General features: G+C 35.6%; 1 protein-coding gene across 1 annotated transcript; it reads left to right on the top strand.

Annotated features, from left to right (window-relative positions):
• The first annotated feature begins 32,109 nt into the window (after positions 1-32,109).
• Positions 32,110-42,422, top strand: LOC140161757 (uncharacterized). The gene is made up of 4 exons (XM_072185055.1): positions 32,110-32,211; positions 32,330-32,425; positions 37,110-37,304; positions 39,145-42,422. The coding sequence occupies exon 4, from the start codon at positions 39,492-39,494 to the stop codon at positions 42,420-42,422; it is 2,931 nt and encodes a 976-aa protein (XP_072041156.1). The 5' UTR covers positions 32,110-32,211; positions 32,330-32,425; positions 37,110-37,304; positions 39,145-39,491.
• The last annotated feature ends 29,667 nt before the right edge of the window (positions 42,423-72,089 follow it).

Raw genomic sequence — 72,089 nt, 5'->3', positions numbered from 1 at the left:
CATTCCACAATAATTTTAAGGATGTGTACTATTTTTAAGACTTGTAAAAGCTGGAAATATCTAAATTGTCATATTAAACGCCAGCTATGGCAACACCCATATGGCTTAGAAATAACACTGACCATCCCAGATGATCAAATTGAATATGAAATTAACTTTCTTTCTAAAAAGATATGTTCGGTATGAAGGTGAAGTTTCATTTTCATATCTTTTAACTTAGGGCGAGACTTGTGTTGAATTTTGAAAAAATAGGAACATATCTGGCAACACTGTATAAACTGATGTTTTACCCCCCGATCAAAATAACTTTTTCATAAGGCCAATGTATCATCTCAAGTTCTCAACATGACGAGGTCGATGTTTGTTTCTTTATTATAGAAATGCAATTTGGTATTTTTATGACTTGTAAAAAGTTGAAAATATCCACACCTCACAATTAAACCCCAATTATGGCAACACCCATGTGGTTTATCTGGCAACACTGTATAAACTGATGTCTTACCCCGCCCCCAGATCAAAATAACTTTTCATAAGGCCAATATATCATCTCAACATGACGAGGTCGATGTTTCTTTCTTTATTATAGAAATGCATTTTGGTATTTTTATGACTTGTAAAAAGTTGAAAATATCCACAAATCACAATTAAGCCCCAATTATGGCAACACCCATGTGGTTTAGAACAACACTGACCATTATAACTGATCAAATTTGATATGAATAAAAACTCTCTTTCTAATAAATGTTCCTTGAAAGGATGATGTTTCATTTTCACATCATTTAACTTAAGGTGAGATTCGTGTTGAATTTCGAAAAATAGGAAAATGTCTGGCAACACTGTATATACAGATGTGTTTTCCCCAAGCTCAAATGTAACTTTTTCATAAGACCAATGTATCATCTCAACATGCTGTGGTCGATGTTGAAATCGGAACACTACCATATGGTTTATGAGCTATACAAAGTTGGTATATTTTCATACTTTGAAAAATTGAAAAACACCCTATTTCAAATAAATGGTATAACCCACCCTGACATCTGGTGATTATTTTTATACTTTCATTGCGGCATCTAAGGTTTGACCTATTCATACCTTATAAAGAAAAAATCATATTTATATTGTGTAGATTAGTAACACTGGCTTCAAAACTTGACAATTTGACTGCTGAAAAATGCAACAATTGTGAAAATAGGCCTAAAATTGAAATTTGCCTGTTACCATGGCAACGGGGATATTTTTCCGAAATTTATCCCATGTGTGTTAGTTTGAGGTCAAGGTCCATCAAATATGAAAGTATAAAGAAAATCTATTTTTGACCGTGGCAATTATATTCTCAAAAATAACAGATAGTTCCTCTTAAGCTTCAAAGCTCTAACACTTGTACGATATTAGCTCAAGTCTGTCGAATTATGTCACATTAATCATTGACGCACTGTTTAAACGAAATTGATAAATTACGTATTTTGATTGAAGATAAAATGAAAAAAAAAAGCTTAATTACCACTCTCATTGCCCAGTCACAGTTCGCTAAACTAAAAAAAGCGCACTGATTCCACTAGTGGAAGTTTTGGATGAGAAAACGGACATTTTGATGAGAAACGGCCAAAATGGTGAGAATTTAATTTTCTCATTCTTTTGGATGAGAAAATAATAATCGGGGATTAGCAATTGTCACCAGTTTTAATAAGACAATAATGATTGACACACACACCAGGAAGTTTCTCATCCAAGAGAATGAGAAAATTAAATTCTCACCATTTTGGCCGATTCTCATCAAAATGTCCGTTTTCTCATCCAAAACTTCCACTAGTGTAGGAGTTCGTGATCACAGTGTTTATTTAACACGTCACGCCGGTAGATGTCGTTGTTAAGCAGTGTTTGAGTTGTTGGTGGTGGTGGGAGGGGGGGGGGGTTATAGACAGTCGATAACCGACAATCAATGATCAATTAATTGTCAATATTCAATTAAATTCTAAAACCTAACACGGAAATGATGATCACAGACTGTCATGTTCAATCGCAGTCGCTAAGGATGATTAGGGGGGGGGGGGGTTATATTTGTGTGGTTGAGGGTGGTGGAGGAAAATCGATAATCGATTATCGTGTAACCCCCCTCCCCACACACCCCCACGTTCAAGTTTCATACGTTTTCATAAGTATTTACTTATAGAGTGCTTGCACATAAGGTCATTAGTTCAAATCATCTCCTCTATAGGCACGCTCCAGAAGATATGCAAATGGATGCAGTACAAAAGAATTATTTGACCACTATCTAAATAAAAGATTAGTTGTTTTATTTTGTGCCCACATCATAGCCTATCTATTAATAAATAGTCATGGAAATTTTTCACGCGGTACCTATGCATTGAACTATATCATGCTGATCACTCACATCTGTAAGATTAGTATGTATGAAAAGAGCGCTATTGTATTCAATCTATGATTGTAGACATACGCAGGTGATGGGTGCAACCTGCTTGTAGTGCAGGGCGATATAGTCAAAATTGATACAATTAGTTGTTTTATTTTATATCCACATCATAGCTTATGCACTAACTAATATTCATTGAAAATTTGGAGTGATTCTTTCAAGTAGTTTTAAAGTTATAGCCAAAAGATTAAAATCAGATGTTAATTTTAGCGATTGCCTCAGACAATCCCCGAAAAATGTCCTTGAAACGCTTTAGGCATCTTGAATGAAATCAAAAGTGTATTTTTAATGTGGATAAAAATGTTCAATATTTGGAATGAGAAGAAAGCTGGGCCATCAATTAACACTCGTCCCTTCCCCACCCCCCGTCATTCAATGTTGCGACACTTTGGAGACACGCTGAACACATTTGCACGTTTCAACATTGCACGGGGGAGTGGGGGGACTAATTTTCCCCTAAAGACGCTTTAATGTTTCAAGACATATTTCGGGGATTGTATGAGGCAATCGCTAAAATTAACATCTGATTTTAAACTTTTGGCTGTAACTTTAAAACTACTTGATAGAATTACTCCAAATTTTCAATGAATATTAGTTAATGCATAAGCTATGATGTGGATATAAAATAAAACAACTTATTGTATCAATTTTGACTATATCGCCCTGCACTACAAGCAGGTTGCACCCATCACCTGTGTATGTCTACAATCATAGATTGAATACAATAGCGCTCTTTTCAAACATTACTAATCTTACAGATGTGAGTGATCAGCATGATATAGTTCAGTGGATATGTATCGCGTGAACGCTGCAGTGCAGGGCAATATAGTCAAAAAACAACCTTTTTCACCTTTTTCAGATCAACGCCCTCCCCAAAGCAAAAAAAAGCAACAAAAAACGAACCAATAAAAAAATCGCATTAGTACGCTCATGAAGTAGGCCTACTCATGCAGAAATATCTTTAAAATTGATCATTTTATTTGCGTGAAATGGTAAAGTGCGATTGTAAATCGTCCCATTGAATCACATAGTGATTTGACGGTTTACCATAGTCTAATACTGAATATTAATACAAGGAGTTTCTTTAATTTAGAAATGGTAAACCGTTGACAAAATTCATAATTTAGGCCGATTTGGTGTCAACTTTTATTTGGAAAGTGTTTTGTTTGAAAGCTTGTTCAAAACTACATCTAATTTTACTATTTTACGTTTTGTTAGCTCTAACATTATTTACATTTTACTGATTTTAGCAAATGTAAATCGTCTGTCGAGATTTACCATTTTCATAATCACGAGAATGCAATGCGCACCCATATATCACGGAATCCCGTAATTATTTCAACATGACAGCGTGGTGTAATGGACAGTACTTCAGACGGTGAAACGAAAGGCTAGTGGTTCGAGCCCCAACAGTTTCACTTTTTCTTCTTTTTTGTGTGTGACTTATTCAAACCAGTAAACTTTTCTTCTATATTCATGACAATTGACATTGTGAAACACGAAAATAAGTTTTAAAACCCTAGTTTATCTATGGTATGATAATTGATTGGTTTTTTTTAATTGTAATAAAGACACACATAGATCCGGACATCTTTAAATGTCATGAATATGGGCAATATAGCAATTGTCAGATAATTAGGAGTTCGTGATCACAGTGTTTATTTAACACGCCACGCCGGTAGATGTCGTTGTTAAGCAGTGTTTGAGTTGTTGGTGGTGGTGGGAGGGGGGTAATAGACAGTCGATAACCGACAATCAATGATCAATTAATTGTCAATATTCAATTAAATTCTAAAACCTAACACGGAAATGATGATCACAGACTGTCATGTTCAATCGCAGTCGCTAAGGATGATTAGGGGGGGGGGTTATATTTGTGTGGTTGAGGGTGGTGGAGGAAAATCGATAATCGATTATCGTGCAACCTCCCTCCCCACACACCCCCCACGTTCAAGTTTCATACGTTTTCATAAGTATTTACTTATAGAGTGCTTGCACATAAGGTCATTAGTTCAAATCATCTCCTCTATAGGCACGCTCCAGAAGATATGCAAATGGATGCAGTACAAAAGAATTATTTGACCACTATCTAAATAAAAGATTAGTTGTTTTATTTTGTGCCCACATCATAGCCTATCTATTAATAAATAGTCATGGAAATTTTTTCACGCGGTACCTATGCATTGAACTATATCATGCTGATCACTCACATCTGTAAGATTAGTATGTATGAAAAGAGCGCTATTGTATTCAATCTATGATTGTAGACATACACAGGTGATGGGTGCAACCTGCTTGTAGTGCAGGGCGATATAGTCAAAATTGATACAATTAGTTGTTTTATTTTATATCCACATCATAGCTTATGCACTAACTAATATTCATTGAAAATTTGGAGTGATTCTTTCAAGTAGTTTTAAAGTTATAGCCAAAAGATTAAAATCAGATGTTAATTTTAGCGATTGCCTTTTGGATGAGAAAATAATAATCGGGGATTAGCAATTGTCACCAGTTTTAATAAGACAATAATGATTGACACACACACCAGGAAGTTTCTCATCCAAGAGAATGAGAAAATTAAATTCTCACCATTTTGGCCGATTCTCATCAAAATGTCCGTTTTCTCATCCAAAACTTCCACTAGTGTTCATAATGCGCTACACACAGACACAACGCCTACACGTTGATCCACAAGCCTCATATTTTCCAGGTTGTCGCTGCACAGTGTCGACACCCAGTGTTATAAATATAAACTTAATACTCCGTTGGTGAGCGACGGGCGATTGGTATTTCACCGAACGCAAGAAAAGGAGTCCTATCTGATTGGCTAGAAATCGATCGCTTGATCGTTCAGTGGTGTAGTACAACTCAAAATGGAGACATGTATTCAATTCGATTGAAATCGATATTATATTATTGACCCAGATAAAGAAAGTCAATAATGTACATTGTATTATAGATACAGCACCTGGATCTTACACGGGTTCCTTTATATAATTCGTTTCTCAAACAGTTGAATATATCACAATTTTAACTTTTGATTTCAAAATCGTTACTTATAAAATGCAGTAAAACATATCCACAGTAAAATACCGGTCCTCGCTAATTAGTGTATTTAATTTCCAGTTAGTGTATTAAAAATAAAACCTTGGATTTACCTGACAACAAATCAAATTTTCTTGTAATAGAAATACCATATGGGATACTGATCATATACTATATCATACTGAAAACATAGAATAGAAACTGTGTGGCAGGCTCTGTGGAATCTCATATCGTCTGTAAATGGTATGCTTAGCCTGAGTCGCCATGCGTAGCTGTTGAAAAACGAGAGGATTCATCGTACTATCACGGCAATTTTTGACACGAAGATATAGGGATGATGATGCAGTGCGCTGATCACCACGGCCCCACATCATTTCATAAACCATTTAAAAACAACACGGATACTTTGCAGCTTCAAGAGCGGACACCCTAGACATTCCACATATAACCATTGCAACCAGGATCATCTTCCCGATTTTGTACGAGTTACATCGAGACAATTAGCAACAAGTTCCTTGTCCAAGGGAATTTCAAGCTAACTCAATTTTTCACGAGAGCATATTATACCACCGCCAGGATTCGAACCCGCAACCTCTCTCACCATAGTCGAACGCCTTATCGATTGAACTAACTTGACTGCTTAAAAACTAACGGCAGCTTTATTTTGCAACCTTAATTAAACAGATAAACAGACAAACATGATCAGAGGGACACATTAGTTGTAACCAATCAACTGCTTGTCGCACTTTCTAGCTTGCAAACCAGCGGGGTTTGTCATAGGTTTGCGTTGCTCATATAACAACCGTGAAATTACAGTCAATCTACTCTGAAGTACAAAGTACCGACGCGGACGCACACATTGTGCCGACTTTGAAGGCACGCATACCTGCAGCATAGACGCAGCACTGCGCACTGTTTACGCGCTGTATACACGAGCGTTGTCACTTTGTACTTCAGAGTGGACAAAATGTAGTGTCACGCTGGTAATACACTTTAGTAAACTTTAATGTAATCACACAATGCTCCAGACAACAAAACTATACAGTTAGCAACCTGGACAACCGATTCTTTAGAAATGCTTAGTCGCGCTGAAAGTCGATCGATACATGTTAAAATCAGCACAATTCAGAGATACACCTTTTTGCTACGAAATTAATTTTCTCAGTCAAATATAAAGCAATATTTTTTTTCTTCAGTAATGTCAGTTAAAAACTTGGTGCTTGGATATACATTTTTTTACAAATCCTGGTGTTAAAATTAAGCATCAAATTGTGTCTTTTAGTGTGATATTTTTGATTTTATAGGCCTTCAGTTCGCCCGCGAGCTTTTTACGGAATTCATTTTTTAGCGTCTCAAACTAATATAGTTTGCTTAAGAAAGATATTTCCCACCTCTGTAAAGCACATCGTGTGGGTCTATATATTATAGTTTTGTTAGAATTTCCGTTTTTATTTTACCCTTTTTCCCTTCATACTCCGAAAATGTCTAACTCAGTACTTTGATCTCGAGAGCAACCAGCAGAAATAGTCGATATTTCCTTTGTTGTTTATCCAGGTCAATTTTCCATTGAAAGCAAATTGCCCTACCAGCGATTTGGTAGCCCAAATCCCCAATTGAGTGTTCTGGTTAAACATGATCAGTAGGAGCGCTATAGGCCTGGGAATTTATTTGCTATATTGAAGTTCTAGCAACACTGTAGCCATGCCGGTATTCCTATTAAACCCAGGGATATCGATCCACATTGCTAGTATTAGCCTTAGATTTCACTCGTTGATTTTGAAAAATGGTCAGCCGGCAGTAAAAATGGTGAAATGAAAACGCAAATTCTGACAAAACTATGATATATCGCTCACGGTGATGTGCGTTAGAAAGTTGGGAAAAATCCTTCATTAGCGAACTATCTTACTTTGAAAAGCTAAAAGGTTGATCCAAAAAAGGCTCGCGGGCAGAATTTAAGCCTATCAAAATCGAAAATCTCACTAAATGACTAAATTTCACGCCTAAGTTTAACACTAGAATTTGAAAAAAAATACAGTATCAAGCACTACAATTTTTCCTGACATTTACTGAAAAAATGAAAATGATTGCTTTTCATTTGGCCGAAAAAACTAAACATTTAACTCATTTCAACACCAAATTCGATCGTTTGTATTGCCTCATTAAATGACTGAGTGAGCCTTGCCAAACAAAAGAATCGGTTGTCCAGGATGCTAACTGTATAGGCCTACATGTCAAGCTAATACGACGGAATGAGAAACATTTTCAACAAGAAAAAGTGGCGCCATAACTGATATGTATAAAAGTCTTACGAAGTACGAACATACGATTGTAAAGTATAATAAGTAATCAATCAATGCCTTTATTTCAGCTAAATAATTTCCTTTTTGCTCTTTATACGCTGGCCTAAAAGGTGCAAATCTACTTAATACACAATAGCAATAAAATAATTATTAAGCAGAACTGACTTCATATTATACCATGCGTGACTTAAATCGTCAAACAAAACTTTGTGAGAATTCGTCACATTTATAATGCAAGACACATTGTCACCGAACATTGAGGTTTATTTTTGATACCATTAGCGTCAGTAAAAGTACCCTTCATTTGGAGGATATCATGCTCTTTTTGAACATATTCGATATTGACATCTCATCGGTGGCTATATTTTGAGACGTGAGTGCAAGATGGCCCGATCCAAAAAAGCTGCACCGCTGACTTTTTCACGGATTTTTCAACGCGTGTGTCACGAAACTTCATGTAATGATTTTGTCAATTTTAATGAGACACACGTACAACAGGAAATAGTGCTGCTTCAGTGCTTATAATATAGGTTAATTACCACTAATTATCTAATACGTTGATTTTCAATGGGAAAATGGCTGATTTGAGGCGGAACTTTCTGACATTTAGGACTCTCGCAGTTAAATATCAGGTGAAACTAGTTGTTTTAGATGCAAAATGATCAAAAAGTCTACATAGGTTGACATGAGACTTATCTTGTTCTAACGCACTGAACCGTAAACACCTTAAAATGGCAGTGCACCCTCGAAGCTGAACGTTACAAATAGGTAGGGCGAATATTTACTCAAAAGTGATGCCATGTGGTGAAATTTGGTAATATTATAACTAAAATGTCATTTAATGAGAGAAAATCATCCATTTCGAAGCATCAAAACTACAAATGTACTATTTTGGTCAATTTCAGTGATTTTAAAGCAGTTTTTTTTCAGATGCTGCACAAACAAAAAGTTCCTCGTCGTATTTTAATGCATTAGTGGTATATAACCTTCTGCTATTTACAAACAAGCCGTTTTGATTGTAATATATAATTATAATCTGCTTATGATATTTGATGTGCTTTAAGTTACTTTTCCATATGCTTTTTGATTTCATATAATGTTCCAATTCAAAGTGTATTTTTGCTAAATATGCTTCTTGTCGGTTTCAGGTATTGTTCTTGTTTATATTTTCTTATGTCATTTTTGTTTCTGTTTTGTATAGCGCCTCGGATTAGGCTACCTAGATAGATGGCGCTTTATAAATGCTTTAAAGTTAAGTTAAGTATATAATATTTTTGCTTTTTGATCTAATTTAGAAGAATTTTTGAAACAAAAATAGAACAAATAAATAAATAAAATGCCCCGATTATTCAAAAAGATGTTGGATCAACGTTCCTATGTATTCTTCAGATTATGCCAACTGATACTTTTTTGAACCAGCAATTTAACAAGTGTCTCTTTTCACACAACCAATAAAACTGAGTCATTTTAAAGAAAAGTTGAACAATGATGGCGCTATTTATCTAAAATCTTGTTTGCATCTTTACAAGGGGTAGACATTTGTAAGATGGTATTAGAACATCAGCAAACAGACTAACAAATGACAAGGGAATTTTCAAAGAACTTTTTATCATGAAATGTAAGGTATATATTATTTGGCTAATTTAAATTTAAAATATATGTACATAGCGCCCTCAATTTACAAATGTGCAGTTTATAGAACTAAAATTACAACAAAAAAGCAGAAAAAGATGAATAATTTGATATAGAAACGAAAACTTATGTTACAAAATGCTTCAAAATATATGTGTATGCAGTTTATTAGTGTGATAGCTGCTAGTATTATTCAGGTCTAGAATTAAACATAATGATGTTTTGTAAAAAAAAAATGATCACACCAAACAACCGTGTGCGAAATAAACGGTATATCAGTACATTGTTTTAATACTTTTTCAACTTCTGATTGCAATGGATAAATATACTGCAGCCTCAAGACTAACTACTGCTACTAAGGAATCAAAATGTAACGAATATATAATCAAATATATAGTTGCAAACTGTTCAAATTTTATGATAGCTAACGACATAATGTGATTCCCTTGACCTGAAAAGCAAAACCCTCAATTGATAAGTAAAATATCAAAGCTGTTAATGGAATGAGGTGTTAAGCTTCAAAACTTCAACAGCTGTAAGGCAATAGCACCGAGCTTTCCAATATATTTGGTAAACGATTTTATCTATAAATATTTGATATAAAATGTGACTTACTTGGTTACTTTAATGTATGAAATAAAATATTGTTGATAAAAAGATTTTAGGGTGACTGCAGCACTGACGTAAGTGCCTCTAACTACTAGGGTGATTTAATGTATAAATAGTCATGAAATAAATAAAATAGGATACATTTTTGTTATTTTTTTCAAATTGTTTGGCCTTTATAATTACTTATATGACTATAAAAATATAAAAATAGAATGTCGTTTGTACAGCCATGCAAATCTGCAGCAGTATTCAAGAATGCCGGTATTCATTTAAAAACCTGGGTGGAGAGGAGTAATGGAGATAAAGTGCCTTACTCAAGGGCACAACACGATGGCGTCACCGGGGCTCGAGCCCGCAACCTTCCGATCATGAGTCAGTGCCCGTTCCGCTAGGCCACCGTGCTCCCCGCTAGGCCACTGTGCTCCCATAATTGAATATTGAGAGATGTAAATTCTATTTTATCTTAAAATGTGCATATTTATATATTTATTATTTTTATGCACAAAAACACAATATTGCATTCTGCCAACGAATTATTATTAGCACACTGTTCTAGATTTGAAGCAAAAGTGATTCTAGCCATATCCCCAAATGTGAAGTGATCAAGCAAAATCAGTCGAAAGTCGGAAATATTGACTTTCAGAGACATTCAAACAAAGGAAATTATATTTTGTTTTGGAGACACTTCGACTGTTCATATCTTATGAACTAAATGTTCAATTTCAATGGGGTTTTCTGCAAATACCGTATATATATAATATGATAAAAATGAATATACCCGACTTCAGACTGATTTTGATTGATCACGCCATAAATATGGATTTGAATTGAATACAAATCTAACTAAGTTGCAAGAGCTTGAAGAAATACTGGCCGTTTTTAATCTTAAGTCGTTATAATTTTAAAACGCTGTGTGTCATCTTTTTCCCACCCTTTATCTATCCATTACATAGATAAAAAGTAAATTGATCCAAGCTTTTCATATACTATATTTCTATACTAAACGTGTTGCCATGGTAACCCGATAAAAAAGTGGCTTGAAGTTTAATTTTAGAAGCGTAAAAGTTGATAACTCGATCAATTGTTTCAACGTCTGGACTCAAGAGATTATTTATTACACTAGGTTAAAATATTACATTACAGAAATTGTTTTGGATGCGCTGATCTTGAAACATTAATTTTTGTTATTTTAAATTATTTTGCGTAACGTGACCGGATATGTTGCTATGCGACGAGCAGCTGTCAGCAGCGGTCATCGATCGGGACGTCTGCTTTTACTGTGAATTTCTCCACATTTTTATAACATTAATATTTTATTTTGTAATACTTACGTAAGTATACTATATCATTTATATTCTTGTCAAAAATTACTTGTTAACATGTGAGGTATTAGGTTTTAGGTTCCTCACAAACTTGATAATTGAGGCCATGTTTCTAAATTTGTTATGGCTTACGTATTTTTTGTTAACTTAATAATGAAAACAAATCTAAAAAACAAAACAAATTTGTTGTCTCTTCCTAAAGCAGAGGAGTTTATCTGCTCGAAACGTCGGTTGTTGTTTGTCTCGTTGCGTTTGTTTGTCTGCTATGTGCAAATTGATTTTCATCACTTCCAGTGTACTTTTGAACTGTTTTCCTGACACTTCTGTGGGCTCTGGAATTGACAATTTTTGGCTGTCGAACTTTTTTGTACCTAAATTGGTTGTTTGGTTTATCGTGTCTGGTAAGTATTTTTTTAAGTATAATCAAGGACATTCTTCGGGCCTAATTTTAGGGTAGGTCGGGTTACGCCAATCAAACAATTTGTTAGGCTTATGTGCACAGTGATTTTCATCACCTTTTCTAGTGAACTGTTCTAGTGTCCCATTGATATCTGTTGCGTTTTTCAGGTATAGCATTCCTGTGGGCATTTAAACTGGTAATTGTTGGCTATTGAACTTTACCTACTTCTAATACCTACATTTGCTGATTTTGTTACCCCTCTTTCATACCCTCTGACTCAATGTTAAAAGCAAACGTCTGTATTCATAATGTTGCAATACTTGTGTATGGTGTCTGTGTGTTATCTTTTCCTTTAACCAATAAATGTAAACACCAAATCGTAGACTTTGCTTGTTTGTCTGGTGCTCGACATCAGAGTATGTAGGATAGAGGTTATTGAGTTCAATTTTAAATCGTATCTCCATAAACCCTATTCCCTTCGGAATTCTACCAATGCTACAATACACGCGGATTATATTTACAAGCTTCTGTTTCACTTTCCTCGATTAAATTGAACAGTAAAGTGCGTACATATGAAGAAAGACGAACCCTTATGGAGAAAACGATGAATTATGTACGTGGATTATGTACTTACATAATACATATCTTTTCTATAAGTTATCTTTTCCCAAAAGAATTAGCAAAAGAATAAACTATCGGAGGTGTAGTGACTCTGGTTTAAAGATCACCAAGTTGCATGTGTTAGATGAATAATATGACTAAATAAATGAAAAATGACATCTTCTGATTCGGCATTGTTGTATTTTGGTTCTATACGCTGGCGAAGTTACGTAATAATCAGAATAACTATCATAGCAATAGGTAAAAACAATTTTTGAATATACCGCGCTGCACTGATACGTTCACGCGGCACCTCTGCATTGAACCATATCATGCTGATCACTTGCACCTGTAAGATTAGTATCTTTGAAAAGACCAGTATTGTATTCAATCTATGACTGCAGACATACACCATGGAAGAAAGAGATAAGAAGGAACCACAACGACTTCGATCGGCCACGTTTTAATCCGCTTATCTATTGACGCATGAAAAGAAAAGCTATCAATGGTACTTCCTTTCATGTATAGTCCATTTACCGCGATCGCTGCTTGGCGAAATCATTACAGCTCAACTGATCATACTTTTCCTACATTCAACCTTTCATGATTTTTGAGTTGACACAGTCATGAAAATAACTATAGATACTTGACAGACCATTAGTAGCCCAGTTCTGAACCTTTTACATTGATCATTCATAACAATAGGTATATGATGGATCAGTGAAGATAAGAAGGGATTATAATATATCCGTAACCTTGATATTATAGTATATCTCGAGGAAAAAGTGCAATGGACATGTTTTCATTTTATGTTTCAAATATCCCGCGCATGAAAATTGAGTATTTAACCCAAAATGGAAAATGGAACAACTTATTGGGAATCTGTTTAACAGATTTTTTGACATCTTTTTCTGCACTGTATTATACCTAAATTAAGAAATGTTTATAAATATTCAAAGAAAATATAGGTCATCCAAAAGATTGTGATTTTTACACATTTTGGGGCAAAAAAGGAAAAATAAGCAAAAATATCAAAATCTGTTTAACAGCTTCATTCATCAAGTCATAACAAACGGCCTACATGCTTACTTTCTAATAAAATATTGATATTGTGAAAAATATAGGTATTTATTGATTTTCATGTTTTTTCTTGCAAATATGCTAATAATATGCAAATTATGAAATTGCAAAATAAAGTTTCTACATAGCATACATCTTTCAAGTGTGATGTTCAAAATGACAGACATCAAAAGAGATTCGATGAAATGTAAAGGTGTAGTAACAATTTTGGCATGGACTGTCTGGTCAGGAAAAGTACGGTAAGTTGAGCTGTACTGAAAAAAAACCCTATAACAAACCCATCCACGAACAACAAACGCTACCGGAAGTAAGATTCTGGAATTTCCCTGATGCTTTGAGCATGCATAGTAGCTTTGTTTCGGGGTTTACAGTCAAATTGTTTTCTCGATCGTGTTGTGTAGAAAATGTACTTTAAAACATCGAAAAGTTAATCAAAAGTAGATGTAATGTTCTTAAATAATTAAAGTGCCAAAGACTGCCAACTCTGAGAAAAAAGTCATCAAAATTCGGAAAAATTGGGCAAAATGGAAGATAGAGATGAAGGGCGCCATCTTGTTGTCAAATCAAACCTTCCCAGCATGCAACAAGAGTGTTTTTTCGGAAAATTACGGTGTCGCCGAATCGATTCGATCACGCACGGAAATTACCGAAAATGACCGATGATCACGTCACCAGAGAAAATCATGTAGTGTGCTTGCACGGAAGGTCATTCGTTCAAATCATCATCTAGACACGCTCCAGGAGACATGCAAATGCATGGAGTACAATACCAAACTAATGGGTATTGATCAAAGTAAATCCTCATGAATAACAATGTGAATTAAATGTCGGTAAAGGGAGTGAACAAAGTGAATGCGTTCGTTGTGGTTCCTTCTTATCTCTTTCTTCCATGCATACACAGGTGATGAGTGTAACCTGCTTGTAGTGCAGCGCGGTATGTTCAAAATTGTTTTCACATATTGCTATGGTAATTAATCCGATTAATTATGTAACTTCGCCAGCGTATACTATCTTCACTTCACCTGTAGCCTCTTGTGATATTGGAATACAGTAAAGCCATCTCCAGTGTCGTTCGTTTGAATGCGAGTCATACATTAAGATGTAGAGTTGTGCCCATAGCCAGAGGAGGCCCGTTTGGTAGCTTTGTGTGTAAGTAAGTGTACGTTTTATTTGGACATTTACTTTGGATGTCCATGAGACATTTAGTGATTGTGAATAACGTATATGGTAAACGTTTTCTGCCGTATATAATAGAGTACTTTAAGGTTATCAACAATTTTGAACTGTTGCGATTTGGTAGTTCACAGCATCTTGCGAATAGTAGTGAGCTTTGGCAAAAACTGCATTGCTCATTTCATAGCAAGTATGTAGAAGAGTTCCAATATCACAGATATACTTTCGAAGGTCCAGTAGATCTTGAGTTATGTTGTAAAGAGGGCTGAAACCACAACACTTTTGTAAAACGTACATAATTCATTAACAATAATAAATTAAGCCCAGTTTTCAAAGTATATGATTTGTAGAATGAACTTTTCCAAAACATCAAAGTGTTATTTTTCAATAATATATTGATCTAGAAAATGAAAATAGATTTTTTGGCTGCTTCGACCAACAATACCTCGTCTACCCTTAATACTTCGACATGTTTTGTGGGAACGTCTCACCTATTTGTTTTATAAATCTTTATCTTACTGATTTTGTCGTTGGTTGCGAGGGGTGGGTATGGGTTGAGAGGTTGGTCTCCTCTATCCAAAATAAGAACCAACATTCTCTATATGATATCACATTGACAAGTATGTAGTGGCAAAAATTAAAAGCTACAAAACATTGACCAAAAATTAACTTTGGGCTAAAAAGTTGTACACCCATGCAAATATCAACTTGTACTTTTTAGACCCTATATTTCTAATAATTTAACATATTTGAAACTTTTATTCAAATGAGTTTAAATTTTCACCATGCACAATCCTGAGAACCATCATTCTCTATATGATATCACTTTGACAAGTATGAAGTGGCAAAAATTTAAAGCTACAAAACATCGACCGAAATTAACTTTGGGCTAAAAATCGTACACCCATGCAAATATCAATTTGAACTTTTTACACCCTATATTTCAAATAATTTAACATATTTGAAACTTTTATTTAAATGAGTTTAAAATTTCACCATGCACAATCCTGAGAACTACCATTCTCTATATGATATCACTTTGACAAGTATGTAGTGGCAAAAATTTAAAGCTACAAAATATTGACCGAAATTAACTTTGGGCTAAAAAGTCGTACACCCATGCAAATATCAACTTGGAACTTTTTACACCATACATTTCAAATAATTTAACATATTTGAAACTTTTATTCAAATGAGTTTAAATTTTCACCATGCACAATTCTGTTGGACCGTTTGGGAGCTTTTTTGAGGTTTATAATGTCAAAATACTGCTTGGATTCGAATTGACTCAATTCAGCCTAATATAACATAAATAAACTGGTTGCTCGTTTGTACGCAAACATGTCACAATCTACTTTCGGAAGTGTTCTCAACTTAATATTTCCATTCAGCTTTTTTTATTAAGGAAAAGTCACTTATGATCGTCTTTCCTTCATGGAATCTGACCAATCGTTATAAAACAAGGAAGTGATCCTCCCTCGGAATAAACCCACAATGAATGCTCCGCCTTGTTTAGTTGTATAAATTGATAATAATGTGTTGCGTAAAACGCTCATCGAATTTGGTTGGTTATGAAGTTTAGCAGTTGCAACGATGGACGAGGTTCATATTTCCTGTTGTTTCAAAAATATTCAAACCTGACTATTCACCCTATTTAAGACAATACAGAACTTTCGAGTGAGTACAATGTTTTTACCGGTCTAGTATCAGGTGTTAAGAAGTGTAGCTTTGGTTCAGAGTACTGCAGAATAAACCAAAATGAAGAACTAAGGGACGGCTGCAAAAATCTACCGCCTTTCATTGTGTAGAACAATATAAACCGGCTCCACTTGGCCGTAACCAAGCGGAACCGGCGGGCAGCCGGCGGTTGAATTTTGATGCCGTCACTCAAAAGAAAAAACAAAATTAAATTCTGTTATAATTATCTCTTGAATCTGGTTTTGATGTTGCTTTGAAACATCCCTTTGATACCTTTTGAGCGAAGTGTCATTCACTTAGACAAAATTGGCAATTTGCTATATCCACCGGCGTTATGTCATTAGACTTTGACTAATCTGGCTAAATGGCTTTCTAAATGTCGCAAGAAGTTACATGAGGATAGCGCTAAAAATATGAGTGTTGCCACAAGCCGGCTTAAATGAAACATTCAAAATTTTGCAGCATGTACCTTTAGGGCTATGGAATATACTTCGGGTCTGCTTTCTTGATTTATCATGTTTATAATTTGTATGTACTGTTGTTGTATGTATGCGCATATATGCATGTAACTAGGTATTTGAATTTCATTCCCAGTTGTTTTCACCGTATGCAATGTAAATAAATTGAGCATGAATAATACACATTTGGAAAAGCAAGAGAACATAATATTCACTCCCATGTTTCATAAAGTAAACATAAAAACATCTCACAACTAGTGGCAATGTTTGCCAAAGCCTTTCTGATGTTATCAATCGAGATATTGAACACATTTAATTTCATCATGAACATAAATTGAGCCATTTGTGTTCTTGTATAAGTTGTAATCGTCATTTGTCAGCGATATTTTGTTTGGTTGCTTTCCCTCTTGTTTTATATGTTTAGATACAAGCTGCAGGTCAAGTTGAACCAATATCTAGCTAAAAGTGTTTATAACAGGGGCGGAGCCGGGGCGTGGTCGTTGTTGTTGGGGGATATCCACCACAGAATTTGTTCAGGTGTAAAATGGGGGCGGCAAAGAGTAAAATATCCTTAAAATGACAAAAATATGACACCAAATTGATGGAGAATACAATTTGGCTTTACAACTAAGTAGCTCTTATACTAGTATAATACTACTTGTTAACTCTCGTATTGTGATATTTGTGCAGTGGATCATTTCCTGATTTTTCATGTTCTCTTGAGTTGTATTTAAGCCTCTAGGTTAAATACCACTAATAGGCCTGGGCGATACATTGAAATACGACGAGTAACTATTTGTTTGCATGGCATTCGAAAAGACTGCATTAAAATCGCTGAAATTGATCAAGTTATATAGCATGAATTAGGCCTACCCATCTTTTTTAGTATTTTTTAGATGCCAAAATCAAAAATTCAACATAGGTTGACCTGAGACTTTTCTTGTTTTAACGCACTGAACCGTTAAAATGACAGTGCGCCCTCGAAGCTGAAAGTTACAATATTTACTAAAAACCGAGGCCGTGCGTATGAATTTTGGTACTATTACATCAAAAATGTCATATAATGAGAGAAAATGTACCATTTTGAAGCATCAAACTCTAAAAAGTACTTTTTGGCTATATAACTTGATCAATTTCAGCGATTTTAATGCAGTCTTTTCGAATGCCTGTTAGTGGTATTTAACCTTAAGAATTTGCAAAAACTAAAACTGATGTGATATTATGTAAAGAACATTAAAGTTGTATGTCTTAAATAAATAAATAAACGAATTAATAAGTAATGAATACCATTACCATCTTTAGATTTACTTTCAGCATCATTTGGATGCTCTAGTTCTGTGCTATCGTTACCCGCCTGTAGCCACATGTAGAGTACATCCATCTCAGGTGTCGTTTGTTACCAATGTGCGTCATTTCTCTTAAGGGCTGTGGTATGAACGTTTGGACAGTATTTATTTTGGGACATTAGAGCACATCAGACATATCGAATTGCATTCTGAATACGAAGAATGTCATTCTGATATCAAATAATTTTGAATTTTTGAAATTCGCAATTTAATACACATTTTATAGCAAATCATTAAAAATTGATATTTTGATATTTAACAGTACTTGAAGTAAACTTTATAAATCTGATGATTTATACTTAAAGTGTATGTAGGTGGGATGAAAAGCCGACGATCAATTGAAAATTTTGACCTTTCGTATTGAAGATATGGATTTTTTCCCAAAACACACACACAAAAAATTAGGTCTTTTTGGGAAAAAATCCATATCTTCAATATGAAAGGTCAAAATTTTTAATTGACCGTCGGCTTTTCCTTCCTGCTACATACACTTTAAGAATATATCATTAGATTTATATAATTTACTTCGAGGACTGTTATATATCAGAAATTTGAAAATATCAAATTTTTATAATTTGTCATAAAATTTGTATTATATTGTGATTTTCAAAAATGAAAATTATTTGATATCAGAAAGACATGCTTCGTATTCAGAATGCAATTCGATAGGTCCGAGGTGCTCTCATGTCCCAAAAAAATACTGTCGAAACGCAATAAACGCTCATTTTAGATCCCTTAATGTGGAGATACTAATTTGTACCCGTTAGAGGTTCATTTTGTAGCCGTATGCGTAAGTAGGTGTACGTTTTGTTTAGAAAATATGTCCACGAGGAGGGTCAACTAGGCAGAACTTAGGAATTAACCTTTTAACAAAAATAAGTTCTTAAACCTTCTTTCCGCCAGGGGATTATAGCCAATCTTTATAAAATAAGGAAGACGGTGCCCTATATTTGCTTCATACTATGTAGTAGATAAACGGTGAAAACAGACCATCACCATAGATAATCGGTGTCTTGTTGAGGTATGGTGAGCATGTTAGTCGCTCGGAAGGCGAGACCCCGAAGGGGTCGAGCCTTCAGAGCGACTAACATGTGAACCATACCTTAACAAGACACCGATTATCTATGGTGATGGTCTGTTTTGAACCGTTTATCTTACATATACGGCGAGCAAAAATAAACGAAGTTGTTGTAAAAGTGTATTAATTTTCCAAAAACAAAATGGAAAAAACTGATGTATTATTTTGTAAAAGTTGTGGGTTTTTCCCAAAATAAAAACACCTCGAGATAGTGTAATATTCTTCCCATGTGTCCCGCGTGCGAGTCTATTTAATGACAAATGCAAGAGATTTAATCAAATCAATACAGAATTGATCTCAATTGACAATTGTATTTGAAGTGGTTTGGTAGGTTATTCACTTGCTTTAATCCGCTGGAGTTTATTCACCCCGTGACCATTGTTATTCAAATGATTAATGAATAATGCAAATTATATAGAGTTTGGACTACAATCTGTTTCAACACCATGAAATTTATATCTTAGAAAAATGTGAGTATAAGCAGATATTTGAAAGGCCTAGTAACGTTGTGTCCAATGGTGCTCCCCATTATGGGTAGGTCACAGTAAGGCTTTGCACCCCCAGCCTCTTGACTTGTAATGAGTACCGCAGGTTAGTTTGCAAGCTCCCTGGTCGGGTACTATCCCGGGGTTCTTGCCTAGCAGCTGATTTGCATGGACCGTTGAGCGTTTTGGGTTGGGCAAGGATAAAGGCAGATTCCTTCTAAAACCAATGGCAAGTTTATGTACTGAGTTTACATTCAACGAAACGGTTACTTTTTATTTATGAATATTTACTTCGTTATGCTAATTAAAATTTAATTTGCATAAATCTAACTGAGCACCAGTGGTGTTATATGAATTACTGTTATACGGACTGCAGGAGCCCTCTATAATTTTCTCTTGCCATGTAACATTTGCATTTAAATCGAGCTGTAAATGCATTTTTTTCCAAAATTCTATCTGAGACTAGTAACCAACTCAGATTCTACATGTTGTGATCCTTTCCATAGTGTTTCTAGAATGCCCATGGTATTCCTTTTGTTTAACTCGCTGCCCGAGACCGTTATCTTGAGCTATTGTGTTGATAATGGTCTCTGGGCAGCTAGCTACCCCTAGCTACCTCCATTACTCTAGGTAATGGTCGAAGCAACGAACCTCAAGCAAAAGGAATACAATGGATAATCTGTGAATAGAAAAGGGCTAGACGTATATGGTAAATTAATATGCATCATTGTTTCCCCCAACGTGTAGGCTTAATCCTGCAACTCTCTACTGGTCGAATCTGATGTATTTAAGACCATAGAAACTAAGCAAATAAAACTAGCTGATAAAATACCCACCCATGCGGTCGATAAAAATGAGATCAGTGTGTAGTACCGTACGTAAATTAGTTGTCCGAAAATCCGTCCTGATAGGTTGTTCTGCATGTTGCTTGTTTTACCGTAACTAGTTTGGTTTCAAAAGTACAGCTCTGGTTCAAAATAAACCCACAGCATTTATTTAATTAAGTACGGGGGTCATTCAAAAAGTTCTACCTCCACCCCCATATCTCGGTAATCTTACGTGCCAGGATATTGAAATTACTCATGATTATACTTGTAAATCTTGGCTACAAAATTTGGTTAAAATTTGGTATTTGGTTAAAATGTGACGTGTGGTTTTTAAGATGTGTTGGTTAAAGTGAATACAGATTTGGTACGTCGGAAACGGTAAAAAAACTGAAGCCAAAAGTTTAGTAAGCATCATATTGTAGCTTTGGATAATCTCCATAAAAATGTTTTCAGGATACATATTTTGTTCCTACGTGAGCTCCATGACATGCCTTGGGACTTCAAAACAAAATAAAACACATTTTAGATGAGATGAAAACATTGAAGAGTTCAACAAACACACAAAAGTTTTTGAAATTTGCCACATTTCGACTATACCACGTTTAAGGGTAATCGTATAGTTACGTCCTTATTTTAAGCAAAGGGTGTATCTTGACATGGAAATAAGATGAACAGTTTGTTAATAACCTTGTATATACTTACAAAATACAAAAACAAACTGTGCATACGACTTATTTAATTTTAACCAATTAATACAACTTGAACCTACAAGTCAACAACCTATGGAAAAGGGTGTTCTGAACATGTATCGGTTTTGTTGTGTAAAAGACACGATACCCAGTAAAACTATATTATCTACAAGCATTAGATATTGATTAAATTATTGGAACACAAATAAAGCAATTTAATCATTTTCAGAAATAAATCTATAATGATTTCCACATTAGATGTGGGCAACCGTTTTAATCAAAAATCAAAATTAGTCTTTCCTTTCAGACCGTTTCCGACGCACCAAATCTGTATTCTTGTTAACTAACACATCTTAACAACCAAAAATCACATTTTAACCAAATAACTTTTATTTTGTATCCAAGATGTAAGAGTGTGATCATGGGTAATTTCAATTTCCTGGCACGTAAGATAACAGAGATGTGACGATGGAGGTAGAACTTTTTGAATGACCCTCGTATATCCCATTTTAGGACCGGGATGTATAAAACCCGACCCCGCAATATTAAGTCCATTCGTGAATTTTCAATCTGGATTTGGTGTAGCTAAACTACTTTTGGCAAAGTTTCACTCACTTAGACACAATTTGCAATTTGTTATTTCCAATGGCATTGTGTCATTAAACTTTGATTAATCTGGCTAAATTGCTTTCTAAATGTCGCAAAAAGTTACACCAGGATAGCGCTAAAAGTATCAGCGTTGCCACAAGCCGCCTTAAATGTTGAAGCATACTAAATCCAGCAATCACTTAATAAGGCTAGGCAATCATATCTTACAAAAGAGCCGCGAAAGAAATTTGCTATGTTAAATGTCAATAATTTAATGTGTCATTACATAATCATCACCACCATCACCATCCTCCTGCAGCTGCTCCTGCACCTACTCCTATTCCATTTCCAATTGTAGAAAATGAACGAAATGTGTCCATTTTGTAATATATTATTGAATATATCAAAGACAATCTAAATAATAAAATGTTCCATTTTGTTTGAAAGAAATCATTATTATAACAGTGAGGTGAAATTTGACTTATTCAGATTTTCCATCGAAATGCGTATGGGATTGGACATACATGTATAAACAACTCTCATAAGAATGGCTGATACCGTCTAAAGACGCCTAACCTTCAGACATCCAAGATGCAATCTTGGACATCTAAGAATCTCGCGGTACACTTAAATCAACGAATCACAGAGCCAGAAATCACAAACAGCCAATCATCAAACAGCCAATTACAGACCAATTAAATCTTAGACGTACAAGATTCCATTGGCATCTAAGATTGACCCTTCACCATAAGATTGACTATATCACCATAACCGATAGTGTTGGACGGGATTGCGATTCGACCAAAATGTACGACGGACGTTCTTTAGCCTCAGTTGCTGTGTTATTTGAAGCCACACTACCTAATAACATCCCATTGAAGTACATGTAGTAATAATGCAAGAAACTAAGGCAGTTTTTCTACCCTATGTGACATTATTGAAAAAAAAATTCAAGATACATAAGCCTCATATGTAACGATTTTTTTTTTGAGACACAAAAAGCATTTCAACATTAAATGCATTTATTTGGCGCTGGTTATTTGGTCATTTACAGGCACTTATTTAGTTTACGATTAAAAGGGGCGTGTGTCGGGCCATTTTTTTAAAAGTTGACACACAAACATGGGTCGTGCAAGCGCATTGGATCGTAAGGTTGTGGGTTTGAAAACCATCCTTGCCATTTCCATCCTTGTACCATCAAAAAATGGTCCACCAGGCTATGATATTTCCAAACAGACGGAAACATGTTTGTTAAGAAATTGACCCTTTGTCAGCTTGGCGTGATGGCAATTATCCCTGCCGAGTTCCTCCTGGAGTTTCAAAAATACACATGCATACATACATACACCTCTACACACCCCCACACCCACCCCATACATACAACCGACAAAAAATAGCACATGGGGTCTATTTAACTGTATGAGGTATTGACATTACACATATGCCCATAAGATTACTATTGCGAACTGATGTTTTACTTAATTCCAGATTGTGAAGAAAAAATATGAAAAGGAACTAATTATTTGTCAGGTTTTTAAAGGAATTTTAAAGGTGTTTCTTCGTTTTTGCAATCATCAACTACTAAAAGATTTCATAGGATATGTTATATTTTGCTTCCTGACCCAGTAAGCACATTAATATTTTTAAAACGTTACAAACGTGAAATGTACGCGATTTAGTTTTGTTTCTTCAAAATGTTTTAATAACATTTAATAACAATGTCAAGTTATATAAAGGTCATGAGAACATTTTAAAAACATTTAATATGTAAAAACACAACAATACTCAAAGATGTTGGCAAAATGTTTTTGTAGAATATCTCTTAGCAAATATGTTTCAACACTTAATATTCAACAACTCTTCCTATACCTTTGTACAGGAGGCAGGCGTTGTTAATGGCCCTTAATGGTTAATCAGTGATGAATCCACAGTCCAGTAGCGTATACGGGAACGCAATATTACGCGTACGCGTTACGCATGAGCGCGTAAAATTAGTCATGCCTGGAAAGTATGTGTAAACATGAACTTATTCTTTAGTTTTATTGCTGATATCAACAGAGAAATACCGTGATCTTCTTGTAAAGATGAGTGGGAATGACAAACGGACATTCCTAATGAAAGAATTATGTGACAAGCTGCCCGAGAAAAGTAAACCGCGCAGACGCGAGTTGTTAATCGGTGATGAGCAACGGTGAAACATGATTGAATCCCTATAATGTTAAAATGTTTTGCACAAAGTTTTTTCTGAATAATATTAAAACGTTTTTAACCTTTATAAACCCAAACATCTGTAAAACGTTTTGTGTATGCTTTTCGAGCAGTTTGAGTGTTCTCCAACCGCCTCGGGATGCCTCATCTTGACATCGCGGACGTCGACACTATTTTAGGTAAATATCACATGATTATAAAAAGTAGAAAATAAGTAATCACTCAATGCCTTTATTTTAGATGAACCCCTTCTTTATACGCTGACATGAAGTGTCTAAATACAATCATGTACTAGATATATTTTTGAAAAAAAATTTAATTAACACATTATGTTAGAATGTTTTGCATATACAGGGTGTATCAAAATAAAGTAAACAGTTTGAACTTAACTTAACTAACACCGTGTCCTCCCACAACTGTAAAATCACAGTTTATAAAGAAGAAGAAAACATTACTGCATTATAGCATCATACATCGTATTCAATTATTAAAGACATACTTTACACGTAACAATATCATTCTTATCTCACTTCTTGTCAATTTGTAAATTCCCTACAAAGAAGGAGTGTGATGTATGTTGAATGTAAAAATAGATTGTATCAACAGCACACAAGCAAACATTTATGTAGCTTGCAAATCTATGTAAGTAGCACCACCTGCCCTGAAAGTCCTACTAACGTAGTAAACCGCCCCAAGTTCATTACATGATTAAAATTAGTACAATATAAGTAATCAGTCAATGCCTTTATTAATGAACCCCTTCTTTATACGCAGACATGAAGTCTCTAAATTCAATCATGTTCTGGATATATTTTGTGAATATTATCAAATACTAGGCTCCAACTGAAAGCGTTTCAAATATTAACAAGTTTTGTGAGGATCCGTTGAATTTACAATAAAAGACATTGTCACCCCAACATTGGAGTCTATTTCCGACACCATTAGCCATGGTAAGAGTACTCTTCGTGTGCAGCATCTTATCCTCTATTCGAACATTAGACTTATGTCATGCATCGATATTGACATCTCCTTAATGGCTTGCTGAGACATAAGTGCAAATGGCCCTATCTACAAAAGCTGCATCATTGACGATTTCTCTATTCTATGTTATTTTATATCTAAAAATATAATCACTGGTAGCTTTTGCAGATGGGGGCCCATAACACCTCAATATTCTGAATCGTTGCGACTGCGAGTCAGTGTAATGGTGTAACGAGCTCTTTCACGTTTGAGGTGTAAAGACTTCGCAAGGGGACAAAATACTTTCCACGACTTGCTGGGCAGTAACAACCTCTTATATAAATGTAGTAAGAAAAAATTTAATCACACATCCTTATTTTGTAATTTTGCATGTGACACATAAAGGTTCAAAAGTACCAGGATTTAGATTGTATTGCTTATTTGATTATTTACTAATTAGTTAGTTTACAGGTAATTAAATGGAGAATATTAGAAGGTGTGCTGGAAAATTGTCTTCAAGTTGACACACAAAAAACGAATTTAAACTTGAGGTTACTGGTGCCCACCTTTTAGGTATGAGTATATATATTTGATTTTGGTATTACACATGAATGCCAACTAAAATTATCTTCAAGTTTATACACACACAAAACGAATTTAAACTTGAGGTTTATGCTGGTGCCCACCTTTTACGTATGAGTCTTTTTGATTTTTTAATAACACATGAAATTCAACTAATTAATATGAGGTTTTTTCCTCGCCCAACGACTTGTGTTACAGTTTACTCCGCCTTATTCAAAAAATTAATGTAGATGCAAGGTTCCGACGTATTTTGCCCAATAATATATAGGGTCCACAACTTATAAGTTCCCCCTAAATACTTTTTAAAATAAATCGAAAAATATTTGACAAAATGCAAACGTGTAAAAAGGTATGGGTAGCCATATTTGTTTTACACATATGGACCGTCACACGTCATTGCGTTCAGTCACAATGGTTAATTAAGTAAAAAAAAAGAGACCGTTTTAAACAGTGTTAAAAGTTGCATCTGAGTCCATAGGAGTTAGCTCTCAAACAATACAGTAGGCCAGGTCTATTCATGTCTATGTTAAAGAAAACCTGATTGCTATGGACTCAGGTGCAACTTGAAAAAAAATAGAGCTATGCATATCTTTTTACATTTTTACATTTCGTAAAATATTTTTTGACTTATTCTAAAACGTATTAGGGGGAACTTATAAGTTGTGGACCGTATATTTTAGAGCAGTACGATCGTTTTCATACAATAATACATATTGCTTTAGATGATACAAGCGCTTTATCATTGCAATGTTTTAGTAATTTTTCAACTTTTGATTGCATTGAAAGAATAAAGCTTAAGACGTTACTAAATTTAAAAGGAAACATATATATAATGCGCCAATAAAGTATCCTTACACTTGGAAAAATAATCACAATTTTAAAACTGAACAATATTGGCGTAAATTTGTTTTTTTAGTAGATCTTATCCTGCTCATTAGACGAGGTTCCAGTTTAAAAGTAACAAACTGGCCTATACAAGGCGCAAAAAGATTCCAACAAGCGAAACAAAGAGAAAACACAGTTTGAAAGCAGTTTTTACTTGTTTGTACTATTCATAACTTTCATTTTATTTGTCAGTTCTTTTGTTTCAGTTTTCTTTTGTTCCTTTTGTTTTAAATGAAAGCCAAACGCATAAATTAGCCATTCACCACTCTCAAACCAGATGTCTAGTCTGTGGAGTTTTGAATAGGCCAGTTTGTCACTTTTAAAACTGGACCTTCGTCTAATCAAATGCTTGTAATTTTGCTTCTTGAAGTCACATTGGATTCAATGTGGTGTCATAATGTGCAGGTTTATATAGTGCATCTATTAAAAAACCAAATTGACCCCAATATTGTTCAGTTTGGAAATTGTGATTATTTTACCAAGTGTAAGGATACTTTATTGGCGCAGTATATTATATATAACTCAGCTTTCAACTCGTCACATTTTATGATAAATCTCATCACTTGAAATGACAGCTTACAGACAACACAATATGTATTTGACTTAATCTTAATTCATAAGTAAAATACCATATAGAGTATACATATGCACAACAAGAAGATCTAACTAAGAAGCAAATGGTTAAATGGCCTTCTATGACACGACCTCAGTATTTTCATATTGCATGAACAAACAGGGTTAACTATTAAATTAATGCATAAAATCGCAAATTTATGATATTACTTTACTACCCTCAGCTCGTTTTATTTTGTTTTTGTATAGACATTTGACACATGAGATACATTTGAGATATTTGGTTTACTAAGGATTAAATCACGGTACTGGTAGCTAATTCCCAGAAGCCAGGGGCAAGATATCAATTCCCAGGTCCATCTTTTTTTGATGAAAACACATTGTTGACAAACTATGCTCCATGATCACTATCGTTGAAGGGACGATATTTTCCCAAAATGTGCGCATAACTGCGTTTACAATTTCTCGTAAAAATCCTCCTTAATTGCAAGTTATCAATTCGATAGATCCAACAAAATTGATCTCTGTGTAGAGGGTATGGCAATGGTACAGAGTTCAACATAATATGAAATGCGACTTATTTTGCATATGCCCTGTTTATGCTCCGGCGTTTTGTGTCTCTCACGGGGCAAATACTTTTGACATGCTTAATATTTTTCAACGAAACTCGCGATGGTGAATCAACGTGAGAAGCAATTGGCTCTATAACATTGAATGAGTCAATATATTCCCTATATTGTATGTACATGTCAATATACGAAAAGGGAATTCATTCTTGAAATCTTATGTATTTATTCAATAGGAAGACATAGACTCTCCTTGTTTCTATACCTACCCAGCATTCAACATCAAATAATTGTTATTTTCGAGAAAGGATTTCATTCGAATTGATCTCACCTTAAACTCATTTCCTACGGAGTTGTACCAAAATATCCGATTTCCGGTGATTGTTATCCGAAGTAGTTTGCACTTAATTATACGTTTGTTCTTCACCTTGCCGGAATTACAATCAATAGTACACTGCGTAGTAAAACAACACAAAACAGGCGGATTGTAATACTGATATCTCTGTAACTCCCTTTCCCACAAAAGCTTTTGAGAAATGATAGCAAGTCAAACCCGCTATCTTATGTTCTGTTCCTTTTATCCTCTGTTTTATTATAGTCGGATCCTCTGCTAAATGATCCACTGCATGATACAAAATAATGATTACCGCTTCATCATTATGATGTATTGATCAAAATTATATAAAATTGCATGTGGGCGTGGTTTTACATAAATTTATATCCTTAAAGGCTGCTGATTTTACGACGGCAGGGCTTTGTACTTTTCATTCATTCTCCAAGAAATTATATGCGCCATTAGGCAACGTTATGCGGTGTACGTAATGCATGGCTTTTTAAAACTTATTTTTCAACATTATTGGGTTATTTAGGTTATTTGTTATTTTTGTCCCTCCTGCAGCTACATACATTATTAAAATCTAAGACTTGCAGCATGTTTTAAAGAAATACATTAGAACCATCTCTAGTGTAATATCTTATTTATTTATTTTTTCATTTATAACATTCGACCGAAGCCCAATAGTGCCCAGAGGCTACTAAATTCAAGAGTTGTCATCGGGATATAACGGGACAGGGATTTGGGAAGAGGTCCGATTTTAGATGCAGGAGGAAAACTGGAGCACCCGGAGAAAAACATGCGAGGGACCATGGTTCGGCAACCAAACTCACATGTGGCACCGCGGGGAATTGAACCCCGGCCACATTGGCGAGAAGCGAGTGAAAAGACCACTACACTAACCCGTCTTACAAAATATGTGGGTCGATTGTCTTACAGAGGTGGAGCCATTAACCCTTGTCTTTTGTTTTACTGATGTATTTCTTGGTTACACGCTCGCTCGACTAAAGGAGTGTGGGATGCTTGTTCGATTTGGCATCAAAGGGCATGTTTAAAATGTAATGAACTTCAATAAAATAGTGTGTGAAGAAAAAAGCGCATCCAGCATATATTACTTTGACCTAACTGGAGAATGGTTATCATCATCTTTGTCAACAGTTAGCGAAGAAAGCTGTCTTCAATTCTTTGTATGAGATAACCATCTTTAATAAGACAATAATCTGCTTTTGAAATCTTACCGATTTATCGGTCTTCTCATATAGAAAGAAGTTCCTGGAAATATCTTTGAAACAAGTGATATAGAATATATTTAATTTTAACAGGATTATGGCTACGAAAACATTAAATAACTTGGACCTGCTTATTGAAATTATACAATTTGGATAATTATTTACACTTTTTGACGCATTAAAAATAACATCAGAAATGGATTCTACACACCCGAAAACACCTTCAACCGGTATTATACATCCTTCTGGGGGTATTATATTGGTTTAAAAGTTTTACATTACATGAAACACGGTGGCTTGGTTGATTCCAATAGGTACAGGTTAGGGTGAACGTTACATTTGAAAGCAACAAAACCAATGAAAGTGCACTATTATACTCCATATTGGTAGTATAATCATGTATAGTTTTCTAGATAATGACGAACATGTGATTTTCTGTAATGCCTTCATTAATTTGACTTGAAATCTATACATTTTTGAGATGATTGACCATGAAAACTTAAGTACAGATAACTGATTTGTGATTCTACTACATATAGATATAAGATATCCAGATTTTGACGAAAATAGGATTTTTAGTAATGGCGTCCTTAATTGGCACATTTGGGATGAAAACACCCGGCCTAACCCGGCAGCAATGACCCTTTCAACCCATGGGGTCAGTTGTTCCGGGACTTTTCACTTGAAAAAAATCTTCTGGGTTTAATACTCACCTCATGATTTACTTCTAAAGTTGGTGAGATACCAGGGTAGCTAAAACACTTGGTAGACCCAATACACACATATTGTACATGGAATACACCGTGACAATACGTTGTGTATTGTCACGGTGAAGACCGTGCTTGGAAGAGTATGCTGTATGCTAGCATACGTATGGTCACGGTGTATAACGTTGTCAAAATACCACGTACTTTAGTACAGTAATAGTACAGTAATAGCGCCCTCTGTTGGTTATAATTCACTTTAAAACGTATTTTCAACGTAGTGAAGAAATATTTTAGGTAGTATAACACTATAGAATATAAAAACTAGTATTTTTAGAAGTTACATTTCAAGGTCACTCAATGTTTTAACATTAAGGTTATGTTTTTTTAAATTAGAAACAGCCCGTCACCCTTAAGGTTACTCATTGCCCAGTATCAACCAAAAACATCAAGGCCGCAGGGCCGGCAGGCCCGAGGCCGGCGACTCCCATACGACGACTAAACACTCCAAGTGGGACCCCAACATAAGGGCCCCGCAGGGCAAGAAAGCAAGGATGACGAACTGATAACGAAAATTCTGTTATATTTACGGACAGCTCGTACTTTTACATTTTTTTTTACTCTTTACCCCATAATTTCCCTCATTCTTCAGGCCCTGCCCTCTATCGGGGGCTAATTTATAGTTTAAGCTTGTTTGCTATTGTTTTTGGAGCAACATTGTTTCTTTATAAGCCTGCGGCGCAACCTTGAACAATATTATCTTAGCAATATTGTCTTTTGAGATAACGCCCCGTAGCCACCCCAGCCAGCCCCATACCTCATTTTGATTTTTAACATACCAATATTCTGCTTTTTATATTCTATGGGGTCGCATATTATCTCAAATATTTTTTCACTACTGTACTAAAGTACGTGGTATTTTGACAACGGTATCTACCGTGACAATACGTATGCTAGCATACAGCATACTCTTCCAAGCACGGTCTTCACCGTGACAATACACTATGTATTGTCACAGTGTTTTCCATGTCCATGTACGTGAGGATCAGGTGCATGGATCAGATAATTGGAGTCGTGTGAATCCTATACAGCGATGCAGAATTTGGACCAAAGTTTCATGAGCTCTTTGGGTACTTTTTCTTTTCTGATCTCAAGCAAATGTCATGGGAATAGATAGGTTACTTTTTCTTACATAAATCTGCTCACAGATTTCAAATAAATTAAGCCGTTTTTGTGTGAGAGTGTTTGATTGGAGGGTATGTTTACGTGTTGGTAGAAGCACTCGGTGTGTGTGCTGCTGGTGTGGTATTACAGGGCCATTTATGTACTACTCTGACATGCCTAAATATTGTTGTGATCACGGGTTATCAATTACCACCCCCTTTTAATTCTACTCAAGACTTATGTTGATTACGTATAAGCAAATTATACCTGAATATCCATGTCTTGATTAATGGACACGTCACAAGGGAGCATTATCGTAACAGTGCATAGCTCTTTGCAAGAAGCTAACAACCTCCTGAAGATCTCTTAACAATACAATGTTAACCTCATGGTCCACCCAGATTTCTTAGTAATATAAAGGTAAACAAAGGATACCAGTGGTCCTCACATTGTTCTACTCGCCCACTTGCTCATCTTGGAAATGGTATCTAATGAATATTAACTATTACATTGATTGGTTAATGAGCTGGTTACACTTATTTCTGAGGTGCCTTATTGGTCAAATATTTAGTTTACAGTGATATATTATTTATCTTATAGTGGTATATACTATTTGCCTTTGCCTAAAGAGAGATATTTGAAAAGTAGATGAGTAGATGAGTAGGAGAGATTGAGTTCAGTATTCTAAGCAGGAGTCTTAGGAGTTGTACAGTTGAGATCTGACACCGATCTATGTTACATGTATTTTACGCATATCTAATAAACCAGTAACTAACACAACTATATTGTTCATTAGTGCTTGTTGCACTAATTCATCTTACTTCATGATAATATTGTGAACCCACGGTTTACAACAATATTATTGCGTTGCTGAGTAGCAAAAACTTTTTTATATGACCTTGTTCGCGCCTGGTAAATTATATAGATTTTATCAAGGTAAAGGATATCCTCTCTTACAACCTATCGGCAGGTTCAATTCCTCTAATAACGTGCCACCGGACTTGGAAGAGACAATAACAAATGTGAAAAAAAAACCCACCAAAACCAAATGAGCAAATTACTGAATAGAACTTTTAACACGTCCGTACATGTAAACAATCATTTGCGGATCGGTGTACAATTTTTGACATGAACTTGAACTGTGTACAGTTCAGTAAGTCTGAAAATTGTGTATATGAGACCGAATCATCGGTATGCGCCATTTTAACACGGAAGTTTGAACGCTTCAGAGACCAGACATAGAAGGTAAGATATATATTTCGTTTTAGGTAGATTATATAAACCATAATAACTGGACAAAGCAACAAAAACAGTTTATTTGGACCCATTTTACATCGGTTTTATTTGCTTATTTGTTATACAGACGGAAAGGAAGATAAAACAGTTTATAATTCCAAAATGGCAAGCAACTCAATTGGCAACCAAATGCATGAATTACAACAACGAGAGAGACAAGAAAGTGAGTTGACGTTGATGAATATACTATTTGTCAGTAGCCTAATTTACAATTTAATGTATTCAGTTGCACGATTTTTAGGAGACAATCATGTCCATAGTGTGGTCTTTGGAACGGGGGGGGGGGGGGGAAAATAAGCTCCCGAAATCAAAAAAAACCCCATAAATTGGACCAGGTGAATTTGACATGACCCAGTAAACAGACTGTCATTTTCAAAACACTGTCTGAAATCCTACAGTTGTGTTCAGTTACTTTACAGAATAAAGTTGTAGAATTTCTTCTTTCCCTATACACTGCCTAGCACTTGCAGATATAGATATTGTGTGTGCAACGTCTCGTACGGAAGCCACGTATAGTTGTTGGTCCCGTGCCCAGGAATAGCCAAATAGTCCGGGAGACTGTGGTCGGCCGTGCGATTTTAATGATTAAAACATCTCACCTATTTAGATACCTTCTATAGGTCCAAAAGAGCAAGAAAAGTTTTGGTGGACAAATCTGAGGTGTGGCAGAAGGCGGCCATCTTGATTTTCAAAATGGCCGCCATTTTTGATATTATTTTTACTATAACCTGAGTTGTGAATATCTCACGAGGCTAATTTTGGTGGCAATACCCATATTTCCAATACCCAGGAGTCTAATAAACGTAGTGCCAGCGTGCTAGGGGAACAATAAGACTGGCAGCCATCTTGATTTTCAAAATGGCTTCCATTTTAACATTTGTTTACTATAACTTGAGTTGTGAATATCCTATGAGTCTCATTTTAGCGGTAATATCCGGTGATAAAGAGGCACCTGGAATTTCAAAATGGCGGCCATTTAGGGTCTATTTTCATTTTTCAACAATGACTCTGGCTCTGAATGTTGTATAAAGTTCTTCACCTTTCATGAGAATTGCTTAAATGCTTGTAAATTACTACTGAACTGAAAAGGCATGTCTTTCAGTCATTTGTGCAAGTTACTCCGCTTTAACACTTTTTTAATACTGCATTTCTTTTATAAGTAAATCTGTTAAAAGAGTATTATACACATTATAGTTCATTACAACTATCATCTTTAACATCTCATAGGTACACATTTTCTTATTCTCATATTTATCTGATTCAATAGAACAGCCATAAAGTTCGGTACAATTCAGTACGTTTCTTCGACACTTGTAGCGATAGTTGTTACGTGGTCATTACTGCATAATTTTCAGAAATCATCCCAGCCATAATGCTGTGGGTCATTGTAACTCTGGAATTGGAACGACATTATTGTACCAATTCAAATTATCGTCTGGTAGTGCGTTCTCATGATAGCTGATATTTAGATGGCGGAAGACCCTCTGAATGAACCTGTCTCTTCTTCAAGAGCCACCACGTAGCATCTGCTACATTTGTGTGAGGCAAATACCACTTGTATGCTTCAATAGCAGATAGTCTTTCTTCTACACCAAGCTGTGAAAATGCATACACTATTATGAGTCAAGTTCTTTCAGCGCCTGCCAAAACTATGCTGCTGGCAGTTTTGCCTTGCGAGCATATCCAGTGATGTCTGCCTCCGATAGAGCATGGAATTCAGAAAAAGACGCTCCCTTCCCAGCACCAAGGCATATTGTAGATGGGCGCAAGCAGATTATTCTAAGTTTTCTGCAACTCCTCTCACAAAGAACGTATCTTTACAGACTTTGGGAAGAGTTTATATAGCTAGGACGAGGATATCTGTATCTGTCAAATAAACCATGAGAGACCTGGCACCATTTGCTGTGGTATTAACGCAATGTAAAATTGGCTTTTTCTTGGGGGCCTGAGAAACTTCTCTATGTGTGGCTTTTGCTGGGTCTTGTCAAGTAATAACAAGACCATTTTGCCATTTGCCTAAGGATTTTGTTACCTATATGTATGTAGTTCATCTTTATAGTCTTCAGATGGGCAAGCATATCTGCATGCACGTCTTGGCAAATGATGTATTGGTACACTTGGTGTTTTCTAGTCATTCTACATGTTATTGTTTTCAGAGACTCACCGAGAACACGAAATACACTTCATCATAAAGTGTATACTTTTGCCAGTACAGTTCTTTCAACGCCAGTCAAAACCTCTGCCATACCATCGATGCGATGACTGCAACACATTTTTCAGCAGTTGTATCAGATTGTGCAGCAGTCTCACCATCCATTACCTCAGGCAGTGTATGTATTGTCTTTGGTACTCCTTCAAGGATTGACATTAAGCTAGTCTTGTGGTCTTGAATGTAGCATGAAGAAAGAAACAAACAGCTGCAAACAAAGATCTAGGTACAACTGAACACTCATTGGTGTCAACCGCCTCTCTGAAGTCAATATCTCGTGCTCTCGAGACAATAAGCAAGCGATCAAAGAGTGCCCATCCCTGAGTTATACCAGCTGATCACCAATATTGACTTTCACTTTCATCCCAGCTGATGACCACATCTTGAGCTGCAGCATTTCATTGGAGCCTACAAATTCACATTTCCTGTTGTGATTCTGTCTTGAAGATATTGGGCAAATGTTTCTTTTTCTTATTGGAATTCGTCAGGCATAATTACTTTTGTAACGAAGCTGATCACTTTGTCACATTCATTTGCAAACAAACTTTCTGATATGGTTGATGATATGTGTGAGGAGAGCAGCATTCTCCCCCTGAAGCTTGGCCGTTGCTTATATGTGTTCATTGTGTGTTTTTGCTTTATCTGTGTGGTTATATCAGCAACTGTCTCTGCTTCTGTTTCTATACAAGCAAATTCAGGAGCAACCAGGAAAAACTTGTGTGGGAAACTGGTACAAAAGTAATTATGCCTGACAAGCTGATACCTCTGCTGCAAAATGTGTTGCAGTCATTGGCAGTATAGTTTATCTCTAATCACGAGATACACTAAAAATATTAAAACGAGCTCTGACTTAGCATAAAATAGCAAACCATTTTATAGAACGACACTGGCAAAAGTACGATGAGTCTGTGACTATGATGAAGTACATTTGCATTAGAGATGTAGAAGGTCTCTCATGTTTCCAAGAAGAAAGCTAATTCTACATTGTATTAATGTCTCAGCACATGTCCATTTAGATTTATTCCCCAGATACAGATGTCCTAGTCTTAGCCATTAGAATGCTACCCAAATCTTTGTAAAGATAATCTTTTGTGACAGTTGCAGAAAACCGTAGGGTAATACCTACAATGGTTTGAGTGTCGGAAAGGCAGCATCTCTCTCTGGATTCCACGCACTATTGGGGCAGACATCACTTGGAGAATTGCTGGCAAGGCAAAGCTGCAGTTTTGGCAGACGCTGAAAGAACTTGACTCAGATAATGATATAGTGTATGCACTTTCACAGCTTGGTGTAGAGGAGAATGTGGATATAACCACTAAAATGAGACTCGTAGGATATTCACAACTCCAGTTATAGTGAAAAAGGTTAAACTGGCAGCCATTTTGAAGATGACTGCCAGTCTCATTATACCCCTAGCAATCTGGCACCATGTTTTTTGAATTGGTTGGTATTGACAATGTGGGTATTACCGCTAAAATGAGACTCATAGGATAGTCGCAGCTCAAGTTATAGTAAAAAATGTTAAAATGGCAGCCATTTTGGAAATCATGTTTATTGGACCCATAGGTATTGGAAATGTAGGTATTGCCACCAAAATTAGCCTCATAGGATATTCACAACTCGGATTATAGTAAAAATAATATCAAAAATGACGGCCATTTTGAAAATCAAGATGGCCGCCCTCTGCCACACCTCAGATTTGTCCACCAAAACTTTTCTTGCTCTTTGGGACATATAGAAGGTATCTAGATGGGTGGGATGTTTTAATCATTCAAAATGCACGGGACATAATATCATACCACAACCCCCTGGACTAAAACCTTGTGCACATTAAGTGTCAGAGCTATAAACCTTTTGTAACTGAGTCATTCCGATAAAGCCCGAAGCATGAAATAATTTCCCCCTATCGAGCACGCATAAAAGAACCTCTTCAGGATCATGTACAGTGCGAAGTTCCAATGTGTAGCAGGCATAATGAACTACGATGAACTTTCGACGGTCAATTATGGATGAGAGAGGTACTTTTGCCAAGGATACTAAATGTTCATTCAAGCGTGTGATGGTCTGTCTTGTGCAGAGACTGACTTGTGGAAGAGGTGATGTATAAACAATAACGTTCTGTAAAGAATTAGCTGACGAAAAATGACGAACTTTTGATCATTTATTTCCATTAGTATCTGAGGTGTTAGTTACCTCAATATGCTAGGAAAATATTCAAACCGATGACCACATGTTCACGTTGGCTTAATAAGCTGTATTTTCGCGCAAAAGAGTACCGTAATTCCTGACATTTCTTGTCCGCCAGTTTGGGTACAATTTGAGCCCTATGCTTATCAAATAAATAGCGCGGCTTTCCGAACTTTTTCGATCTTGATATGAAATGGTCTATTCGAAAAGAGAAAGGGGACCATCGCCGGTTCTAATATCTGCAATCAATCCTAGGTTCCAGGATCGTGCATAGGTCGTACACGTAAAGCCCGTGCGTTGATACCCAAACAGTTGAAGTAAGCACGTATATAGAAAGGAAGGATAACAAGAAAGAGGTCATCTGAAAATGCTTCAAATATTTAACCTTCCGTAACAAAAAAAATAAATAAATAAATTTAAGATATGGTTTCCTTTTATAAATTTCCTCTAGTAACTACAGATCAAATAGCAGCAGAAAATGGATCCTCTTCAACGACACTCATACCAGCATCTATTCATGGTGAAAACGTCAGCGTGATTGAACAACAGACCATTGTCAAAGGAGATCAAAAGATCCTGCAAGTTTCAGGAGACAACTACCAAGCACAGACTATAGTGTTTACCGGAGACAAAGGAAATAAAACAAGTAAGTTCAACCCTCAATTTACCATGATCTTACTTTGCATTAAAATGCTGAAACGAAGTAACATATGCTAGGGGGAGTAACGACAGTTGATAGGTTGATAAGACTAACTATAAACTAAGGTAAAGGTAAAGGAGTCGATCCTGTATAAACAGCGATCGGAGTGCCCATCTCTCTTTCATTGGCGATTGGGCCAGACTCCTCCATGTAATCTTGCTATAGGGGGATCGCTACACCTCCTCTACAGCGAGTCTGTTACCTTCCCAGCATTTAAGAATGCCGGTACCCATATAAACACCTGGGTGGAGAGGAGTAATCGAGATAAAGTGCCTTACTCAAGGGCACAACACGATGGCGTCGACGGGGCTCGAACCCGCAACCTTTCGATTATGAGTCAGTGCCCGTTCCGCTAGGCCACCGTGCTCTGGTGCTGTTTATAGTGAGTCAAATTTGCCGCACAAAATATTCCTGTGTTGAATGACCCTAACTTAAAATAACTGTGTCATATCAAAGAAGATGACGAAAGAGGAGATCATTCGAACATATAACCCGATTACCTCCTTTACGGCAACAACCACACGCTTGCCAGATTCTGTATTTGTCTTAGTGGAGAAAACATTCCACACACGGAAGTACATTGTTAAATTCCTAATGAGCTTGGCCTGGCAGTCAAATCATGCCGTTTGACCATGTCTGGTGATCATTACCCGTGACTTTGTTCTCTAAAACACACTGTCAATCATACTTGTTTATCAACACGCACTAAGCATGGTAGTATAAGACGCGCTAAATGTACGTCCATCCACCAACTTTCGCGCCAACACAAATATCTATTCCATAGATAGTTGTGTACGATATAGTTAATGGTAATGGTACGTGCCAGGAGGATTTATACCATAACGAGATCTGGGCGACCAATCACAAGCCAGATTCATTTAAAGATGCATTACATCATGGCCAATTTTACTAGGCCAGAAATCGGCCTAGCTTTAGACCCGTGTTAAGAATGTTAACCACAATCCAAAGTAAGTAGTCCACTTGGGAAGCTAACAAACAGAGGGAGTACGGTGACTGAAACGATCAGATGTGAAAATCTATCAATTGCACACACATTAATACAAATCAGAGTTGTATGCTTAAATGTAATAGCCAGAGTATGCAAAATGGGCAAGTTGACTTCGAAGAAGTCTAAATTCTCCCAGGCCTCCTCGTCTGTTTCCTGTTGGAGCTTGACGTTGGTGGCGCAGTTTTGGGTTTTAGGAGCTGGTCATAGATGTGCGGCAGGAAGTGATTCCCTTCATCTCGGTTTAGCTCCAACGTCAAGCTCCAACAGAAAGCAGACGAGGAGGATTGGGGTTTTTTGTCAGTTAATTTGTGAAAGTGCTACGGTGTAGCACGAAACATCATTACAGGTATGTTTAACATCTTGTTACTCAATAATCAACTGAATTTTGAATGCAAGAAATTTTACAAATGATAGTGCAATCAAAAATTGGGACTCGTGTCAGAATCTCCATATAGTCGTGTTTCGTGTCCCAACGCATCTAAAAATGCTATTTGGATAAAAAAGAGAGTATTTTCCACATAGATCTCAGGTCAAATTTAGCAGTCGATCATGCCCAACAATGCAAAAATGAGATTTTTCTTATGAATGGTTGTAGAATCGATGTTCGAACCAAAAAACAGTCTGCCATTCAATTTCTATATTACCTCCACGGTCAGTTTACGTGTTCAGAGTACATGTACATGTCATATTTGTAAGTATGTAGTAAATTTAGCTAATTGATTAATTTTATTCTAATATGTTTGTTTGTTTGTTTCTTTTATTTATATTCTCTGTTAGAAGGCCACGTTCTCAGCTTAGAAACAATAAGAATGCGGTTAATGGAAGAATACCGTGAAACCCGGGGTACGCTGCCGCTACTACCAGGTATGCCAGAAGAATTTGCCCAAATGGAAGACATCTTTGTCGATCTGGAAATCATCAAAGAAGATAAGAAACCTTCTGGGGTCATATGTAAAGAACTAAACTCTTACGGGGACCTTGTATGTATTGAAAGAAATATAGGAAGAAATAAAAATTAAGAATTGGTAAAACGAATCCTAGTAAGGGGAAAGCCAGGAGCTGGGAAATCAACCACAATATCCAAACTAGCATATGATTGGGCATGTAACAAACAAGACTCACCTATGTCGAAGTTTGATCTAGTATTTGTTATCACAGTCAATGAGATTGGTACCGACACAGATCTATTTGGCATCATTCAAGAACAGTTATTACCAAACGTTTGTAAGCAGAGTCTTGAAGAACTTATCGAATCAAATGCTAGTTCAGTGGCCATTTTCTTTGATGGATACGACGAGGCTACCAGCAATTTTGATCAATGTGAAGGTATTAAAAGTGTGCTGCGTAGCAAATGTTTAGCTGGAGCTTCGGTAATTGTAACTACTCGGCCCGATCTAGTCGGCAAATTTTTTCAAAAGTATGGCTCATATCTACAAGTTGAAATAAAAGGTTTCTCCTGGAAAGCTCGAGAAAATTATGTGAAGAAGTTCCTACGCTTTTGGAAAAAAGATAATAAAGATGACGGTAGCAACGATGAAGATAATGAAAATGATGGTGCTGCTGCTGCTGACTATGATGATGTTGAAGGAGATGTTGATGAGGAGGTGAAGGAGGCAGAGGAAGTGGAAGAGAAGGAGCAGTATGATTATGATGATACTGTTATAGCCTTTCTGCGTAGGGTTCGGTGGTCAGAGTCCCTTGGAGCACTCTCAGCTATTCCCATCATTCTATCAATGTTGTGTTTGCTTTGGACAACAATGAAAAATCTACCTATCAGTGTAACAGCACTCTACAAAGATGTCCTCATGCACCTAGCAAAACATAAATATGCCAAGACTACTGAAGATGACCTTGACGAGTCAAATATTCAAGATTGGATGGACAATGTCCTATTCCATATTGGCGAAATAGCTATAATAGGCCTATTTGAGGATAGATTAGTATTTAAAGCGAACGAGTTTGAGAAACAATACCTTGAAGATGCTTGTACACTGGGCGTAGTGATCAAAGAAAGACAAAGGTCTGGAGCTAAAGCTACATACAGTGTTACGTTTTTACACCAAACATTTCAAGAAATGTGCGCTGCTTCCTACATGGCAAAGTTGGTTGATAAAGACAGGGAGACACTCAAGATGTATTTAGAACAGATACAACATACCAATGTATTTAAAATGGAATATTTGTTACGGTTTGCATGTGGGTGGAGTGTACAGGTTGCTGAGGTCATCCTACCGCATGTTGTACAACTTATGTGCGAGCATTATGTTATGAGATATAGGGATGGTCAACACCCGGGTCAACACTATACTATTTATAACAATGGGTGTCAACGAATGCCTATTTTGCTGCTCTATGAGGCTGAAATGAATGCACAGAAAGGAATTTGTTCCAATCTTCATGTCTTGATGAAACCTTTGTATGATACTGTTGTTACTGGCGAAAGTGAATATGAAAATCCATCACCAGAGCTTGATGAAGTGTTTAATCACTATATGCTGTTGCAAAAAACACACTACACCTGGTTGGATGATATTAGAGTATTAGTATTTAAAAATCTGAGTGGATGTTGGTTTCCATCATATCAAGAAGATAATGTAAATTTCCTTTGCTCTTTGTCTAAGTTATCTGCTGTATGCTTGATCTGTGACGATCGTCCTTTGCCAGATATAACATCATTTTTTAACCACCTCATTAAGCGACAATTTGTGCCAAACGCACTTGTAGAATTGTGTCTCCATGGTGTTCGCTGTGATGCTGAGTCATTTGGTTTGTTTTCATCGTCCTTGCCACGTCTCACTAAACTAGAGCTAAAAGACGTAGAGATACTTGGTGAGCTCGCTAGAGGCATTTCATATCCGGCCCTAAAACATCTACACATGAAAGGTACTGGTTCCGCTGAAATTATACGTAGTAGAATGGTTTCAATAGATGAAGAAAATCTGAGCCAAATTTATGGATGTGATCGTCAACAAACTTGTATGACATTGGAAACAATACACCTTGAAACTGCAGAATCTGACAATGCATGCATGTTAGGTAAAGCAATGAAATATATGCCACATCTGAGACGTTTAGCTATTATAATCAGGTCACCATTGTCACTCAGTGGTGTGAACCCAAATGAATGGGGAGAGGTGTTCGATGAGTTTGCCAAAGCATTACAGAAAATACAGAGATGCAATTGTAAAACTACAAGTGCATGTGATGCAGATAGTGTATGCAATGTACAGCTTGAAGAGCTAGATTTATCAGAAAATGTCATAGGTCACTCAATAGACAACTTTGTAGGAGCGTATAGGTACATGCCACACTTAAAATCTCTCAAGTTAAATAGTGCACATTTGGAACCCCATCATTGTGAGGTTCTCTTTGGTGGTCTTATTGAGATCAGCGGCAAGAGTGAGTTATCACTAGAAATTCTGGACCTGTCATATAATGACATATGTGATTCAGTTAGTAAACTTGCTCAAGCATGTGTGTACTTGAACTATTTGAAATCACTTGATTTGCAATATACCGGACTGAATCCATCTCAGTGTGCTGTATTGTTTGATGGTTTAATAACAGCAGGCAAATCACGCGAATGTGGGTTAGCACTAGAAGTCTGGAACATGTCATTGAATGAAATAGGTGATTCTGTGGGTAAACTTGCTAAAGCATATACCTACATGCCTGATTTGAAATCACTTGTTTTATTCGATACGGAGCTCAATCCATCCCAATGTGCCTTGTTATTTGATTGGTTTATTGATGCAGGTAAAATGTTAGTACACCAAGGTGATGCGAGCACCAATGCACAAACTGATCAACAAAGTCAATCGCCTGAAGGATTGAAGATCGAATCACTGATATTGAGCAAAAATGGAATTGGTGAATCCGTTGACAAGTTATGTGGGGCAATCAGATACATGCCTAATCTTAAAGAGCTCTCTTTATTTAATTGTGAGCTGAAAGATGGAAAAGAAAAGATAAAAACTGTTCTGGAGCAAGAAAATGTTCACTATAGAAAAGGAGAATTTATCTTACAGCCCATACTGCATGGAGTTTCCAGTTAACGAGTGAAAATTCTTTTCATCTATGTGGCAGTTCCGTTGTTGTTGCAATTACCTGCCTGGTGAATACATTGAAGACAATAAATCTAAAATCAATACAGCTTTGGTTTGCTAAGAATTGAACAGGGTGACTGTTTCATCAAACCAATATTTCCTCTTTGGTCACGTTTTTGGCCACGTGGTTTCCTGTTGTCCTTCCTAAGCTCTTGACTTAAAGAGACAATGCCCATGAATTTGTTCACAACTAGATCCTGATAATTGTTAGTTTACATCCTAAGCTTTACATTAAGTGGCAAATTTAATATCCCAGGTTAATATATAAACTCACAGAGTTTGCCAAAAATGTTTTATTGAAAGAAATACTGCTCCGGTGTGTATCATTCCGCAATGCTAAGTTTGCATATGAAAATTAGGAAATTAGGGTGGTTTGGAAAGAAAAGTTTATCCTACATGAATCATTCACTTATCAAAAATTGTTTACCATCATGCTATTCACCTTGTGCTGTTAATAAATGTTTGGCTGCTGCATTAAAAGGAAATTTGTTCAGGATTATGTAACATTGATAGGGATGTTCATAACATTTTGTTAAATATTTTAGCTGAATTACCTAAACAATAAGGGGTCAATCATGTTTCTAGTGCATACTTTTGAAGTTAAAGACAAAAATATGTCACCAAAGTGCGCACAATTTTGTGTGTGAAGTTGTGACAGCAGGAACAATGTACACTACTGTATGTGACCCCAGATGACCTCATATTCTTTACTGTAAGAAATCTGTTTTGGATGGTCTTGATTTACGCACAAATTACTTTTTCAGTATTATGCCAATATCAATATAAGTCAACATCACTTAGGTTTTGGTTGTCAAAAATTAATCTTGAGTGATTTTCCCATTGAGACCCACAGTAAAGCCATTTTTGGACCGTACATGCACATTCCACCTCCCTATGGACGAATAGTGGCACCGATAGTATGTGATGTGAGCCTGCCTAACATTGAATTATTAATATTTGTCTTTTCGTTTGATTTAATATAATTATGTCACGCGATGAAACACTATGTAGTGATGCAGATCATGGTTGATGGTGCAATGATCTACAGGGTCCACAACTTTTTAAAATAAATCGAAACATATTTGACGAAATGAAAACGTGTAAAAGGATTGGGTAGCCTTATTTGTTTTATACACATGGACCAACTTATAGCGTCACACGTCATTGCGTTCAGTCACAATGGTTCATTTTGTTAAAAAAGAGACCGTTTTAAATGTTAAAAGTTGCATCTGAGTCCATAGGCGTCAAATCTCAAACAATACCGTAGGCCAGGTCTATTCATGTGTTTGTTAAAGAAAACCTGACTGCTATGGACTCAGGTGCAACTTTTAAAACGGCCTCTTTTCTTGCTCAAATAATCATTGTCAATGAACGCAATGATGTGTGACGCTACAAATTGTTGCACACGTGTAATACAAACATGGCTATATATATATCTTTACATTTCGTAAAACAAATTTTGACTTATTTAAAAAAGTTGTGGACCCTACAATGTACATTTTTCTTGACTTTGTGAAATGGATGAAAAAACTTCTGCAAATCCATGTAACTCATGAACCGAACATATTGATCTTTATCAAAGATGAAGACAAATATGTATGCCATTACATATAATCCAGCAACTGTAATTGATGTTGAATTACAGTTATTTTTCTTGCAATGCATGGATACGTGGAAAGAATTCAAAATAAGTATTTTCGTTAAAACGTATTATTCAAAAACTGTGCTGCAATTTTCAAATTCAACAAGTATAATTATGAATGTGTTAGTACTTTATTTTCCTGAACTTTCCTGAATTTAGTCTTGTTTGTTAATACACTCAAATAATACCAATTTTGACGGTACAGTTCTTTTAGAGACAACCTGAATAGAAGATGTTCTCCTCACGGTTAAGATTAATATTTCTTTTTTTGTAGTGCCTTGCAACCTGTTCTAGGTGGTTTAGTTTTAATATTATTACGGCTATAATATATCATAATACATTGTGTTTACACGTAAATGTATTTAATACATTTTGATGTAATTTGTTTGGTACCGACAGACAATACGGGTTTTAATAAATAACTAGAAAAATAAAAATAGTGCATTTTGTTTTATTTATGTATTATTGTTATCGTCTAAGTTGTATAATGTCAACTGAATCGTAAAATCAAGCTTGACACGCTTTACTCATCAATTTCACTCTTATTATTATTTGGTATACAGGTGGAAACATAGCAATCAAGAAGTGTTAATATGTTAGTACTGTTCGAACAGCAATTTGTTAACACGTAACATATTATTCTGTTAAAATGTTTAACACTTTTATTACCTATTATTTTAGCATTATAGCATAAACATGATAATGTATAACACTTATGTTACATTTGCACACTAACTTTAAATTTTAATAATGTTAGCACTTCCGCAAAATTTGAACATAATTATGTTAATAAATCTAAATTAACATCTCAAAGATGGATTTCATTAACACGTGTATCAAATTTTAACAGTAGTTTGAAAATAATTAAAATTTTAGCACATGTATACTGTGAAAGTGTAACATGAATGCACAGATGTCAAAAGACACAATATAATATTCCATAAAGACGAATTGCATTGCTCTAGACCAACTAAAACAGCACTAACTGTGAACGTTGAGAAAAATGGCAGGTTTCTTTATCAACACTGATGTTGTTGCAGTCATTCATTGATCCTGTTACATAGTCAAGACGTTAACTGGACACCTCAATCATGTTTCACCGTTGCAACGATGCGTAAACGAAGTAAACCACGCAGACGCACCGGACGCAAGTTGTTAACTGGTGATGAACAACGGTGAAACATGATTGAATCCCTTTCAACAACGAAAACAAGCTAAAGACCGTATAATTCGAAGGATTATTTCATAAGGAATGTCAGTTAATCATTACCACTCAGGCTTACAAAAAGATCGAGATTTCAGCAATAAAACTACAGAATGAAACGGAAATGTTTAGCGGCTACCTCCAAAAAATACGGAATTTAACTTGTAATTATGTATACACACAAGTTCCAGGCATGACGAATTTACACGTTCACGCGTAACGCGTATTCTCTCTTGCGTTCGCGTATACGCTATTGTGTGGATTCATCACGGATTAACAACGGTTGACTCCTGTACAAAGGTATACGAAGAGTTGTTGAATGTACAATAGCAAACGTGTGTTGTTTTTACTTCTATGCAACTTCAATGTTCAGTTTATGAAACAATAAGAATGTAGTTAATTGAAGAACACCGTGAAACTCGAGGTACGCTGCAGCTACTACCTGCAATCTTAGAAAAAAGTGTTCGAACACTTTAAAGGCCTTATTGGAAATGGTCCTCCGTCTACCCCCGTACAATGTTGGCATGCCCAATATGCTCAACTTCACCATATCTTCTCCCAACATTGATTGGTGGGGAAAGGGGGAGGGGATATGCTTAAGATGAACACTGAGAGAACTCTATTATAATTCTTAGTTTCCAGTGACTCATATAGCGTGTGCAGCACTATACTAAGAAGAACATGGCAATTAAAGTGGGTGTTCGAACACATTTTTTCCGGGATTGTGGTATGTCAGAAGAGTCTTGTATATATGCATTGTACGAATTAAAGGAAGAAGTAAAAATAAAGAAAGTGTGAAACGCATTCTAGTAAAGCACCACCTGCATTGAAAACGTAAAAGTGCTACCAGGAGGGTGAAAGTGCATAGGAACAATGCCGGAAACTACGTCACGCTATTGTTCGACCTAGGCTACATATTTTTTAACGCATGCGTGTTCGTCAATACAGCTTTAAGGTTCGTTCATACTACCACCGCATTTGCGATGCGTTGCTTTGCGATGCGATGCGGTGCGTTGCCGCACTGCATCGCACTGCAAACTACTGCATTGCGATATCGCAATGAAGTTAAATACATTTTAACTTGGAAATGCGACGAGTTGCGTTGCGTTGCGGTAAAAAGTAATCGATATATCGGCATCGCAAAGCAACGCATCGCAAATGCGGTGGTAGTATGAACGAACCTGTAGTCTCCTCCACCTTCGCAACACGGTATGTGGAGTGTCTGGAATCACACTGACGGCGGAGGAGAATACTAGCTGGTCAGACAGTTTAATTTTATCAAGCATATAATACTTGAACAATCACCGTCATTTGATCGATTTACTACAGAATATATTGTATATTCAAAATATAATTTTAATATTGTAAACCTGTTAACTTATATATTTGTGTACTAACGTATAAGGACACGTGAATAAAATCATGTCGAAGACAAAATGGCCGCTAATCCGCCTATTGTCTAGACCTAGGATACATATTCCGAATGGGAGCAGCAGTCTAGGATGCTTATCCTTCGTGTAGATCCCTGGTGCTACTAATGTCGTATACCGCCCCAGGATGATATTGGCATTGCGGACGTCGACAGCTCTTTAGGTAGTCAACGCCTTTATTTTAGATGAACCCCTTCTTTATACGCTGACATGAAGTGTCTAAATACAATCATGTTCTAGATATATTTTGTGAATGTTCTCAAATACTAGGCTATAATATACCAATAACAGAACCTCTACATTGATCCAATGCGCGCGTTTCAAATATTAACAAGTTTTGTGAGGATGCGTTGAATTTACAATAAAAGACATTGTCCCCAAACATTTCCGACACAATAGCCGTGGTAAGAGTACTCTTCGTGTGCAGCATCTTATCTTCTATTCGAACATTAGACATTATGCCATGCATCGATATTGACATCTCCTTAATGGCTTGTTGAGACATAAATGCAAATGGCCCTATCTACAAAAGCTGCATCATTGATGATTTCTCTATTCTATGTTATTTTATATCTAAAAATAAGAACACTGGTAGCTTTTGCAGATGGGCCCATAACACCTCAATATTCTGAATCGTTGCGACTGAGAGTCAGTGTAATGGTGTAACAAGCTCTTTCATGTTTGAGGCAGTAGGAAGGTGTAAAGACTTCGCAAGGGGACAAAATACTTTCCACGTCTTGCTGGGCAGTAACAGCCTCTTATATAAATGTAGTAAGACAAAATTTAATCACACATCTTTATTTTGTAATTTTGCATGTGACACATAAAGGTTCAAAAGTACCAGGATTTAGATTGTATTGCTTATTTGATTATTTACTAATTAATTAGTATACAGGTAATTAAATGGAGAGTATTAGAAGGTGTGCTGGAAAATTGTCTTCAAGTTGACACACAAAAAACCGAATTTAAACTTGAGGTTACTGGTGCCCACCTTTCAGGTATGAGTATATATATTTGATTTTGGTATTACACATGAATGCCAACTAAAATTATCTTCAAGTTTATACACATAAAAAAGGAATTTAAACTTGAGGTTTATTCTGGTGCCCACCTTTTACCTATGAGTCTTTTTGATTTTTGAATAACACATGAAATTCAACTAATTAATATGAGGTTTTTTCCTCGCCCAACGACTTTTGTTAGAGTTTACTCCGCCTTATTCAAAAATTAATGTAGATGCAAGGTTCCGACGTATTTTGCCCACTAATATATAGGGTCCACAACTTATAAGTTCCCCCTAAATACTTTTTAAAATAAATCGAAAAATATTTGACAAAATGCAAACGTGTAAAAAGATATGGGTAGCCATATTTGTTTTACACATATGGACCAAATTACAGCGTCACACGTCATTGCGTTCAGTCACAATGGTTAATTAAGTAAAAAAAAGAGGCCGTTTTAAACAGTGTTAAAAGTTGCATCTGAGTCCATAGGAGTTAGCTCTCAAACAATACAGTAGGCCAGGTCTATTCATGTCTTTGTTAAAGAAAACCTGATTGCTATGGACTCAGGTGCAAATTGAAAAAAATAGAGCTATGCATATCTTTTTACATTTTTACATTTCGTAAAATATTTTTTGACTTATTCTAAAAAGTATTAGGGGGAACTTATGAGTTGTGGACCGTATATTTTAGAGCAGTACGATCGTTTTCATACATTAATACATATTGCTTTAGATGATACAAGCCCTTTATCATTGCAATGTTTTAGTAATTTTTCAACTTTTGATTAAGACGTTACTAAATTTAAAAGGAAACATATATATAATGCGCCAATATAGTATCCTTACACTTGAATAAATAATCACAATTTCAAAACTGAACAATATTGGCGTAAATTTGTTTTTTTAGTAGATCTAATCCTGCACATTTTGACACCACATTGAATCCAATGTGACCAAAAGAAGTAAAGTTAGAAGCAATTGAATAGACGAGGTTCCAGTTTAAAAGTGACAAACTGGCCTATACAAGGCGCAAAAAGATTCCAACAAGCGAAACAAAGAGAAAACACAGTTTTAAAGCAGTTTTTATTTCAGTTTTTACTTCTCTGTACTTTTCATAACTTTCATTTTATTTGTCAGTTCTTTTGCTTCAGGTTTCTTTTGTTCCTTTTGTTTTAAATGAAAGCCAAACGCATAAACGCAGATTTGAATTCAACACAAATAAGTACCCCAGGATACATACTTTTCAAAGTTGTAAAGGGTTCCCTTTATACATTTATGGACCTCCAAACGTCGTCTTTCGCGTTGCAACACATTTTTTACGCTGACCCCCCTAAATTTCAAATTGATGCCACGGGAAAACGAAATGGAGTATGAAGCTCAAATTTTCGGGATTTTACTTCATCAATATCTACCACCACACAGAAAAAGAAAAAAATTGAAGAGGTGCTGCGGTGCACATCCCTGGAGTTGACATGGAATGGGTCAGGGGTTAACTAATCAATGCATAAAATCGCAAATTTATGATATTACTTTACCCTCAGCTCGTTTTATTTTGTTTTTGTATAGAAATTTGAGACATGAGATACATTTGAGATATTTGGTTTACTAAGGATTAAATCACGGTACTGATAGCTAATTCCCAGAAGCCAGGGGCAAGATATCAATTCCCAGGTCCATCTTGTTTTGATGAAAACACATTGTTGACAAACTATGCTCCATGATCACTATTGTTGAAGGGACGATATTTTCCCAAAATGTGCGCATAACTGCGTTTACAATTTCTCGTAAAAATCCTCCTTAATTGCAAGTTATCAATTCGATAGATCCAACAAAATTGATCTCTGTGTAGAGGGTATGGCAATGGTACAGAGTTCAACATAATATGAAATGAGACTTATTTTGCATATGGCCTGTTTATGCTCCGGCGTTTTGTGTCTCTGACGGGGCAAATAAATTACTTTTGACATGGTTAATATTTTTCAACGAAACTCGCGATGGTGAATCAACGTGAGAAACAATTGGCTCTATAATATTGAACGAGTCAATATATTCCCTATATTGTATGCAAATATCACTATACGAAAAGGGAATTCATTCTTGAAATCGTATGTATTTATTCAATAGGAAGACATAGACTCTCCTTGTTTCTATACCTACCCAGCATTCGACATCAAATAATTGTTATTTTCGAGAAAGGATTTCATTCAAATTGATCTCACCTTAACTCATTTCCCTACGGAGTTGTACCATATCCGATATCCGGTGATTGTTATCCGAAGTAGTTTGTACTTAATTATACGTTTGTTCTTCACCTTGCTGGAATTACATTCAATAGTACACTGCGTAGTAAAACAACACAAAACAGGCGGATTGTAATACTGATATCTCTGTTATTCCCTTTCCCACAAAAGCTTTTGAGAAATGATAGCAAGTCAAACCCGCTATCTTATGTTCTGTTCCTTTTATCCTCTGTGTTATTATAGTCGGATGCTCTGCGAAATGATCCACTGCATGATACAAAATAATGATTACCGCTTCATCATTATGATGTATTGATCAAAATTATATAAAATTGCATGTGGGAGTGGTTTTAACTACATAAATTATTATCCTTAAAGGCTGCTGATTTTACGACGGCAGCGCTTTGTACTTTTCATTCATTCTCCAAGAAATTATATGCGCCAGGCAACGTTATGCGCTGTACGCAATGCATGGCTTTTTTTTAAGATTCTTCGTCAACAGTATTGGGTTGTTTAGGTTATTTTGTTATTTTTGTTCCTCCTGCAGCCACATGCATTATTAAAATCTAAGACTTGCAGCATGTTTTAAAGAAATACATTAGAACTATCTCTAGTGGAATCTCTTATTTATTTATTTTTTCATTTAAAACATTCGACCGAAGCCCAATAGTGCTCAGAAGCTACTAAATTCAAGAGATGCCATCGGGATATAACGGGACAGGGATTTGGGAAGAGGTCGGATTTTAGATGCAGGAGGAAAATTGGAGCACCCGGAGAAAAACATGCGAGGGACCATGGTTCGGCAACCAAACTCACATGTGGCACCGCGGGAATTGAACCCCGGCCACATTGGCGAGAAGCGAGTGAAAAGACCACTACACTAACCCGTCTTACAAAATATGTGGGTCGATTGTCTTACAGAGGTGGAGCCATTAACCCTTGTCTTTTGTTTTACTGATGTATTTCTTGGTTACACGCTCGCTCGACTAAAGGAGTGTGGAATGCTTTTTCGATTTGGGATCAAATGGCATGTCTAAAATGTAATGAACTTCAATAAAATAGCGTGTGAAGAAAAAGTCGCATCCAGCATATATTACTTTGACCTAACTGGAGAGTGGTTATCATCATCTTTGTCAACAGTTAGGGAAGAAAGTTGTCTTCAATTCTTTGTATGAGATAACCATCTTTAATAAGACAATAATCTGCTTTTGAAATCTTACCGATTTATAGGTCTTCTCATATAGAAAGAAGCTCCGGGAAATATCTTTGAAACAAGCGATATAGAATATATTTCATTTTAACAGGATTATAACCACGATAACATTAAATAACTTGGACCTGCTTATTGAAATGAACCGATTTGGATAATTATTTACACTTTTTGACGCATTAAAAAATTACATCAGGAATGGATTCTACATAGCCACCTGAAACACCTTCAACCGGTATTATACATCACTCTTGGGTATCAAATTGTTCACAAGTTAATTTTTCATTTAGCATCAGACCTTGACCTTGAATTGAAAAAATAACATCAAGAATGGATTATACACCTCCCAAAACCCCTTTAAAGATGGCGTCTAGCGGCCATTTTGGATTTATGCTAATTAACAGAGTTGCGAAAACTTGCTAAATTTCTTCAAGGACCCCATGGGATAAGAAATCAGGAAAAAACTAATATCTAGGAAACAATATTTCTAGGACCAGGTAATGACAAATGGACAATTTCTCTTTTTTCTCCCCAAATTGGGTCATTTTTTATCCATTTTGCCCCAGAAAAAAATTGCACCACTTTAGAATTCCGCATTCACCCGGGTGATGATCCCGGGCTTATCACCTAAATTTCTCGCATGAGACAGGTAAGAAGGTATAAAGACTTCTCAATATGTCAAAATACTTTCCACATATTGCTGGATAGCAACAACCTCTTATGTAAATGTAGTGAAAAACATCCAATGACAAAACCTCATTTTGTAACTTTGCATGCAACACAATACGGTACAAAATTAACAGGATTTAGATTGTGTTACCTATTTGGCTATTTACTTTACTATTTTACTGGTTATTAAATTGAATTGAATTAGAGCTTAGGGTTTACATATGCTGGTGCCCACCTTTTACGTATGGGTCTTTATATATTTGATTTTGGAATTACACACGAATGCCAACTTATATGAGGTTTTTTTTTCCTCGCCCAACGATTTTTGTTCGCGTTTAGTCCGCCTTTTTCAGAAAAATAATGTTGATGCAAGGTTCCGTCGTATTCTAATAAGTAATATATTTTAGAGCAGTACGATCGTTTTCAAACAATAATACATATTGCTTTAGAAGATATAACAATGCAATGTTTTAGTAATTTTTCAACTTTGAAACTTTGAAAGAATAAAGCTTTAAAGACATTTGTTATTGAAAGGAAACATATATACCACAGCTTCCAACTCTTCACATTTTATGATAAATATCATCACTTCAAAACAATAATGTGTATCTGACTTGATCTTAATTGATCTTGATCTTAAAGTATTAAGTATATACACCTGCACAACCCAACTAAAGCCTTTCGAGCACATTCTATATAATTATCCAATATTTTAAGGAAATTCGCCTCACACATATCTGGTGCAACAAAAGTGCTGAATATGGATTTGGATTAAGAGAAGATCTAACCAAGAAGCACGTGCCTTATATGATACGACCTCAACCCGCAATGTTTTTTCATATTGCATTAACAAACAGGGGATAACTAATCAATGCTTAAAATCGCAAATTTATGATATTACTTTATTACCCTGAGCACTTTTTGTTTTGTTTTGCATAGGAAATTGAGATGTGAGATACAATATTCGAGACATGTGATTCACTAAGGATTAAAATCACGGTACTGATAGCTAATTCTCAGAAGCCAGGAACAAGATATAAATTCCCAGCTCCATCTGCTTTTGTTGAAAACACATTTTGTCAAACCATGGTTCATGATCACTATAGTTGAAAGCACGACATTTTCCCAAAATGTGCATAACTACGTTTAAATTTGGTCGTAAAACATCCTCCTTTTTTGCAAGTTATCAATTCGATAGATCCAACAAAGTTTACCTCTGTGTAGAGGGTGTGGCAATGGAACGAAATTAAACATATGAATTGCGACTTATTTTGCATATGGCTTGTTTATGCTCCGGCGTTTTGAGTCTTTGACGGGGCATATACTTTCGGCATGCTTAATAATAATTTTTCAACGAAACTCGTGATGGTAAATCAACGTGAGAAGCAATTGGCTCTATAATATTGAACGAGTGAATTTATTCCCTATATTGTATGCAAATGTCACTATACGAAAAGGGAATTCATACTCGAAATCTCATGTATTTATTCAATTGGAAAACATATACTCTGCTTGTTTCTTACCTAGAATCAAAGAATTGTAATTTTCAAAAAAGGTAACTTGATTTCATTCGAATTGATCTCACCTTAAACTCATTTCCCTACGGAGTTGTAGCAATATATCCGATATCCGGTGATTGTTCTCCGAAGTAATTTGTACTTAATTAGGTCTATACATTTGTACTTCACCTTGCTGGAATTACATTCAATAGTACACTGCGTAGTAAAACAACACAAAACACGTGGATTTTTTAATACTTATATGTTTGTTATTCCCTTTCCCCAAAAAGCTTTTGAGAAATTACAGCAAGTCAAACCCGCTATCTTATGTTCTCTTCCTTTTATCCTCTGTATTATTATAGTCGGATGCTCTGCGAAATGATCCACTGCGTGAGCCGAATGATTTCCGCTTTATCATTATGATGATGGATTGATCTTTGTCAAAATTATATCAAAGTGAATGTAGGCTAGCTTTCAACTACATAAAGTCATATATTACGGCGAGAGCGTACTTTTCATCCATTCTCCAAGAAATTATATGCACCATTAGGCAACATTATGCGGTACGTAATTATATGCTTTTTTGATATTCTTCTTCAACATTATTGGGTTGTTCAAGTTATTTGCTATTTTGTCCCTCCTGCAGCTACATGCATTACTAAAATCTAAGACTTGCAGCATGTTTAAAAGAAATATATTAGGGCCATCCATCTTTAGTGTAACATTTTAAGCCCAATAGTGCTCCGAGGCTACTAAATTCAAGAGATGCCATCAGGATATGACGGGACAGGGATATGGGAAGAGGTCCGATTTTAGATGCAAGAGGAAAACCGGAGAACCCGGAGAAAAAACTGAAGACCACTGCTCTAATCCGTCTTACAAATGTGGATCGATTGTCTTACAGAGGTGGAGCAATTAACCGTTGTCTTTTGTTTTACTGATGTATTTCTTGGTTACACGCTCGACTGATTAAGTGTGGAATAGCATGTGAAGAAAAGGTCGCACCCAGCATATATTACTTTGACCTAACTGGAGAGTGGTTATCCTCATCTTTGTCAACATTTGGCGAAGAAAGTTGTCTTCAATTCTTTGTATGAGATAACCATCTTTAATAAGACAACAATCTGCTTTTGAAATCTTATCGATTTATCGGTCTACTCATATAGAAAGAAGTTCCTGGAAATATCTTTGAAACATGTGATATAGAATATATTTAATTGTAACATTATTATAACCACGATAACATTAAATAACTTGGACCTGCTTATTGAAATGAACCAATTTGGATAATTATTTACACTTTTTGACGCATTAAAAAATTACATCAGAAATGGATTCTACATAGTCACCTAAATCATATTGCATGAACAAACAGGGGTTAACTAATCAATGCATAAAATCGCAAATTTATGATATTACTTTACTACCCTCAGCTCATTTTATTTTGTTTTTGTATAGCAATTTGAGACATGAGATATATTTGAGATATTTGGTTTACTAAGGATTAAATCACGGTACTGAAAGCTAATTCCCAGAAATCAGGGGCAAGATATCAATTCCCAGGTCCATATACTTTCCACAAAACCTCATTTTGTAATTTTGCTTGCGATACAAAAAGGTTAAAAATTAAGAGGATTTAGATTTTGTTGCTTATGAATATTTACTTAATAGTTTACAGGTAATTAAATGGAGAGTATCAGAAGGTGTGATGGAAAATTGTCTTCAAGTTGACAAACACAAAACGAATTTGAGCTTGAAGATTATAATGCTGGTGCCCACCTTTTACGTATTTTGATTTGACTTACACTTGAATGTCAACTAATATGAGTTTATCGCCCAACGACGACAAGATTTTTGTTCGAATTTACTCCGCTTTATTCAAAAAGTAATTTTAAAGCAAGGTTCCTAGGTGTCTGCCGATTAAGACAATTATCTTACAATAAATATTGCTTTTGATGATATAAGCGGTTTATCATTGCAATGTTTTAGTAATTTTCCAACTTTTGATTGCAGTGAAAGAATAACGCTTTAAAGACGTTTGTTACTGAAAGGAAATATAAAAATAACTCAGCTGCCAACTCTTCACATTTTATAATAAATATCATCACTTGAAATGACAGCTTACAGACAAAAAATTATGTATCTGACTTGATCTTAATTGATAAGTAAAATACCACATTTAAAGCTGTTAATATAGAGTAACTTATTAAATGTATACACATGCACAACCAACTAAAGCCTTTCGAGTACATTCTATATATTATCCAATATTGTAAGGAAATTCGTCTCACACATATCTGGTGCAACAAAAATGCTGAATATGGATTTGGATTAAGACTAACTAAGAAGTACGTGCCTTATATGATACGACCTCAACCCGCAATAATGTTTTTCATGTTGCATTAACAAACAGGGATAACTAATCAATGCTTAAAATCGCAAGTTTATGATATTACTTTATTACCCTCAGCACTTTTTATTTTGTTTTGCATAGGAAATTGAGATGTGAGATACATTATTCGAGACACGTGATTCACTAAGGATTAAAATCACGGAACTGATAGCTAATTCTTAGAAGCCAGGCACAAGATATCAATTCCCAGGTGTATCTGCTTTTGTTGAAAACACATTATGTCAAACCATGCTTCATGATCACTATCTTTGAATGCACAATATTTTCCCAAAATGTGCTCATAACTGCGCTTTCATTTTGTCGTAAAATCCTCCTTTATTACAAGTTATCAATTCGATAGATCCAACGAAGTTTACCTCTGTGTGTGACCACGTGGCAATGCAACGAAATTCAATATAATATAAAATGCGACTTAATTTGCATATGGCTTGTTTTTGGGTCTCTGACGGAGCACATACTTTTGACATGCTTAATATTTTTCAACGAAATTCGCGATGGTGAATCAACGTGAGAAGCAATTGGCTCTATAATATTGAACGAGTCAATATATTCTCTATATTGTATGCAAATGTCACTATACGAAAAGGGAATTCATTCTAGAAATGTCATGTATTTATTTCTTTAGGAAGACATATACTCTGCTTGTTTCTATATCTACCCAGCATTCGACAACAAAGAATTTGTAATTTTCAAGATATCTTGATTTCATTCGAATTGATCTCACCTTAAACTCATTTCCCTACGGAGTTGTACCAATATATCCGATATCCGGTGATTGTACTCCGAAGTAGTTTGCACTTAATTATACATTTGTTCTTCACCTTGCTGGAATTACAATCAATACATGCAGAACGCTAGTCAGTAGTGGCTATTGTTAAACAAGACCCACTCTGTCACTTAACTAGGCGCTTGATACTATCGAATTCGGGGTTGAAATTAGCAAAATTAATTGTCTCGATCAAATGAAAAGCAATAATTTTCATTTCTTCGGTAAATGTCAGAAGACAACTATAATGCTTGGTACTGTAATTTTTTTCAAACCCTGGTGTTAAACTAAGGTGTTAAAATTAGGTTTCTGTTGTAAGAATTTCGATTTTCAAGGCTTCAACTTGGCCCGTGAGCTTTTTTTGGGTCAACGTTTTTGCTTTCCAAAGTTACACAATTCGCTAACGAAATATATTACTTTCTAAAGCACATCATATAGGGCCATATGTCATAGTTTTGTCAGAATTTCGGATTTGATTGCACCATTTTCAAATCCCTCTGGCAATTTTGTCAAAATCAACTCGTGAATGTACCCATGGATGGATGATTTTGCAAGCCACAATAGAAATATCGATTATTTCTGCTGGTTATATTAGAAACGAAGTACTGTTTAGACATTTTGGCAATCGGAAGTGAGAAACGGTGAAATCAAAACGAATATTCTGACAAAATTATAATATACATACCCACACGATATGCCTTACAGAGGTAGGAAATATCTTTCTTCAGCGAACTATATTAGTTTGACATGTTAAAAAATTAATTAAAATTTAGGCATGTAAAAATAAAAAAATCTTACACTGAAAGACACAATGTCATGCCTAATTTTAACACCAAGATTTTAATAAGGTATATCCGAGCACTGTGTTTTTAACTGACATTACTGAAGAAAAAAATGCTTTATATTTGACCGAGAAAATGAATTTCATAGCAAAAAGCTGTATCTCTGAATTGTGCTGATTTTAACATGTATCGATCGCATAACAATAGAAGCTGGTCAGTGGCGTACTGAGTAAAGAGTACACTGCGTAGTAAAACTAGACAAAACAGGTGGATTGTAATACTGATATCTTTGTTAATCCCATTCCCATCAAAGCTTTTAAGAAATTACAGCAAGTCAAACCCGCTATCTTATGTTCTCTTCCTTTTATCCTCTGTTTTATTATAGTCGGATGCTCTGCGAAATGATCCACTGCATGAGACAAATGATAACGCTTTATTTGTGATGGATTGATCTTTGTCAAAATGATATCAAATTGAATGTGGTCTAGGTTTTAACTACATAAAATCATATCCTTAAGGATTGACTTTACTACACCCCTGCCCAATTTTGTGCCTAATTTTGCATTTTTCTCAAAAATGATAGCGCATTGGTGAAAAGTAAGATATGTATATTAAAGGGGCAACTACTGCACAGACAACAGTTGTGGAGTTACAGTCAAAAATGAGGGAAAACCAATATTTGATCAATAAATCAATAACTACTTGTCTTGAGTTGTTGAATTTTCAGTGCAGTAGTTGTAGTCTTTGCCCCTATAATATACATATCTTACCTGTCACCAATGTGCTATAATGTTTGAGAAAAATGCAAAAATAGGCACAACATTGGCCAGGGGTGTAGTACCCCAGGCCTTAAACTCTGATGATTTTACTGCGAGAGTGCTTTATACTTTTCATCCATTCTCCATGAAATTATAAGCTCCATTAGGCAACGTTATGCGATACGTAATTAATATTATATTTTTTAATTGCTCTTCAGCAATATTGGGTTGTTATGTTTATTACGTATTTTTGTCCCGCCTGCAGCCACGTGCATTATTAAATCTAAGATTTGCAGCAAAGATTTTGTCAGACCTACTTAAGATTTAAGTCAGACCTATTCAAATCTAAGATTTTGTCAGACCTATTTTGGAATACGGGTCAGAAATTTGGAATCCATCTACCAAGGGTGTCATTACTGCTATTGAAAGAGTTCAAAGGTGTACTACCAGATTTATCCTTCAAAGTTCCGCCCCCTATGAAGAGCGTCTAAAAGAACTCAACCTTTCTAGTCTTGAGGACCGACGCAACCCCTTCGGACACGAAGGAAGATGGCTTGATCAAAAAAATATTTGTTATGCTTATTATAACTATTTTGGAAAGTAATTGTACACATTGTGACTAAGTGACGACGTTTACAATGATTTTTTTGGATACAATTGTACACATTATGACTAAGTAATGGCAGTAAACCTTGGTAACATATGTGAAGCAACTAACTTTAAGGAGGCTGTGTACTCTCAGACATGCATGTAGTAAAAGTGCAATAACTTTGTAATTATTCGCACAAGTATACATTTTTATGAAGGCAAGATATCAATAAATCTTAATATAAATACAGATTTGGGGGTAAAAACAACAATTATGAAGAAAATCACAAAAAGTGAGTTTTTGGCAATATTTGTTAGGTACATCATAACAAAAAACACTCTTTCCAAAATATTTTATTTTGTTTTTAGCTCAATCTTGAGGCTCCATTCCAAAAACGTTTTTTTTATTTTTTTGATATTGGCCTTATTTTTTGAGATATTGACCATATAAGGCATCAAATTGAACTTTTTTAAATTCACAAACGCCTATTTGCACAAAATGATGCCTAAAATCGGAAATAGACCAAAAAATGAGAAAACTGTTTCTTGAGTCGATCATGCTTTTTACGATGATCATATTTGCTTACCTATAGATGCTGTATTTATTGAGTTATCGTGTACCTAAATCGTCATTTTACCGGGAAAATGAACATTGAAATAATGGCCGTTGAAGTTTAAAGTGGTCACATTTTGCACTTTCATCGAATCTTACAGGAGAATGCGGCAGTTTTCGTTTTTGTACCTTATATTACGTGAATATCGGGTAAATCCACAGCCCCTTGAGAAGTTTGAGCGAAATCCATTCATAACTTGATATTTAAATCAGGGGAAAGAACTTGAAAAAACCCACATTTTATCAGCTAAAACGGAGCCATTTGACCACTAGGTTTTTGTGAAATCAGTGCTTCCGTGGTGTTTCCATAAGATGCGCCGCGCATGCAGATAAGCGTCGCGTATGCGTAGCGTATTTGTGCGTTAACAAATTGCGCGATACGCAACGCGATGCGTTGTTGCGCGCGTGTACCCTTGCTGGTTCAACAAAGATTTTCTTTCCTTTTCAATTTCAAACACGAGTGGAATAGTGAAATAAAATCCTTAAAATATTGCAATTGGAGTTTACAAATCTGGATTTTCATTCCTTGTATTTATAAAAAACATAACAAAGTACAAACATATAAAAAAAAACTCAATTTTGCGAAAGAAACAATGTCTAGAGTACACAGCTGCCTTAAGCCTCTGTTTCTTTTTTCTGTTGTCTTCATACGTCCGTATCTGTAGGCTCCTAAATGTCATTAATTTGGTATAAAATGCTAATAAACAGTTCTTGTCTTTGGAGAGACCGAGAAAGACATTACACTTAATAAACTTGATTTCTGAGACTAATTTTGTTACTCCACCCTACACGATCCATTTTCGGGCCCATCACCGACCAGTTACTCCTAACTATCTCTGTAATAATAGGCCTACAGAGTGGTATTGCCAAAACAATGTATTCAGAGCAAATTATAAACTGAATTGAAGTATTAACAAAAGAGTTAAAAATTATTTATAATGCTGTACAAACTATACTAAATAACTCCTATATATTGATAAGATTAGTCACACTGTGTACAACTGAACACAATATATTAGTCTTATATTTACAAGGTGAGGCACACTGTGTACAATTGTACACACCATTTAAAAAAAAATTCTACACCACACATGTTTGAAGCATTTGATCAATAATAGTGTGCCATGTGTTCTACATGTCTTATACTAACCCCCTGACTAGAATTTAGCTTGTCCACAATGTTATTTCATATAAAATTAAACAGGGAAAGTACCAGTCTTTTGGCAACGTGTTGTAGTGGGTGATGCCCTCTTAGATTGTGAAAAGTGACATTCAGCTAGGCGAGGGCGCTCTGCACTGGAGGATAGCGCATGAATGCACAATTGTGCACATGGTGTTTATTTGCAGTAATATGCTTCCCTGGTATACAGGGAGCAATATAAGTTCACGTGTACAATTGTACAAAGTATGTACGAAGGGGTTAAAGATAACATCCTGCTCTTCAAGGGTTTACATGACATGTCTTTTATCTAATTACAAGTGGCACTAAATTAATTTGGTAAAGATCTACTGACGCGCCTACAATTATCCCAAATAAGTGCAATACCAATATTTTTAAGCAGACATTCTTTAACCGTGTGTACATATCCTGGAATACTCTCCCTGCTGACGTTACGAATGTTCAAATGTTCAAATGTTTCAAATCTGAGCTTCTTACTGACCACTACATCTCAAGTTAACTTGTCAGTATACCTACTTTGCGCACTTTCACTCGTGCTTATATAAATTATACGATGTCTTGACTCTATATTGGCAACTCAATTTTAGTATTATATTGTATTTTTAATGTATTTGATAGTGTTTTTAAATGTGTTTATAATTATGTACTGTGCAATTTTAGTTCTTTTATTTGGTGTATGTATATGGGACCCCATCTAGTGGGCATGCGAGCCTGTATAAACTAAACTAAACTAAACTAAACTAAACTAAACTAAACTAAACTAAACTAAACTAAACTAAACTAAACTAAACTAAACTAAACTGAACTAAACTGAAATCTAAGATTTGCAGCAAGTTAAAAAAGAATTAGAGCCATTATTACATTAGAGAGTGTAATAATTATGTTACAAATGCGTGTCGATTGTCTACAGAGGTGGAGCTGTTAACCCTTGCAGGGTTTGGGGGCCCTGGCCCAGGCCAAAATGTGGAGGCCCCAAACTGACCGTGAGAAAGGCATGTGTACCCAAATCGCTAAGCTTTGGTTTACAAACAGGGGGACTACTAAAAGGTGGCGTAAGCATTACAATTGAGAGAGAGACGAGCATATTTGTCTAGGACATGGGCGCGCTAAGCGGGCAAAAGATTTCAATATCAGACTATTTTAGCACAAAATGAAGGTCAATTATGTCATGTAAAGGGCCAATTTTATATATTTTGATTGATCCAAAACATGGTATTTTAGGGCTAAAAAGAAACGGGACCATCATATATTTATTAATGTATTTCTTGGTATAACGCTCGACTAAGGGAGTGTGGACTGTATTTCGATTTGGTATCAAAGGGCATGTTTATGCAATGAACTTTAATAAAATATCATGTGAAGAAAAGATCGCAACCAGCATATATTAGTTTGACCTAACTGTAGAGTGGTCACCATAATCTTTGTCAACAGTTAGGGAAGAAAGCTGTCTTCAATTTTCTGTATAAGATAACCATCTTTAATAAGACAATAATCTCCTAGAATCTTACTGGTTTATAGGTCTTCTCAAATAAAACGAGGTTCCTGTAAATATCTTTGAAGCAAGCGATAAGGAGTAATCCATTACTCTGTACCTTTTTAAAGGATTATAACCACGACAACATTAATGCTCTGCGTGCTATAGCCATGCGCTTCAACGGAAAAATTTTAAGTTTTGAAATATTTTCTCGAAATATCAAGAGCTATCTTAAGAACTACTGAACCATTACTAGGCTTGTTTGTACTCATTTTAATGCATTTTTCATGCTTATTCCAAATATGGTCATGTGAATTTACATTTTAAATTTTTGAAAATTTTTTGAAACACGCCGTCGGCAGTCGACACCCTCGTGAAGAGAATTAAGTTTATTGACATTGAAATTGCTTATTGAGGGCCTTTTAAAATTCATGCACCTCTATGACATTAAAATTCATACGCAGTTTTTGAGTTAAAACCGTTTCGTTTTATTTTATATATAATGGGCTATTCCATTTAGAATTCACACTACCCCTGTGGAAGATTTTGGAAATATCTTTCTACAGAGGGTGTATTGTTTTAAAATGTAATTGGTCAGAGTTTATCATTTTGAAACCCCCCTGTATTATGGCTTAACCTATATCTTCCACAACTGGAGTGAGTATTTCAAATGGAAATATTCCAACTGTCGATTCTATTCAAAATTCATAATTCTCTGTGGAATATTTTAGCTAAATCTTCCACAGGGGTAGTGTGGATTTTAAATGGAATAGCTCATGTTATCTTCACTTCTTGAATTCGTTTAACGATTTGTGTTGAACCACACGGTAGACTGTAAAATCGCACCAGCCAAATTTGCACGCTACAGAGCCTGAAAAAAAGATCCCGCGAACCACAAATTGACACACGTATGGGCGCTGCCATGGGGTGCTAATGGGGTGCTGGGGTGCTAATGAACGCGTCGCCAGCACAAGTCCAACGCGATGTCCAACGCGATCAATAACGCGTATAGGGCGCATACAAGTGCGCCTACGCGGCCGGTAGTTCCTGGATACGCGATAACAGGGTCAATGGCCGCTTCCACGCAGTAACATACTTCTGAACTGAGTGTCAGGGCCCTGGTTAAACCTTTTTATCACAGTCTTGCTGGAATAACAATAATCCCCATTCCAGAAAAATACGAAATAATTTAAACGTGATTTTTTTGGGGGATTAAAAAATTATTATCAAGTTCTGCACTAGCGCAATCCTAATCATTCATTAAGTACAAACTGGGGATAAAAGAGCCAAACACAATCATTTTTGGCATGTTTTCTGACAATCGAAGATTTAGAACCAATCAAAATCTTGAGTATATGCCGAGATCTTGCTCTAATTATCTCTAGTTTGTGTTACTTTAATTATTAAATGATTGGTTATAAAAATGAAACAAGTTTTTGAGGTTGATCGTCACAGGATACGAAACACCCTAAAACGCATGTTTTGGCCTTATTTCCAAAAATTGGCTAAATATTATAATTAGGTTTGTATGGCTTTTATTGATAGTTAGAACTAACAAAAGGATTAGCATTTAGCTATGTTTCATTTGACAAAACAGGATAATATTTTTTATCCCAAATAAAAATTAGTGCTGTATTTTTTCTGGAATAGGGAGTAGATCGTGTGCTGTAGACAGGGGCGTAACATGAAACATGTATTTGTTAATGAAATGTCACACCAAAACAGGATAATATTTTTTATCCCAAATAAAAATTAGTGCTGTATTTTTTTGGAATAGGGAGTAGATCGTGTGCTGTAGACAGGGGCTTAACATGAAACATGTATTAGTTATTGAAATGTCACAGCTTCACATTAGATCTTTTACTTATCAATTAAGATTTGTTGGTAAAGTCACGAAAATCTTCTTCTTTGCGTCTTTAGCATGTCATTTCAAGTTCATGTAATCATATAATTCTTAACACAATGTTACAACTGACAGCTGTATTCGTTTTACCTGGCAGGCAACGATCAATTAAAATGTATTGGTAAAGTCAAGAAACTCTCATTTTTATTGTCTCAAGTCTTTCACGTCAAGTTCATGTATTCAAATGGGCAGCTGTTTTCATTTGAGCTTCCAGGCAAAATCATGTTGGTGTTGTTTAACAAGTACGCCTTTCGTCACCGAAGTCAAGAGGCAAATTATTAAAAGACGCATTCACATATTTTGTAGGGAATATCGACCGACATTTCAGAATGTTCTTAAAAAATAAAATAAAGTTGGAACAACACACACCCACCACCACCCTCACACAAAAACACGGATTTATTTTTACAAGAAAAACATTGAAAAGACTATGGCGTAAATATACATTGACATATTCGTAATAGGCGGGCCTTATTACATCGCGGATTAATATCAATATATTTTAGTTTGAGAATTGCCTTGTGACATCTCGCCAGAAGCATCACAAATTATCAATTGAAGTCCTATACTTTGTCTACTTTATTTAACACGCACAATATACAGTAAGCCAACAAATTAAGGTTCACCCCCTGCATATCCTAAACAAAGGCAGACATGTCATAATTGTAACCAACAGCCAATAGCTGCATATTTCAGCTCTAATTTAAGACCTCGTTCGTTGACATTGTCCAAGAAATAAAGACACGATGATCCAAAAAACCCAAGGAAGATGCAAATTTAAAAGTTGCAGTTTGCCACATTGCGAGCCCTATTGATTTATACACAAAGCATTCGCGAACAAGATAACTAGCGCTGTGCTTTCATTGATTAGCACGAAAAACTAGCATCGTGCTTTCATTGATTAGAAAGTGCAACTTTTTATTTCGTATCTTCAACAGGTTTTGGACTACCGTTTCTTTAATTCTCAACCAATTTCAACAAATAAGGTCTTAAATCAGAGCTAAAGAGTACAGGTATCGGCTGGTGATTTTAATTTTGACACATTTGTCTTTATTTAGGATATACAGGGGTGAACACAACTGCTACCTTAATTCTTTGCTTACTGTAGACCAGACAGGTCAACTAAATCACTCTTAACGTGGGTCTACTTTTCGGCTTAGTGGTAAAAGCCTAACAATTCCCGCCGATTACAAGCTGATAAAAGTATAATTACTTACACTCTGTCGAAAAGGGGCTGGGCCACTTTCACCATCGTCACGCATATAAAGTGTTTTTGGTTTTGCTATGTGTTTTGGTTTTGCTATGTACTGTATTAAAGATCTGGGAACCACAAATAAAAAAATGTCTTTTTTTTTACATAATCGAATTTAAAAAAAAAAATTATTATATTAATTTCTACCTCTTGAAATGCCACAATGTTTAGGCATACCTGTCAGTAATCACCTAGTTCAATTTTATTCAGTCACTTCTGGCATTTATGCACAAAGGTGCAGAAAGACAAAAAACAAAAACAAAAACAAAAACAAAAACAAAAACAAAAACAAAAACAAAAAAAAAAACAAACAAAAACAAAAACAAAAACAAAAACAAAAACAAAAACAAAAACAAAAACAAAAACAAAAACAAAAAACAGCAACAACAAAATTCGGGTGATATCAAGACTAGTTTATATGCAAACATTTTCATAGGAACATAGCTACAGCTACCGTCCGATATTTCCTTAAACTTTTGAAATGTGTATGTAGGATCAGCATTAAACAAAATTTTGAGCAACACATTTACAATTCAACATCTCTGAATGTGACATTTAGAATCGTTAAAATGGTATGATGTTTAATATGTCTCACTGTAACCCCCCTCCCCCAAAAAAACAACAAAACAAACACCACACCACAAAACAACACAATCTCCACAATTCGCACATGTTGTAATTTCAAAGGGTGTAAAAATTCTAACATCATTTCAAATAACTTTAAAAACATAACACCCAGGGCGGGAAGACTAGACATTAATCATGTTAATAGTGACATTGTATTTGCAATGAAAATGTTGCTGAGAATGTAGACATAAATATCATTACATACATTTTTCATGAATGTTGATGTTGTAATCTTCAACTTGAAATCTACATTCAACATACATTAATTTCCTGTTTTTCTCTGTGTTAAAACCACCTGCTATATCATCATGATCAAGAGGATGTCGGATGTCGCTAATATTGTTTTTGAGATATTGGTAAAAACAGTGTTCAAATTCTTTTGTTTAGATTGTTTTCAGCCATTGATAAATTGCTCATAACTCGGTAACCAGATGTCCGATTTTGATGGAGTTTGCATTAAAATTTAGCATTTTTAATCTGCCAAAAAAATGATGTAAAACATTCTAATTGAAAATCGCCGACATGTGACTCATTCTCCTTGATCATGTCACATAAAGCGGATGTTTGATCCTTTGAAAACATGAAACCGACAGCTCATTTGAATAGCGTTGGATACAGGCTGTATTAATATGATTGGTACTCATCAGTTTCCTTCGACAAGTCACAAAAACTCAAATCTTTCGGTTACACAGGTCTGCAACAGGATTGATTAAATTCACATTTGTATGTTAGAAAGCAATTTCCAAAACAAAAGTTGGAAATGTAGTTTCAAGGATCTACTGATCTCCCTTGGTTAATGAATTCATAAGTTCATGAATGTGTATAATGCTTACGTTTATTATTCTATGTATTTAGATTTTTATTCTAGTTTGTAGGTGATGCAGGTGCACCACAAGAAATATGAGGTCAAAGTTTATACAGGGGTCAAAACTCAAAATTGTTGACACGTTAATTTAGTATTTCTCATTCATTTGGATGAGAGCGTTTCATAGAAATGGGAACATTTTCAATTCTCATAGTTTTGTTCAATTCTTATTGCTTTGAAAGAATTCATTATAAATTTCCACTAGTGTATATAACCGAGGTGGGTCAAACTGTTGGTAGGAATTATTGATATCTCCTTAGAGGTCATCGTATAGCAAAAGTTTTTCTTGGCGAATTTATTTATATACAATATATAAGGAAAATAAAAGAAAAAGCGTGATTAAGTCCATTAGGCAAATCTGTCACACCTATTTGAAGCGACGGAAACAAATCTAATGGGTTTAGGGATAAGACAACGTGCCTATTTAATACGAAAACAGAATTTACGCTTTTCTTTAACGAATGCACTGATGCTTATAATACTTTAAAAGCAGATTTATTTAAAATAAACAGGAGCAAGTCTAATAACGTCAAAAATCTTAAATTCTTATATATTTGTGAAAAAAACAAACACTTTGGTCAGAAAATAATAGAATACATGATAATTAATCACAAGACAATAATAAAGCGTTAAATATCCCCCTAAAATTACAAAGCATAATCTATCATACATTTTGTTGATTTAAAAATTCAAAGGTCTGTGAATAGAATCGTTTCTCTACCCTCCTAAAGTTGTACCATTTCCAAAAACAATTTTGTTGGCCTAAAAGTAATCATATTTTCCAAAAATGATGCTTTCAGAAAAAGTTGCACGTTTTAACATCCCATACATGTAATGTACAAAACGTTTTCGATATCAATGCTATGATTGATTTATGCAACTATCATTTTGTACAAAACAAAGATTCGTTGAAATGAATTTTGACATAACTAATGGTTTCTTTAAAGTTTTTAATCAGCAATTTGTTTCAAAATTGTTTCAAAATTATAAAATGACTAAGGAGGATAATTGAGTTCTACATTTGACCAAAAGGGTGAACATTTGGGTAGGCTATAGCATATACTCGTAACATCGTGAATTTTGATCGAAAGTGATGGCTTTTATGAAAAAAGGCGCAACAACCATGGTATGGCCATATGAGATTGATTGCAGTACAGAGGCTGGATACTGACATCTAACCTTAGTTCAACCAATCTCTGGTGGTCATTTCTTCTTTGATATACAGGCCTTTATCCAAGAGAGCCTTCGCCCTAGATATCTGCAACTGTTTCAGTCTACCATGTACAAGTAAATATCATCTCTTCTTGCCATGGAAAGAACTAAGCATCACACTATGAACCTCATTTCTCCCCATGTATAGTGATTTTACCATTTATGAAACATCTGCTGAATTAAAAACCTCAAAAGGAAAACCCATTCATGTCAAAATTCATGTCAATGAATCATTGTTTTATTCCGAATTGCATGGGTGACTGACTTATTGGACACATAAAATTGGCGAAAACAAGCAAAACAATTAAATCAATCAAAACTTTGATCACATCTATATCAAGAACGTTTTTATAAACACATCCCGCAAGTAATTGAAGACCCGAGCGCAAGAAGACCGTAAGTCCACTTGGCCCCTCAACATGTACAACACTAACGTATAGTTTCTTAGGGTTTATAATGTTTAATACATATTCCAGGGTGAAAACAGCATGAAAGGTTGTGAAAGATTTGTTTTGGCCCCTGAACATGTATAAAAGACTACCAAACTATACGAAACTATACGCAACTTTAGTGTTTACATGTTGAGGGGCCAAGTAGACTTACGGTCTTCTTGCGCTCAGGTCTTCAATTACAGCCTTCAATACTAGACAATAACTCAAATTTTAATCTAAAACCTGAAATAGAAAGAGGATACCCAGTTCTATTCTGCAAATTGTGATACCTCATTAGTGTTCATAACCCACAATGCATTGCCATGGTGACCTTTCGGATGAAAAAGATACAGATTTAAAAGTTGCAGCTAAATCCATTGAAAATGTTGCTTTTGATGCTAGAGTGTCTGCTAGTCACTGTTCACCGCGAGTCATCCTTGACCAGTCCTTTAGAGAATGTAATAGTACTCTCTAAATGTGAAAGAGTGAAAAATCACTCAAAAAGAGTGAAATCTCACTCTTTCAAAGAGCCATCTGAGTGACAACTCTTTTAGAGTGAAGCTCACTCTCAAGAAAGAGTGAAAAATTCACTCCGGAAAAGAGTGAATCAGAAAAGAGCATTTATTTATTTATTTATTCATTTAGGCCTATTTTATATACAAGAATATCACAGCAGTTCATAACAGCTATTATGTGCTTTAAATTGTTGTGAGGCTAGGTCCCAGGTTAGGGTAGGGCCCGGTCTAGGAATATTGAACTGGTCTAAAGCTTAAGCACATACACAATGTGTCGAACTTCAGTGTGGGATGAATGATGAAAAACTATGGATTCAGTGAAGCTAATAGTCAAACTGTTCAATGGTGAGTACACTTAGGTGTAGGACATAACACTTGGCAAATACCATGTTTACGGTCACTGTCTGGAGAAGCGTGATGCGGCGTAACCTACATAAGCTTACATATGCGTACATGTAAACCGGCACTGGGCCGGTAACAAACTGCTCACATATGACTTAAGCTTACTGCCGCTGTTGTCTCCAGACCAAGTGTATACTTGCTACGAGTTATGACCTACACATAAATGTAATCACTATTGAGTATGCTGTCTACTTCTTCATCAAATCCGCTTTCTTTTCGCCATTCATTCACACACTGTTCGCCATTTTGTTACACAAGTTGAACAAACATTGGCCGATTTTCGGCGCTTCTGATTGGCTGACAGTTCACTCCAAGAAAGAGTGAGATTTTGCGCCACTTTTGAGCGAGTGAGGCTCACTCGAAATCGCGAGTGAAATTATGTGTACTGTTTTCACTCTTTTAGAGCTAAAACCTACTCTTTTAGAGCTAACTTAAATTCACTCTGAAATTCAGAGTGGTTTTTCACTCTTTTACATTTAGAGAGTACACTGACTGGAGTAACTTGTTTGTGCAAATTTTGATTCAGCAATTATTTTTTATTCAAATGTTTCTTTGTGATGTTTATTTCCGCATCTTACATTATTGGTGACTTGGAAAGGCATGCCAATATTCTTGAATTTGGCCCGAATGGTGCAGCTCATAATTTAGACCAATAACATTCTCACTATGATCGTGTCAAGCAATATGAAGACCTGAGCGCAAGAAGACCGTAAGTCCACTTGACCCATTAACATGTATACACTAAAGTTACGAATAGTATCTTCGGGTTTGATACATGTAATACATGTTCCAGGGTCAAAACCTCATGAAAGCTTGTGAAAGATCTGTTTTGGCCCCTGAACATGTATTAAACATTATCAAACTATAAGAAACTATACGCAGCTTTAGTGTATACATGTTGAGGGGCCAAGTGGACTTACGGTCTTCTTGCGCTCAGGTCTTCATATTGTGGTAAAAATCATACATACAAATTGTTTCATTTGTGTCAAGACATATCAATGCAGTAACAGTTTTTTCTTCATCACGGTCTTAGCTGACAAGTTGGCGCCCATATAGCTGTTAATAAACGAAAATAAACAGAGGGTTTGCAATTAATTACCCAGGCCTTTTGGTTTAACGCTTTACCATTTTTAGCTTGCATTATTAATAGACAACAGATAAAGGCTTTTAGTGTATACTTTCTTTAGTGAAAAGCAATTATCTGAAATGCCAGTCCAAGCACATCTTGCTACCAAGGTAGCCTTGAATAAAATTTGCATTTTACTCTTGTTACTCTTGTTAGACAAGCAAGTCCAGTTCATAGCGAATTGCAGGTAGGTTTATAATTCAATATCGACTTTGCCATTATGTGCTGGAATGCAATAACGATTTTCGTTTTGTCACCTGAATTACAAGGGTATATATCTTATAGTGAAAACCAACATTTTTTGGAAACAAAATAAAAATTAATTTACTTTTTTAATCCAAAATACATTTGGATTGAAAACTGATAATCAGTTTTGAAAATAAAAGAAACTAAGATTTTCAAAAGTATGCCAATCGTCACCACAAATAAGTTTTAGAGATTTTGCTATTTTAGAAAAGGCGTATCCGCGGAATTCGAGAGCCTGGTAGTGTTTCTAAAACTTCAGTAAATTTAAATGAGCTATCGTTTTTGACCAATCAACACGATCGTATTTATCGACGGAGGAAGAAAAAATATCTTAATTTTGTCAATGCGTGATATAACAACGAAGACAAGCAATTTATAACTTTGTCACGTAAGGATCAGTAGAATTGTTTGTTATCTGCTATTTTGTAAACACACGTCTGTTTTTTATAAGACAAAGACTTGGTAGCTGGTAAGTACCAAATATATCTAATAAAGTTTTATTTTACGATCAGGTTTTTGTTTTTGATTGCACATTTGAAGTGATTTATATGTTTAGTTTTTTAATTCGTCTAGGATAGAATTTCTGTCTAGGTTAGTGCACAAACCTGCCAGTTGGCCTGACCAACGATATCAGACCTTTAAACCAAAGTTGTGAGTGCATGCTAAGACCATTGGGTCTAAGTATCATCTAACTTCAAATTCAAGCGGGGGATAAAAACATTGCCCCTGCTTTCATGCCCTTCGGGGCTCGTCTATATTGGAACTAAATATTACTTTGCAAGTCTTTACTATTGAAGTCGGCGGCCTAAGCCCTGCCGGGCTTGCAGCCTTTATGCCCCCATTTTTTTTTAATTTACAAAACCATGCGTAACCTTAATTATACTAAAAAACCAAAAAAAACCCCACAAAAAACAAAAACAAAAACAAACAAACACACACTACACCCCCAACCCACACACCCCCCTACACCCCCACCCACACACACACCCCTATACAAACACAAACAGCAAACAGGTGGCGCTATCACTGCACTATTTTGCTCAATATTAGCACTCTAATACAGCTGTATAGTGCATAATATTACCATATTAGTAGAGAGGCTGAGTTGGCATAGACCTTTGAACATAATCAATTGAAAGGACAACATTGCAGCAGACAACCACGAACAGCTTATCGCAATGAGAAAACACACTAAACAAAAACTTTATACATTTTCTCGTTTGCAGATATCTGATCACTCACAGATACATTGGGTATGGCGTAATCACGTTGGTGACGACAACATCAAATCGCCTAAAAATCTAAGGAAAACGATGGATTGCACACATGTTCGTATAATAGGCTGTTTAGGACTACTTATATTCCTACCACTACCAGTCACTGACGCGTGTGCTTCTCAAAGTAGTGAGTTTTTGGGGTCTTCTTTCTGGGACAAGAGCCTATTTGATTCATATGATATAGAGTATGACTTAATTCCTGCAGAAAACTCTTGTTCAAAACTACATATTTTGGGAAGTAATAAAAAAAGGTTTCTCGTTGTTGGAGCTGATTCTGAATGTACTCTAA

This window comes from Amphiura filiformis, chromosome 10 (assembly GCF_039555335.1).
Source record: "Amphiura filiformis chromosome 10, Afil_fr2py, whole genome shotgun sequence".
Taxonomy (NCBI): Eukaryota; Metazoa; Echinodermata; class Ophiuroidea; order Amphilepidida; family Amphiuridae; genus Amphiura; species Amphiura filiformis.
This window is presented reverse-complemented; position numbering and strand designations above follow the sequence as displayed.

What these genes read in the sequence shown, in the direction of transcription:
- LOC140161757 (XM_072185055.1), top strand. Translation starts at nt 39,492, where the DNA reads ATGTCGAAGTTTGATCTAGTATTTGTTATCACAGTCAATGAGATTGGT.